Source organism: Cryptomeria japonica, chromosome 2 (assembly GCF_030272615.1).
Source record: "Cryptomeria japonica chromosome 2, Sugi_1.0, whole genome shotgun sequence".
In the NCBI taxonomy this organism is placed as follows: Eukaryota; Viridiplantae; Streptophyta; class Pinopsida; order Cupressales; family Cupressaceae; genus Cryptomeria; species Cryptomeria japonica.
This window is the reverse complement of record NC_081406.1, coordinates 654,339,332-654,411,420: the sequence shown is the minus strand read 5'-3', so window position 1 is coordinate 654,411,420 and position 72,089 is coordinate 654,339,332. Positions and strand designations below refer to the sequence as shown.

At 36.9% G+C, this 72,089-nt stretch overlaps 1 protein-coding gene across 1 annotated transcript; it reads left to right on the top strand.

Annotated features, from left to right (window-relative positions):
* The first annotated feature begins 13,633 nt into the window (after positions 1-13,633).
* On the top strand, positions 13,634-65,386 carry LOC131067700 (E3 ubiquitin-protein ligase SPL2). The gene is made up of 6 exons (XM_058002813.2): positions 13,634-14,171; positions 38,857-38,958; positions 45,869-46,039; positions 46,270-46,394; positions 46,570-46,689; positions 64,749-65,386. Exons 1-6 carry the CDS (start codon positions 13,836-13,838, stop codon positions 65,029-65,031), a joined length of 1,137 nt encoding a protein of 378 aa, XP_057858796.1. The 5' UTR covers positions 13,634-13,835; the 3' UTR covers positions 65,032-65,386.
* The last annotated feature ends 6,703 nt before the right edge of the window (positions 65,387-72,089 follow it).

Genomic DNA, 72,089 nt, shown 5'->3' with positions numbered 1-72,089 from the left:
TTTTTTAAGTGGAATAATAAACAAATATGATATCTTCGGGCATACTTTACCTATATTTCTCTAAAGATAGGTATACTAGTTTTTGATTAAGGAAAATCAGGTTTTAAGGGACCCGAAACCCGCTTACAATACGAAAGATGAGCAAGAAAGAAATAAGAGAAGAGGAGACCTAGACAAAACAACTGCAAAAAACCAGCACAAAAACCAGCAGCTAGGACAAAAGGACAACAAGGAACCAGCGAGAAACTGGCATCCAAAACCCAGCATTACATGTCACATGAAAACTTTTATAGACTCCTCAACATTCTGAACCAACATCATCATGGCCTTAGCGGCTTCTCTGAGATCATTGTTCTCCTGTTTCAACTGAATGTCTTTCATTTTTGTCTCCATATTAGTGGTGGTTTGCCTGGTCCTTCGCCTGGAGATTTGATGAGTAGAGCTGGAGGTCAGTATATCTTCAATGATTACCAAGTCCTTGTTCTGATTTTTCCTCTCTAAGTGTTCCACCAAGGCGTTCATGTTTTGAGAAGAAACTCTCAAGACCTCAAGATTGCGGTTCATGAAGCTTTTCAATGCCTTCTCAGTTTGAGCAACCCGATTGGTGATGTTATCGTTATCCACCTCCATCTTTTCTTTTACAATTCTAATAACATCCTCCAGATGTTTCAAATCCCCTTTTATCAGGTCTTTTTCCGACCAGTCCTGCATCTCAATTTCCTCCTCAGCTTCACTAGTTTCCACCTCCTCACTCTTTTTCCCCAAATTTATTTCCTTAATCAATTTGTTTATCTTATTTTCCAGGTCCCTCTGTTTGCTCTGGATGCTTGTTATGTTGTCAATAACCCACTTCTGGAGATTGAAAGACTTCAGTGTGCAATTTTGGGCAATATTCAACATAGTCTTTGTCGAATCCCTACCCTGCTCGGTGCTCATGGAGTTAGGGTTGTCTTCCTCCATTGAGTTCGGGGCGACATTCCTGTTATCCGAACCCATAGGGTTATCAGGGTTTTTAGGATTGACATCTTTTTTCCCTTCCTCCTTTTCTCCAGCATTCTCTTCCTTCTCACTCTCCATATCAGTCTCAACCTCCTTCCCCTTTTCCTCCTCTAGATCATCATATACCTCCATGTTAACATTATCAATGTTAGCTCTCCCTTTTTTGTGGGTAGGGGCATTAGACATGTCATCATCAGACTCAGAATCATTACAACTCCCAGAAACATGAGCATTAGTTACCAGGTAATCATCCTTGCTAACCCTATCTTTTTCCTTTAGGTGTTCGTAAATGAGAAAAATAAGCCCCTGATGGGCTATGGGGTAAGATTTGGGCTTTTTGGCATGGTCAGCCAAGCTCTCATTCAGAGAAGAAGCTAAATAAAAGGGCAGAGAAATCTTAACCCCATGGCGGAAATAATTGAGAATTGCAAAATGATAATTGTAGACTTTAGAAAATCTACCATCAATAGTAAGGAATTCCATCAACACCCTTAATACTTTCTGCCAAAAAGACTTTACCTGCTAGGGGAGGTAGTAAGAGACGTTGTCTTTCTTGGCAAGTCGAGCCTTCTCATCCTTAGTTTTCGGGAAGTTTTTAATTGCTTCAGCAACAAACTTCCGATCTCTATAGAATTTTGTGCCCTCCTTCTACAGTCCCATGACCTCCGCAACCAAATCCTCATCAATATTCCAGGTCTCCCCAAACAAAGCGACTCTATTGTTGTTCCAGCCCCTAGCAAAGCCTTGAGACACCGATTTTCTGCTACCATGCAACTTTTCCATATAATCTGTGAATCCATATCTATGAAGCCTCCTCCACACTTTCTGCTCACTCCTCGCAACCAGAGGGCTCATTCTGGTTTAAGTTACCTCCCATATTGAACAGCAGGTCGAAGTCCCTAATGGTGTATCTCACAATTTGCAGACCTAGATTTAACCACAGATTCTTGAGCAAATATTTGGGGTAACAAAACAGAATCTCGTCTATGATTTTAAAGAAAATAATAAAGGCCACACAAATCCAACACTTATTATTGTAATCCCTGTAACACATGTGATCATTAAAACAATGCCTAATAGCAATCATTAACTGACAGTTCATTTGCCCCCAAACTCTGTCTTTGATTTCCGAACCCCAAAAGGTAATCATGATTTTAACTTGACTCGTTGATGCAATCAAATAATAATTGCTCCCTAACATCCCTTTTACATTGGGCCTCTCCGATATATTTAACATCCACCTCTAAATTGATCCCTTCATTAGCTAAGAGGTTCGCAACCTTATTGTCTTCCCTTAGAGTGTGAGTTATGAGAATACTAACATAGTCATTTAATAACTTTTTAGCACTTTCAATCAAATTAGTAATATTCCAAGATGAGGAACTAGTACCTTTAAGAGCCTAAATGATGTTGAGGGAGTCCCCTTCCAACCAAATGTTTTTAAATTTGAATCCTTGAGCAAGCTGGAGGCTTTTCAACATAGCCTGAGCTTCAGCCACATGATTATTTTGGACCCCAAAAGGAGAAGCAATAGCATCAATACAAACACCTCGAGCATTTCTGATGACTCCTCCCCCACCGGACTTCCCAGGGTTGCCTTTAGCAGCCCCATCAAAATTCACCTTAATCCATTCATGATCAGGAAATCTCCAAACAATATTATCTCTCCTTGTCTTATTGTCAGATCTGCAAACTTTGTGGATTAAGTTCCATTCAGTAAGGATGCCTTTTTCAATTTCATTCATATTAGTAAAAAACCATTGTTTATTGTTCCTATGAGGAATATTTATATTTTCTTTTATAGCCCCGCATACTTTTTCAAAGACCGCTTGAGAAGTGCACTTAGCTTCCCTAAATATTCTGTTATTTCTCTCTTTCCAAATTCCCCAGCAAGTCATGGGCAGGATCAGGGACCAAAGGTTCTTGATAAGAGGGAATTTGGTGGGAAAGGTCCATTGCCAAATAATTTCCTTGAGACTCTTGTGCATAACCCAATCAACTTTCTAGTTCGCCCAAAACTTACTCCAAATTTCCCAAGTGAAGGAGCAATGGATAAATAGATGATCAACTGATTCTTCCTCTTTCTGGCATAGCTCACACATGTTAGGGAACATAAAACCCCTTCAGACCAAATTATCAATAGTAAGGATCCTATTGTGAGTAGCAAGCCAAAGGAGCATGTTGACTTTAGGGATAAGAATTCTATTCCAAACTTTACCCCATATAGGGTTGTTGATCTGGTTAAAATGTTTTTATAGGCTAAGGCAATCGTAAAGTCACCCCTTGGATTACTCTTCTAGAGGAAAACATCATCGTAATCTTTGTTAATAGAGAAGGACAACAACTCCTGCTCAAGCATGGAAAACCTAGCATGTATAACATCAAGCCTAACCCATCTGTTCTCCTGCCAGTAGTTACACACCATAGACCCAAACCTCCTTTTACATTCCTCAATAAATTGGTTGCGGTCTTGATTGAAGAGAGGTTCATTTTTCATCCAAGGATCCTCCCAGAACCTAATTTTGTCACCTTTTCCAAGGACCCATCCAACTCCAGCTTTGGCCACTTTTATGGATTTAATAATACTATTCCAAATGAAAGACCCAACAGGGATATCTTCAGAATTAAGGAGATCCTGGAGAGGCTAATCATGAATATATTTGTCAAACTAGATCCGGTTCCAATCTTTCTTAATGTCATAAGCTCTCCATATTTGTTTAGCAAGAAGGGAATTATTGAAATTTTTGTGAGCTTTAATACCAAGACCTCCTTTGCTCTTTGGCTTACACACTTTGTCCCAAGCAACCAAGGATAATCTCTTTTTTTCTTCAACCCCTGACCAAAGAAATCTCTTCTGAATCCTTTCTAAGGCATCAACAAATTTAGTCGGGATGCCAAATAGACTGAGAGCATAGACATGGAGATTCTGGAGAGTAGCTTGAAGAAGTTGCAACTTTTCAGCCTAAGATAAAATGGATCATTTCCAGCCAACAAGTTTTCTGTTGAGTTTGTCAATTAACATATTCCAGAAGGAATTTGGGGGAACTAATCCCAAAGGGAGACCCAGATAAGTGGAGGGGAGCATTTCCACCTTGCACCCAATAATTTTAGCAATTCTATTATGTCTTATGATAGGAGTATTCATAAAGTATATAGCAGACTTGTCCCAATTGACTTGCTAGCTAGTAGCCAAAGAATAAGAATTAAGAGCACCTTTAAAGACAACAACCTCCCCAACAGAAGAGTATCCCATTAAGATAGTGTCATCAACAAACTGTTGGTGATAACAAAAAACATTAGCAGAGGAAGGTTGAAGACCCTTGATAATTTTATTCACTTTCATTTTTTGGATCAGTCTGCTCATGCTCTCCACTAAGATGGTGAAAAGGATAGGAGATATGGGATCTCCTTGTCTGAGCCCCCTAGATGCTTTAAAGAATTTAGAAGGAGATCCATTAATGAAAATTGAAAACATTAGGGAGGAGATCAATTCTCTGATAATTTTTATTATTTTCTCATCAAATCCAAAAGCCTCCATAATTCTAAAAAGAGCTTGCCAATCCACTCTATCATAAGCTTTCGCTAGATCCAACTTTATCAAAAATCCTTCTTTATTGGTAGCATTGAGGGAGTGAATATTCTCATGCACAAGAATGATAGAATCCAAAATCTGCCTACCAGGAACAAATCCTTTTTGCTCCTCAAAGATGATGAAGGGGAGAACAACCAAAAGTCTGGAAGTCAAAATTTTAGATATGATCTTATAAAAGGAGTTACATAGACTTATTGGCCTAAATTTTCTCATGGAATCCGCCCCAGCCACCTTAGGAATTAAGGCAATAAAAGTGGAGTTGATTTCCTTAAGGATTCTTCTTAAACCAAAAAATTCTTTTACCGCATTGATCGTGTCTTTTCCCACAATATGCCAAAATTCCTGGAAGAAGAACATGGTGAAGCCATCAGATCCCAGAGCCTTATCCCCTTGAAAGGACAAGACAACTTTTTTAATTTCCTCAGCAGAGGGGATAGCAGAAAGGGGCTTATTCTGATTAGGATTAATAATCTTGGGGATGATGTCAACCAGATCCTGTTGTTGGGTATAATCAATCTCCTTGCTACCGGTGAGGAGCTGATAAAATACATTAATAGCTTCATCCTTAATATCATCCTCATTAAGAAGAATTTTGTCCTCAGCAATTAATTTGGAAATTCTATTCCCAACTTTATGTTTCATGGAAGTCATGTGAAAAAATTTAGTGTTTCTGTCCCCAGCCTACAGCCAAATGGCCCTAGATCTTTGCCTCCAATAGATTTCCTTCCTTGAAATAATGTTGTGAAGTTTGACCAATATATCATCTTCCTTAGCTTTTGGATACTTTTTATAGCCATCTTTTTGTATTGAGTTTTGGATATGTTCTAATTCCTCCTTCAGGTTTTTTTTTGAATAAAAAATATCACCAAAGACCTTCTTGTTCCACATCTTAATGTTATCTTTGATGTTTCTAAGGTTTTTGGCAACTTTAAACATGGATGTTCCATTCGCATCAATATTCCACCAGTTGGCAATGGATTTTTCAAGAGAGGGGTGAGAGATCCACATTTTCTCAAACCGAAAAGGAAAGCACTGTTTACTCTTAATGGACTCAGCAACAAAGGCAATGGGATAATGATCCGAACCAATTCTATTGACAACTGACAGGGAGGATCTATGAGAAAGAATCCAATCATTAGTAATAAGGGATCTATCAAGTCTTACTTGAATGAGGTCTTCTCCATCCCCGCGGTTTGACCAGGTGTAAGAAGCCCCAGTAAGATCCATATCAATAAGAGCATTGACATTGATGAGGTCCATCAAATCAGATCTGTTGTCCAGTTGGGCTTGAGTTCCTCCATATTTTTCAGTTCCTTGCAAAGGAGTGTTGAAATCTCCCATCAACAACCAACTTTTCTTAGGGAAAGATCTTCTTTTTTGCTGGATCTTGTCCCAAAATTTACTCCTAGCAGCTTTGGAATTAGGGGCGTAGATATTTGTGACCACCCATTCCTTTCCTTCAAAGATGCTTTTAACTTTCATAGATATAATGTTACCGTCTTCATCAATCAGTTCTCCTAAAATAGTTTTCTTGTTCCGAAAAATAGCCACCCCACCAGATGCCCCATTCAAGCTACTACCACAGACCCCTCCATTTTTAAAGAATTTTAAATTCTCAACTTTCTCCTTACTCATTTTGGTTTCCTACACCAGGATAATATCCGACTTATGATCTCAAATGAGATTTCGTAATATATCATGTTTATTGAGACCATTTAGGCCTCTAATGTTCCATGAGATTACCTTCATTTGGAAACCTGGGGACAGGATTCCCGTATAGTTTGCTGCCTTCCATCAGCTATGTTTTGCTTACTCTCCTGGTCCCTATGCCATTTCATGGTTTTACGTCCTTGTGGAGATTTGGATAGATCAATATCAGCCTTGGATCTGGTCCTAGTCTTCACCCCATTAGGGTATCCTGCCTTTTTATTTTTATTTTTTCCATTCCTTGTTATTTCTTCCTCATGCTCATCTGTGGGATCTCTTGCATGTTATTCCACAGTTCTCCTCTTTTCTGGGATGAAGTGGGCAGATAGGTATACTAGTTATAGTTATACTAATAATTATATTCATATCTTATATATTATGTGTAATATATGGAAAATATATTACATATTAATGCTATTTATTATTATATATAATATTTGATGTGAAAACTATATAATTGTTCTTAATATAATAAATATGTTTCAAAATAATATATATATATATATATATATATATATATATATATATATATATATATATATATATATATAAAATCGGTAATGGGCCAAAGCCGACACGGTGTACATACCCTACCCCCTTGTGGTATTTGAACTTGTGACCTCTCTTTCAGAGGCACAAGTTTTTTACCACTAGGCCAGCTCAAGTTGTACATTTTAGTTGTGTTTATATTATATTAGTATAAATTAAAAAATATTTTATATATTTTTAATTGTTATTATTCATGAAATATATAATTTATATATACATGTATGCACACACACACACACACATACATATACATAAATACATACATACATATACATAAACACATACATACATACATACATACATATACATACGTGTGTGTGTGTGTGTGTGTGTGTGCATATGTATATGTATGTATACACATACATACATACATACATACATACATACATACATACATACATACATACATACATACATACATACATACATATACATACATACATACATACAAACATGCATACATACATACATACATACATACATATACATACATATACATACATACATGCATACATACATACATATATACATATATATGTTGGCATTTGATGAACCAGTATGATGATATAATGATAATGTATGTTGTCATTAATGTCAATAAGTGCAAGTGAACTGGTATGAAGAGTTGTAGTAAACCGGTGTCTGGGGTTTCACTAAGTGTGACTACCGGTTGGTAGTCTCAGCTCTAGGGTTTTCGGTTCGACAATCCAACTTGTGCGATGCAACCGGTGATATTCTGTGATGAGTTATCTAAGAGATGAAGATGAGATCGAGACGCCACGTCAGTTTTGTGCACGTGAAGGATTTCCTCGAGGATCTTGCATGTGAAGATCGATTGCATTAAAAATCTACCTCGGGAATGAAAATTATTCTTAGTGGTATGAGAAGAAAGCGTGATGAGTTACTGATTTCTATGTACTGCGAAGAATGGATGATGCAGAATGACTTGTGATCTGTTTGAGATTGCTTCACTCTATGGAAAGTGTTTGAATGGTCAAGATTTGATCGACTGTAATTGTAAACCTAAAAGCTCAGGGTTTATGCTACCAACCTAATTGTTGTCTATAAGGTCGATGATGTTTGTTATTGTAAGTTGTTGGCAAAAGTTGTGTGTGTATCCGAGTGATGAGATACTTGCCAGACCAGTGAGAGAAAACTGCACAGTGTGATTGCAGAGTAGAGGAACTGAAAAGGATCTGCCTTAGCATATAGTGTTGTTATCAGATCAGAGTTTTACCTATTGTCTTCTAACCATTTCAACAGAAGGAAAATCCCTTTGTCGGGTAGCTTTAACAGGCTTACTATAAATCCTCTAACCAGGTGACTCAAGTTCATTAAGTTCTTTAAATCCTTTAGCAAGGTAACCTTTAACAGGGTATATAGCCATCCCTTAACTGGGTGATCTTTAACAGGATCGGTTCCTAGCAAAACCTTATTGTAAAGTCTTTAACCAGACTAGGCTCCTAACATAGCAAGCTTCAAAAGAGTTCAAAACAATCTCGTGGGTATTCATCCCCACCGTGGTTTTTCCCATTTGGGTTTCCATGTGAAAAATCTGTGTGTCACGAGTAGTGCATTTTTCATGTGATGATTAAGTATTCTTTGTTTGAGTGATTATGCATGCAGAGCTAATGGTTATGGTGTTGCTGATATACCACATGCATAAGTTTATGGGTGAAGTAGTTATCGAGTATTGAATGTATTTGAAGGGTTCAGTTTACTGGTTTATGTTGTCTGAAATCTTACTGTGTTTAATCAGTATTGCCATGGTTAAGTTCAGTAATGAAGACAACCGGTTAGTATTGTTTTAACTTGATAAGTTGATAAGAAGTTTTTGTATGTACTGATTCACCCCCCCTCTCAGTACCAGTTAGGGTATCTGTTGTTCATCATTATTCATCAATGTGTGTGTGTGTGTGTGTGTTTTAAATAAGTGCTATTGAGTATGGGGATAGCGCCCTATATTGATAATAAAAAGTATTACATATGCACTGGACCCCCAAAAAGGATATGGCCCATACCAGAAAAACAAAAAACAGTCATCAACCAATCAAAGGCCAAAGACACTATAGAAGCCTCGGAATAGTTGCAATACGAGCACCCAACGTCACCACCTTTTCAATGTTGTTGTCTGACAGCTAGCCCAAATCTTCATTCATCGTCCTTTGAAATGGACTCATTTTGTCAGTGGAGACCCCTGCACGAAAAACATCCCATGCATTGCCCATAAAATTCTCCTTCTTTGTCCGCAACTCTGTCATAGCAACCTAGTTCTCATCTTCAGAATCTAAAACATCCACATCCAAGAGGAAGCACTCAGGATTGAAGAAAGGACCCAAGATGCTCGCCCATTCCTCTTCCAGCTCCATGATGACATTGCCTATTGCGTTGGCATCCACATCCCTGACAAACCCATCCAATTTCTCAATGCATGCCTCCTTGGAAGGAAGAATGTCCACTAGTAGGCAAAGAATGATCTCGTAAATGAAACCATTGCACCAGTGCCTTTCTTCACTGAGCGCATCCTCAACAATCGCAACAATCACTACCTGCCCTTCGACATCAATGTTGAACAGTCGGTCACATTGCTTTGCCAGAGACTCATCACAACACATACAACTCAGCCCAAAGTGATGAACCATGATTCTGAAACAACTGTGAAGAAAGCCTCCTAAAAAACAAACCTGGTCATTACAAGAAGTTACTAAACCGAAAGTTGCTCTGTGAATCCTCCAAACATCCTAAAATAGCCGGTCGGGAAACAATTTCGAGGTTTCTGCCCGAACGAAATCCAAGCAAATCTGCCTCTATTGTCTAAGAAAATAAAGGAGAGCACCATATAATGTGCGTGTCATCACACACACCACATGATGAGACCCTCAAACTCAACTTATCTCTCGATCACACAAAGACAAGGAAATTGGATCTACCCAATCCTTGACCTAGGGATTGATGATTTATCCCGGATCAAGATCTGCAGTAGAGCATCCAAAATCTCATCTGCCGAAGACAACTGTCTGGAACATGAACTGGATATTCCCATGTTGGCTAGGAAATCCGTCGCTAAGTTGCCTTCTCGGTATGAGTGTGTGAAAGTACATTCAGAGATGAGCCCTGTAAGGTGTTGAATCCTAGGGATCCAACAATCTAGCTTCCAGTCTGTGAATCATTGATTAGATATGCCATTGAGGATAACCTGCGAATCACCTTCAATCATAACCATGTGAACCCCATTCTCCACACACCATTCAAGACCTACCTCGAGTGTTGTTACTTCGGCAATGTTGTTGGTCGATACACCCATCGGGCCATATTTAGCCCTCACCATATCGCAAGACTCATCACGGATAATTGCCCCATAACCAGACTCACCCGGATTCCCCCTGCATGCCCCATCGAAATTCATTTTCAAACACCCAGAGGGAGGAGGAGTTCTACAGGATTTCGAGTCAGAGAATTTGTAGTCGTTGTTCTTCGACAATAGCCAAATGTTTTCCATAGCCATATCCCATTTTGTATATGATTTATAAGTTCTACCAAGAGTCTTAACATTAACCACTTATTCGATGGCATGTTTGATCTTTGGAATAAGGACATCAAATTCCATAGCCTCGTCATTAAAAATATAACGGTTTCTCTCCTTCCAAAGGTGCCATGTCAGCATAGGTGGACTCACAACCCAAATAATACCCCATTTGGAAGACTTTGCCTTATTTGGCCAAGAGCAGAGAAAGTCATTTAGCAACTGATTCTTGACCAAATGACACTGCAAACAATCAAGAAGCCAATCCCAACATCACTTTGCGTAGGGGTACCAAAAAAGTAAATGCTCGACCGTCTCTCCATCCTTCTTACATAACGTGCACACATTGGGTCCCGAGATGCCAATCAATTTTAGTCTCTCTCTTGTAAGAATACGTCCATGCAACGCGATCCACAAAAAAGCACCCGCCTTAGGTAGAATGCTTTTATGCCAACACAATGCCCCATGCCAATCAATATCTTTCTCTTTGTGTCTTTGTAATTCGTATCCTAGTTGCACTTTATACATTCCTGATTTCGCTGCACACCACAACAAACTGTCATCTTCACAATTGTAGTGGATCTTTTTTCTTACTGCATAGCAATTCATCCAGTTTCTTCCAATTTTCCTGGTTCCATTCACCCACCACTTTCCAGACTATCAGGGCGGTAGAGCTAGGCACGTGTTGCATATAGTTTGCAACAAAGGGGTCGATTGTAGCTTCCACCTGATTGACCCAATCTTGTTTCTCGAAAGCCTCAGCCAAGGGAGTGTCTCCATTCCACAAGTCTCTTTAAAACCTTGCCTTTTTGTCGTTGCCAATTTTCCAAGTCAAATGCTCAGTAATGATTCTCCTACTTTCCCAAATAAATCGCTAGACATGGTATCCTCCATCGGAGTTTGCCAATGTGAAGATTCTTTCCGGATCTGGAGAGTCAAGATATTTTCTGGATAAAATTTTGTACCAAAGTTTCTGTGGGTGCATGCACATTTTCCATGACATCTTGGCACCAAGTGCCAAACTGTGCAAATTCATTTTCCTCAGACCAACCCCTCCCTCATCTTTGATCAAGCAAGTCGTATCCCAGTTAATCAAAAGGATTTTCTTCTTGTCTTTGGACCCTTCCCACAAGATTTTTTTAAGTAATCCATCAAGATCATTTGCTGCTTTGGAGGATAATCTGAAACATGACATATAATAAATAGGTACAACCGACAATACCGACTTGATCATTTGTATCCTTTCAGCCTGTGTAAGCCATTTGTTTTTCCACATTGTCACTTTGGTGTGACATTTGTTGATTAGCTCCTCTGAAAGCTTCTTTTGGAATCTCCCTGCAGACAATTGCACTCCAAGATATTTGATGGGGAACTCACCAATTTGAAAACCCAAAATGTTTGCAATCTTCAATTGGGTTCTCTTGCTAGCATTGATGAAGTAGACCACAGACTTAATTTTGTTCATGCTTTGCCCTGAGCCAACCTCATATTCCTCCAAGATGGCTTTGAATACACACACACACACACACACACACACACACACATGTATATGTATATGTATATGTATATGTATACATATATTTATTTATATTTAATAATGTATAATTTTATATAATAATAAATATAATTAAAATATATATTTTTAGTAAATTTAATATGCATTTCAATAATAACTATAATTTTTTTAGATGTATAATATATTGATATTGTAATTGGTATTGGAGTTCTTCTCATAGTGTGTTAGTTAAGTGGTGGTGATTTTGTTGTGACCACCAAGGTTCAAACCCTATGGGCCATTATGATCACAAGATCTTACACCTTCAATGTCCATCTATTCTCTCATCTCTTTGCATCCCTCTCTTAGTAATATACACACACACAATCCATATTTCTCCCTCCCTATCTATATTTGTATCTCTATCTCTCTAACTCCCCCCTCTATATCTCTCTCCCTCTCTATGCCTTTATTACTTGTCTATGTCACCTTCTTTCTCTCTTACTCATACCCCCTCTATCTCTAGCTCGCCATCTCCACCTCCTCTCTATCTATATCTTTCTCTACCTCTCTCTTATTAACTCAGTCTATTTTTCTTTATATCTCTCTCCCTCTCACTCCTCTATTTCTTTCTATCCATATCTCCCTAGCTCTATCTACCTCTCTCTCTATATCTATATCATTCCCTCTCTCTCACATTAACTTCATCTCCCCCACTCTATATCTTTATCTATATTTCTTTGTATCTCCCCTTACTCATATATTTATTATCTCTACCTCTCTCTTATTTGTTCCTCTCTATCTCTTTCTACCCATATCTCTCTAACTCTATCTCCTTCTCTATCTATCTCCATGTCCCTCTTTATCTTTCCTTATCTCAATCTAGTCCCTTCACTTTATCCCTCTCTCTTTCACATTCACTCCATCTCTCCTACTCTATATCTTTAGATGTTCTTATCTATCTCCATTTCTCTTTGTCTCCCTCTCAATCCTATCTCTATCTCTTCCCATACATATCTTTCTCTACCTCTATCTCCCTGTCTTTATATCTCTCCCTTTCTCTCTATATCACCTTCTATATATACCTATCTCTCGCCCTCTCCCCTTCCCTCTCTCTATATTGATCTATCTCTCCTTCTATCCATCCCCCTCCTCTACCCATCTCTCTCCAATTATCTCACAATCTATATATCTCTATCTCTCCCTCTTCCACTTCCCTTATATCTTTCACTTCCTGCATATATCTCTATCTCCCTATCTCTCTCTATCTTTATCTCTCCCTATACCTCTCTCTATATCTCCATCTATTTTTTTCTTTCCCTCCCTATATATCTCTATATATTTATCTCTTGCATCTCTATCTAGATCCTTCTCTCCTCCCTCAATATCTATCTTCTCAGCCCCCTCTCTCACTCTCCCCAACTCTATTTCTCCCTCTCTTTCCCTCGCCATCTCTATTTCAAACATAACATTGACCTGTTTCTAATGGACCCTGATTATCCTTTTAGATATGTTTGTATTCCTATAAGTGGATGCATAGTTGATTTGAATCTATCACTTCTCCATTGACACATTTTTTTCACAAACAACACCATTCACTTCATAACCTACTAATTGACCTCATATACAACACAAATTTATGCAAAAACAAATAGACCAATTTTTCCAAACCTCTTCCACGTACCCATTGCACACTCAAAATGCAATTGCTAGTTTAATTTCTATGTACCAATATAATCCCGACCAAGATCTTTTGGGAAGTTTCTCACAAAAGACTTCATTCATTAGACTAAAACAAAATAAGGGTCATCGTAAAACTTCCAGAATGAGCTAATTTTTAAAATACACGAGTGCAACAAAGCCTCTGCGAGGTGAGCTTAAATCGCTTATGGACTGCCATTTGAAAGAATAAATTTAGCAAGATGAGGCGAGCAGTAGGAAAACCATCACCAGGAGAGTAAAGAGTAAACATGGCGTCCCACGAGCAAGAGATATCACAGGCTATAACTCGCATAGCCCTGGCTGGAGATGGCGCTGTACTGGGGCTGGGTCTCGCAGTCATCGCCATTAGAACATGGCTCAAGTACAATTCAAATTCAAAGGCTCTTGCCAAAGTACAGGCGACACCCGTCTCGCGCATTAGAGACTTGAGGATGCTTTTGTCTGACGACAAGGGAACAGAGCAGTTGGTTATGGTGAGAGGGGAGGTTCAGCCCACGGCTTTCGCAGAGGCAACTCACGGCGAGGGCGTGCTGACAACCCCTAATTCTGGAGACGAGGCCGTCATTTTCTTGAAATCGCAGACGGTAATTTTGGGCGAGTAGGTCAGATTTTTGCGCATTTGAAATTTCGCTTATTTTGCTGTGATCCTTTAGCTTTTCAACTCTAGATCACTCGTAGGCTAACCTAAATTAATATTGGCCATCCCCGGGCATTTAACCTGATCGGATCGAACCTGCGTAGAGGTTATCTTTAACCTAGTAGATTTTAAAGGCCTTTTGAGTCGTATTTTGGCAGGAGTTTGAACTTGTAGTCTTTGATTACCATGCCGATTTTGTTGTTTCAGTTTAGTTTTAATCTTATTAGATCTAGAGGTATTTTTTTCATTTTTCTTTTTTTGGGACCCTCTTTATGCGCAAATTGTGGGGTTTAAACTTGTAGACGCACGCTTTGTTGTTTGAGTAAAATATTCAAAGTTTAACCGTAGTAGAATTCAGAGGCTGTTTTTACCATTGTTTTTTCGTAAACACTGGGGTTTAAACTTGTTGCTTCTGCTTCTATCACCGCACACTTTGTCGTTTGATTAAAATTTTTAAAGCTTAAATCCCAATAAATCATAGAGGCCTTTATCACCCTTTTTTTAGCAAATTGTAGGAGTTAAACTTGTGGTCCTGTGTAGTTGTATGAGTAAATTAATTGAAGCTTATTTGTATATTTTAGATGCCCTTTTTACCAATTTTTTTGACAATTTATGGGGTTTGCTTCTGATCAATGAAGGATTTGTTGTTTGATTAAAATTTTTAAGACGTGACTTGTAACAGAATATATAGACCTTTTTCATGAATTTCTGTCCCACAAATCCTGGAGTTTAAACTTGTAGTGCTTGATCATTCCACAGGTTTTGTTGTTTGAGTAAAATATTCAGAGCTTAAACTTAATTAGTTTTTTCCACCAATTTGCAACTTGTTGCATATGATCACTGTGTGGTTTTGTTTTTTAATATTTTGAGTATCTGAAACACTGTGCGGGTTTTGTCGTGTAGAGTAAAATGTTGTGTAGCTACCCACTTTAGATGAAATTTAACCTCCATTCCATGTGAGAAAATTGCAAGAGTTTTGTTGTTGGAGTAAAATATTCCAAGCTTTAAAATTATCAGAATTTAGAGCAGGTCTGGAATTTGACACCCCGTGGTCTGCTCTTATGGACTTAGGGTGTACTTAAAAACTAAAAAAAAGAACAGATTATAGATTCTGATTGGTTTTCTGTTTATTATAAATTTGAGGTTTTACATGACAAATAAACTGTAGATTTTCTTTATTTGAAAACTATGATAGAATATATATATTTTTCGATAGATAATGTGAGGGTTAGGGTCCTCACCTCTTATATTGCGAATTGGAAAAATAAGTATGGCGTTTGAAAGAAACTGTGACCAATAAAATATGTGACAGCACCAGATCATCCATGACATCACAAACCCACAGACGACATGGTTTCAATTATTTAGCTATCACATACCAACAGTTACACAAAACTCTGCAGACATTGAGATCATAGCTTGATTCTAAGGAACCCAGCCAACCAACAGCATTTGGAAGGACACCATTGACAGTATTCCCTTAACTACCTATAAGAAGGAGAAAACCAGAAGTCATATAAGCATATAATTTACCCTCCAACAGAGCAGACCACGATTTTGTTAATTTGCAGACTTAGGGCCAAAAGAAACATCCTCATGCTTGACAAGTGCAGCTGGTTGTGCCAGAAATTTTATGGCTTTCTCAGCCTTCCACATTGAACCTCTCCTATTGGGAGGAAGACTTCAAAGGCTGAGAGAGATCTGCCATCATCACTGAAGGCTGATAGGCTTCTAGCCTGCTGCCATCCCGAAGGAAACTCTGAATTGAGGCCAGTTCCGTGATCATAACTTCCATACTAGCCTCAAGGGCCTAAATATTCTGAATAGAGGCCAGCACACAAAATTTGTAACCAGTGTGTGATAATGAGGAGAGTTTGGTGGGATTAGCTTTGTCCATTCTGATCTGCAAACGTATAGTACCTATTTTGCAACAATCCTGTAATAGTTTGTCAACAACTGCAACATGACTAGTGGCACAAATAATTTGGATGCAATGTGGCCTTTTTTACTGATGCCATCTTGCACCTCCACTTATAATAAATAGGTTGGCATTCTATAGTCCTTACCCAAGCTTTTCCACAAACTTGCAAATTCTTCAACTATTAACTCACAGGCATTTTGTCAACCAGTTGGTGGGACAATGGCAATCATTCTAAGTATGAGTTTAATTTTTAGGAACAGCTGTTATTTTTACAAACTGATACCACAAAAAATCAAAATGCAACAATAACCTTTTTAAATATGCTATGAGCTGAATAAGCTTGAAATTGTTGTGTTATGAATCAGTTTAAATTGCTGGTTTAAATTCTTTATCCCAAACTGCTGTTATGATAGAACAAATAAGTTCATTCTCCTATTGATTAGTTCATAACAGCAAGTCTGAAATTTATTTAACTGCTGGAACAAACTAAGATAGTGATGTTATACAAAACTAACCTCCACTAGCTGTTGCAGCATATATAATTACAATGCATATCTGAAATTAGTTTCCAGATAACCAACCACTATATGTACTTATTGCTTTGACTGAAGTCTGAAAGTAAATTCTTCTATGCTCCTTCAGATTTGAATGTCCTCTTCGCAGCACCTCAAGACCTACTTATACCACAGAATACTCTTGGCGAGGCCAACAGACACATGAACCTTCACCTGCATAACAGTATCATGAATCACCTAGTATACAAGGGCTTGAAAGACTCCACAACTTTCCACGTCCATACTCAATTCTGCTTGAAGCATATAATACGGGTTTCTGAGTAGCACTACAAGCTTCACAACCCCTTACAATTTTGCTGCAATGCATATAAACTCATGTCCTCCTTTGTGGATGGTTGGCGGCTAGTGTAGGCATTTTAAAGAAAATCCATGACTTCCTTAGGTTACATGTCACCTTCAATCTGGCCTGTCACTTCGCTTTTTCACAAATAGACACAGTTCTTGTATGGAGCGGTTAGTCTTTATTATAAAATGATATCTAAATGCTTCTACAAGTCTTATTGGTCACCCAACTCTCTTTTCTTTTGTTTGCTAGTGCTGATATTTAGCATTGACTTGTGACCCCCTCCTCAAAACCTACAAGGCTCTCTTATTTAATTCTAGTAGCACTTGGGACTTAGCAAATCGCGATTTCATTGAGCCAAAATTCCATGATGCCCTTATTTATTATTCTATATGGGTGGCTTAGATTTATGGAGGATTCGACTTTGCCTAAAGCTGGCAATGACAATTATGTTGATTACTATGATTTATTGCCTCCTTCATTTTCACAATAAATCACTAGTTGAAGATGGCACCCGCAATCTAAATTAATGTAATAAACTCTTATCTGAAAATTGGAGAAAATAATAGTTTTTTGTTTGCCTTCAAACCTCCGAAAAATTATCAAAACATCAACTTGTAGAGAAGATATATCTTTCTTAGACCCAAAACTTCAAAATCCAATTCAATAGATTTACTTGTGTATCCTGTGAGAATCCACCAAGGTTGGCCAAAATGGGTTTTTGTTCAATCAACCAAGAACCCAAGGGTTTTTGTCGTAGGGTTTGCTGAACTGAAAGCACAATCTCTCAAAGAAACTCTCCAAGAAATAACTAGTCATGAATTAATTGCTTTTTGGCTCTCAACTCTTTTATATCCCATCTTTGAGAGAATTATTTAATTTTTTTTTTGTATTTCATATTCCCGCTCATAAATTGATCGACCCACTTTATAAATTTTCCATTGACATAAAACAAACTCACTTTATTAAAATAACCAAGGTTCAACTTGTAATTAATTAAATATAAATAATCCTGAGAAGTTTAAGACTTTTTAAAATTTGATTAGTTAATTATTCCCCAATAAAGCATGAGTTTAGCCTATAAATAGGTTAAAAGAGATACTTTCGACTACTCAGCAGAAGGGGACATTACAAGCATAATGTAATAGTGCTCCATGTTAAACTCATGATAGGATTGAGAGGGCGGGGGGGGGTGAATCAGTTCGGAACACTTCTAAACTGATCTAACAGATATTAAACAATATTTAACAACAATACTGAAAACATCAACCATCAACACATGAACACCAAATTTATGTGGAAAACTCAATCAAGAAAAAAAAACATGGTTAGAATCATACTCACAATATAAATAGAATTTATTACAATGTTTTAGGCTCACTGCCAAGGAGCATCATGTAGCTGATGGACTTGCAAGACTAAGGCTCATTGCCTTAGGGCAATATACATGGACTTGCTCAACTGAGGCACACTGCTTCAGGGCAAGATACAAAGGGCTGCCAAGGGATCCATCGTCTTTCGGGAATAGAAAGAATAGCCGAACTGATATGAGAAGAATCTCCTGATCATGAAATTGTTCTTGAACCGTTGTGTCAAGCTACCAATATCATGGCAAACATATCTAACATCCACCACTGTCTCAGAACATTGTCTCACTGATTATATCACCATCAAAGCTCTTCACAAATTGACTTTTGCACATCCGCAGTATCAAATCTGCTTGCACATCATTCACTTTCACTTAACATCAATTCATGCTCTATCCCATACACAACTCATACATCCGCACTTCTTCAATACAAGTTAGATCATCAAAAAGCTAATTGAGGGTCGACCACAAACAAAGTAAACAATATTGCACAAAATTAGCCACTCGGATCAAAAATACCCAAAGTGGTCCACTCCAGGAGAAAGAGGGGACCCAAATTCATCAAGATACATTCTTCCAAAATGAATCCAACAAACCGCACATGCTAACATATCCTCCAAAGTCGGCACCAAACGTAATGTGTAGATAAACAATAAAACTTAGCAACCGGTCAGTCAAAAAGACATCTTCCAATGCAAAATACCTAATGCTGATCTCCAGACACTATAGTGAGACCCATAACAACCATCTGACATAACTCCCAAAGTATATCCAGACCAAAAAGTATGATCCAATCAATATAATCCAATCGGGACACTGAAAAACATATCACAACTGAATATGCCAAGCACAAACCAATATAACTCGCGGAACAAAAACACCACCAGAGAATTATACTGAAATAGTGCACAAACCAAATAAACATGTCTATCAAACCACAACACAAGATTCTACAAATCCGGAGGTCACCAAGCAATTTTTGGACCAGTCTGATAGACACTCGCACTGTTAGATAACGACAACAATACACTTCTGCAATCCACGAACTAAAAAACCAGATGATGCAACATCCACATAGCACATACAATATATCCAGAAACGTAAACATGATCTTCACTATCCCGAGGAATGCAAAGCATTCTACCACTGGGGCATTATGTACCTTTTCTTGCATATCGAACTTGCCACAATTGTAACTTTCCAGATAAGCTCCACCAACATAAATTCAACAACACCACCATGCAGAGAAACGTGCATCAAACTCAACAACAACACCACCAGATAGAGAAACCTACAACAATACAAGAACATATTCTAAATCAGACTCTATCCGGACCACCAAGTCTGGGCATCAATGACAACACAACTTAGATATCAACAATCAACTCAGATTTACAACACTCCATACCAACTCATCCAGCCCATGTAATAGATCGAATTATGTATTGTAATAATTCTCCACATTATGGAAAAGTAAAAAATGTGCACTTTGTGGTGTAATTATAACATAAGTTAAAGGAAGAAGGAGAAATAAAAGGCTGAGTATAATAAGGAAGAATAAAATGATCTATAAAATTTTATTTGAGATTTTATATCTAACCAAATTAGTTGATGTTGTTTATTTAACTAACCTGGTGGGATTCTAGATAGAATTCATTCCACAAATTTAGCAATTTGTTATAGATATCTTTTAGATTGCCTCTCTATAAAAGAAAAGGCATATTGTAAGGAGGGAGAGGGGGGAAAATAGAAGAAAGAAATTCTTGTAGACCTATTTTGTAAATCCAATCTTTGTAAAGATAGGTGGTGCGTGACATTTGCTCAACGATGTATAGATTTATTTACTGTTAATGTGTTTCAATTTCAGCATGTCTGGTTATTTCCAGCAAGCATGATTTATTTTCAACGAGTGCGATTTCCTTTTAGCAGGCGTGCTTTACTTTCAGTTGTATAGATTTGTGAAAATTCTTTTTCATATATAGTTTAACTTCCTCTATATTTTCTTTATTTGGGTACCTAATCTGAACTTTGAAGCTCTTATTGTGCATGGCACAGTCACAAGACTTTGTCCCGGGTTTGACATTGGGAAAGTGAAACCTGAAATAAATGAATAGATAACCCCAAACAGTCTATCTTGCCTCAATGCACGACAAATGGTTTGGGTCAACATGATGTCTACCCAAACGCATGACAACTGTAAAGTTGAATTGTTGAAAAAAAATCAACCATTGACATACCTTTTGTAATTCATATACCTTGGTTAGAGCTTCATGATTTGTTGTTGTGTAATTGCATTCAACAACATTTAGCTTTTTGCTTGTGAAGTATATAAGGTGTGCTAGATTTCTGTTGCCAACTTGTTCAAGAATATCTTTGATTGCAACGCTTGATGCATCTACATGAATGTGAAACTGTGTACTCCATTTTTGGGAATTCTGATATTGGTGCTATAGCCAACTTCTCTTTTAGTGTTTCAAATGCCTACCGATGCAAACATGTTCACAAAAAGGCTCTTTTCTTAGTAGATCTTCTAGGGGCATAGTTCTTGATGTAGTTTTAATATTACCCTATATGACCTAGGAAAACATGCACAATGCATGGAGAATCTGGTATGGCAAGATGAGTTACTACCACTTTACAATTATGTGGCCTAGTAGATGTTGATAAGTTGTCATTGATGTCAACTGAGGAAGCATTGTGAAGGTCAGGAGAGATGGTATCATGATAATATATTAAGATGAGGATTAGAAGTATTCAAATAAGGATACTGATCAGTATGAAGGTGAAAGGTGATGTTGAAGATGTAATGTCCCCTATTAAGGGGCTGCCAATTCCTAAAGAGCAACATACATTACTATTTGTTATGCTAGATTAATTACATATTAAATAATTATGGTTGCTTATAGTACAACTGATTTTGTCCTTATTCAAACTCTAATCTTAATCCCTTCTAATTCTTAACCCTGGATGGGGATTTACTTGTCTAGGGCGTGATGACACCACCTCCATAAAGCAGCCCAGATTTCAGGAACATTAGTTTATTCACCCTTGGGCTCATAATGCAGCCCAGATTTCAGGACCATCAGTCCATTCACCCTTGGGGCTCATCTATTTTTGGGATGGATTTACTCTGCCTCTCCCTAACAACACCACGCCTCTCCTTATGGGGGGAAGAATTAGAATTGATTAAGTACTTAGATTGTGAATATATTGATATCTCGTTGTACTATGAATGCATATGAAATTAAGTATGACTGTCATACATTTTGCAGTCTATATTAATATTACTATTAAATTCTGCATAAGAAAATTATCAGGCTTCATATATTAAGCATACATATTAAGCCCATCCCCATGCATACCACAGAGAACAAGGATGTTACTGCCCGTAACTTTATAACAGTTATGATCTGATCTGATCGATGGTGATATCATTGGAGGCTCTTGATTCCTTTCCTTTATATATCTCAATGTGAGGGAGAGGTCACACCTCTTCATCATGTATGCCCTTTGGCAAGAGATTCACCCTTTCACCATTAGCACCCTTTGAAAGAGTGCAACTCTTCATTATTTCTGCCCTTTGAAAGGGACATAACCTTTCACAATCAGATGTGCACTTTTTATTTAAATCAGATCAGCACCTCTGATTCCCAAATTATCCCCTCTTAAATGATGTTCTCTTCTCCCTTTTATATCTTATGTTTGAGGGAGTCACAACTTTTAATTTCATGTCTTTTGACCATTCATTAACTCAATTAAATTTTAATTATGTTCTTTTATATTTTAATTTTGTTATTATTGTTTACCGTTAAATTCTATTTCAAAGTGGGGAAATTACAGAAGAACAATGATGTTGAATGTCAAATGTGTGGTGATGATGAGATCAGCAGTAAGGCAATGATGAAGTTAAGGATGACACCTTGTCAGGATGATGTAGTGCATACAGTTAGAATGTAAGAACAGTTGGCTAAGACATCTTCAACACATTTCCTAAGGCTGAGAGACAATATTTTGGTCCACACTCCACACAACAAGATTTCATTTTGCGGTTTCTTAAGATAATTTGGTTGAATTGGATACCAGATATATTTGAAGTAGTAACACCCTTCGCTCAAGAAGGTAGACATGACTGAACATTGAGCAATGTGTAGATAGTGCAAATTGGTTAACAAGGCAAGTTGAAATGCTCCGTGTTTCATCATATTAAAAGATTTGCTCTTGCGGTTTTGAGGATATGTGTTGAATTTTGCAACACAAGCACCTGTAAGATCAAACGGTAAACATGAACACCTTCGACAAACGAGAGCTGCACAAATGAATACTATATTACTCAAAAGCGAAGAATACAAATTTACAAGATGAATTACAATTGTACAACAAGGTGCTTATAAAGAAAGCACAAAGCTAAATTTAGGAGAATTAAAGTGCAAGCATGAGGAGCTAAATAAAGCTCAACTCTAATTGAACTAGTTGCATTAAAGCTAAAATAGGTGCACAACTAAAATAAGCTCTCCTAAGTGAAGTTAAGTAAAAAAGCATAACTAGTTGTAAAAAAACAACTAATAGCTAAATATGCTCTAACAATATGTTCTCTGATATCCAAAGGATGTTATTCTAAATTTCCAGCTGTTTTGGAGTTTCTCAAGTTTTGTTTTCAAGGTGCTAAGTTGATACAATGAACCGACATGCCCTATTTCTCATTTGTACAAGTGACTTGATGTTGGCAGCAACTTAAAACAGTGTGGTATGGTAAAAGGAAAGATTAGAAATGTTTAGTAGGTCCTATAATACTCATGTCATGATCCACATGGTGTTATTTCTATTCCCCTGTTATTGGAATCAATTTGATTGTAGTGATATGTGCCTAAAGTGCCAACTTGGCTTGACATTTGGGTTTGCAGATGATGAATGGACCTTGCATTAAGAAGTGTGATTTGCACGGTCCGCTGTGGCCTATTTGTCTTGGTTCATAAGTTTTGGAGTCGACTTGTGTGGTATCACATGTTTCATCCAAAGGTCACCGTGCAATCGACCTAGTTGATATTTTGAGGAGTTGTGGAGGATATAAAGGGAAGATCAAATCAAGATCAAAGATTGGCAAACAATTTCATAAAAGCACACTTCTTGAGATTCAATGTTATTAGAATATTTAATTATATTTTAGTCACCTATATTTAGTTCCTTGTTTAATGGTCATTTAGCTTTGTAGTTGATTAGCTTTTAAGCTTTATTTAGCATTTAGCTTTTTCTTTTTAGTTAATTAGCTTTTAAGTTTTATTTAGTGTTTAGCTTTTTAGTAGTTCACTTTAAATGACTTGTTTTTAATTTAGAACGTCATCCTTGTAATCTCTTTATATACGCTTGTATATTGTTGAATAGATTATCCGATTATTGAATCATTCATTCAATTTATTTTTCATGGTATCAGAGCGGGTCGATGGGATTCTTTAAAGTTTTGGCAAATTTTTTAATAAAAATTCATGGCCTTCTTTCTGGAATAGTTTCCAGATTTTTTTATTGTTTTTTTTTATAAAAAAATGATTTTGCTTTTTTGAAGGCTTTTTGAGGGTTTCTGGTTCGTGGGCGAATTTCTTTGTACTGGGCAGCAGTTCATGTTTTTTTAGGGTTTTGGAGATTTTTTGGGCCTGCAAAATGGAGGTTTTTTTTGCAGATTGAAAATTTTCCTAGGGTTTCTGCAATTTTCGATTAGGATTTTGACCCCTTCAGTTCAAGTCGAAATTTTATTCTGATTGCAGATTCTTGGTGGGTTTTTCGAGACTACAACTGGGTCATCGTAAAATTTTTCAAGGTGCATCGTTTTTCGTGCCTCAATTTTTGAGCTGTCGGATTTGTATTCTAATTTCAGATTCTTGGTGGGTTTTTCGAGAGCTTTTTTGGGTTGGTCTCAGATTTTTTTGGGTGCCTTGTTTTTCATGCCTCAAATTTTGTGCCAGCGAATTTGCCTTGGAATTTAAAAATAGGCCGCAATTTCTGTTAATTCTGTGGACGTTGGGAATTTTGATGTTTTCTGGGGCACCGCTTGTGCTGTTTTAAGTTTGCAGATTTTTTTTAATTTCTGGGTTTCTTCCAAACCTCAAAATTCGTGCCAGAATTCTCCTCCAGGGTTTCAGATTTTTTGTGCAGCTGCTTCTATTTTGATTTTTGAATCAAATTCTTCTGTCTCATGCTTTCACTAGGTTGACCTCGTTGAACTTCCATTTTCATGATGGCATCTTTGACCAACATCATGTTGGAACACAGCCAAAAGTTCAACAGTTGCCACAACACCTGGAAACAATGCATGCTCACGATATCTGAATATTGTTGCCTTGATCAGATTGATTTAGGCCAGACCTTGTCCTATAGGTCCCAGGGTTTTCACATTTTTTTTCCTCAAAAATTGTTCGTAGGGTTTAGAACTTTTTCCTTAAAAATTATTATCTGTCATCTGCAAAGCTTCCGTGGGTTTTTTGATTTTTTGCCATAAAAATCATGGAGGGTTTTACTTGATTTTTTTCTCAAAAATTAGGGTTTTACCACGTGATGTCTGGTATTTACCACGTGTTGTTGTCTGGTGCTTTCTTGCATGATGTCTGATGTTTTACTGTGTGATGTTTTGGTGTCTTACCACGTGGTGTTTTGGGTCTTGCCATGTGAAGTTTTAGGGTTTTGTTCGATTTTTTCCACAAAAATCGTTTCAAGGGTTTTTACCATTTTTTCCACAAAAATGATAATTTGTATCTTCAGTTTTGGAGGGTTTGCCGATTTTTCTCAGTGTTTAGCTTTTTAGTAGTTCACTTTAAACGACTTGTTCTTAATTTAGAACGTCGTCCTTGTAATCTCTTTATATATGCTTGTATATTGTTGAATAGATTATCCGATTATTGAATCATTCATTCAATTTATTTTTCAAATGTGATGTTCAATCGACAACATTGGTCAAACATCAAGTGCAATTCATCAAGTTGGTTGGTAACTAACCACACATTTTTGAGCTATCTTTGGGTGTGTTCAACAGTAGTTTGCCAAACAATGTCATAAAAGAACCCTTCTTGAGATTCAATGTGATGTTCAATCGACAACATTGGTCAAACATCAAATGCAATTCATCAAGTTGGTTGGTAACCAACCACACATTTTCTAGCTATCTAAGTATACTTGTAAAATTTCATGGATAAAGTCTTTGAAAGTACTTATCACGTTGTGCGACAAGTTGCATGCTCGTGAGATTGTACATTGTAACATTATAGGCAATGGCCCACTTTGTCATGGCTAGGTGAAAAATGTGTCAATACTTTAAAAGACATGCATCTGACGTTTTTATTATGATTTAATGCAAAAAAGCAATGAAAATCATGGTTAATTGTTACAACAAATAATGTGATTTTAGATAGAAAAAATTATAACTAGTGGTGATTCTTGATTAATCACAATTTTTCCCTTTTTTGCTTATATGCTTTCATGTATTGAACTACGCTAAGCATCGTTAGGCTATAATAGTATCTATTTGAGGTGGAGAAACAACATAGTGAGGGCTCTTGCAAGGTTTGTATTGTAGTATCCATTGGTGACAAGCAGTGTGTAGCATAGCTACCCTATTTTTTGGATCACATGTTCAACCATTTAGCTATCGACCCTCCTTTGATGTATCATCTAATGGCATTAAAGTTGACATTTTAATAGTCCATGTATTCAATTGGCCTCAAAGGTTTATATATTGAAATTTTGAAATAACTTAGTGTTTCTTTATGGTAATGCCAAATATTGTTTTGATATTGGCATTTTAAATCATTCCGTGTTTGTGGATATCTATGCCTTCTATTATTGCGCATTTGGCATTGTGGCAATAAATAGTACCTTTAACTTGAAAAGTAGAGATATAGTCCAAGATCAATAAAATGCCAAAATTTTACCAAGAAATTTTGTGTTACAATCCAAAACATTTTTAAAATTAGAAGGCCACTTGTAAGCATACTGCCACTATGAATTTATGTGGCTTAAATATTTGAAGCTTGCACAAATTTGCAGTACACTTCTATAAGATTAGAAGATCAATAAGATTCATTAGGCAAAAAATACATTTAGGCTTAATTTGCAACCTCAAATGGACATTTTTTGCCTTTAGGGTTTGCTATCGATTGAGGCAGCATGTTGCATTATTGTGATGTGTGTATGAGGTTGTCCATAGCCTTAGCATGGTGTGGTGTTCAACTTACTTGTTGATGTCCATGCCATGTCCTTTGAGTTTTGTGGCATCATATTGCAGTGTAGGAATTTGAATCACTCTTTTTTACAAACTCACCCCCTTAATAGCAAAACATTCTAGATATAATTGAGTTTTGTAAACAAATTCTATTGTAATAGAATTTCATTTTTCATTCAAATTATTTGCCATGTGCAAAATCAAATAGTAGATAGTTTCACTCTTCCTCCTCTTTTGCTACAAAATATAAATAAATGATGTTATAGAGGTGGAAAAGGGAAACCATTATGAAAAGTGCTAGATATCCTCTTGAGGACTTAATCAACCTCTCCACTTAGGATAAGCACAAAGCACATAAGTTGTCAAGTGAAAGTAGATAACACCAGATACGTCATAGAGATCTTTTGGTGACCTTTGCCAGCTCTCTGCCTAAGGACGCACATGTGGGTCATGGACGACAACGTGCGTTGGCATCCTGTACAGACAGAGTACGAAGTTTCGTACTAGAAAATACAAAGCGACTGGATATGTGTTTTATAGATAACAAATGAATAACAAAAATTGAACTGATAGTAAATATGAATTGGAAAGACAGAAAGGAAAGGAAATGCTCACATTGGGTTCATGAATGAAGCTTCCAACAAGGTTAGCTCTTCCTCAATATTATCCTACACACAAATCAGAGAGATGGAAATGTTGGGGTTGTGTTTTCGAGGTCTGCCACAGTCAGACCCCGTTTTAGTGTTTCGACCTCCATGGATATCCAAGATAGATAGATAAATGATAAATTGAGATACAAAGTAAAAGAGATGGCAGATATGCTATGGAGAGAAAATGATAAATGCAAGAGGAAAGAGACACCCCTTCCACACCCCAAAGCGAAGAGCTCCCAGGAGAGAAGAAACACCAAGTCCTCTTGAAACACAAAGTGTAACCGGAAAAAAGGAGGAGAGCAGAGAGAGCAAGAGAGCCCAAGAATGCAAGAGTGACTAGATTGTTTAGAAAGTTGTATGCAAGTGATCCCCGATTCTAGAGAGCAAAAATGAAGCTAGGAAAGGCTAGATATGCAGCCTGGAAGCAAATTTGACATCGGTGCGCGTTGTAGGAGGTGTTACAATCTCTACTAGTCATAGACGTAACGCTCCAAAGGCCACCATCAGATTGCATATTTGTGGGAAGCTAGTGCGACGCGTGGACGTTTCTGTGATGCGCAGGTATTTGCTAGTCAAATAGTCAACAGAGTCGGGAAAAGGACAGAGGCGAGGTGGACAAGGCAAGCCAAGCATGCAAATGGACAAAAAGGTGAAGGTGTTCTCTATCGGCATTAAGTGAAGGTGCATATGTAGTGTGGAATTGCATTGTGTGCAAATTATGACATTACATATGTTAATAGTCAATGTTACCCACAAACTAAAATGGGCACCTCCTGGTTTTAGGGAATGTTCTCAAAACTAAAAAAAAAGGGAGACTAAAAGGGGACAACCCCTAATTGCTTTTTTAGAAATTTTAGGACTTACCCTAAAGTGGAAGGTCCCCTTTTTTGGTCTTATCAAGGACCCACCAAGGCCTATGTATCCAAAAAGACTTGTACAACCCATTGGCACCTATGTTATTGGTTTGGCTTCGATCTAGCCCATATATTGTTTTAGGTTCGGTTTGTTGGGGGGTTCGTCCAAGGTTCTTCAAAGTCACCATGTGTTCGTCTTGAATGACCCTAGGCAAACCTATCATGAATTTTCGGGATTTTTCTTCCTTTGCTGTAACAAACCCTTGTTTTTCTTTGTAAATCATTAAGCCCTTACAATCTTCCATAATTAATATTGCATAAATATAATTATAATAATATGACTTTAAATAATACTTAATAATTATTCAATCAATTTCTCACAAATCTTAGACATATTTTATATAGATTTTTAAAAGATATATATGTTATTTTAAAGATATATATGCCCTTTTTAAAAGGGTAAATAATATTTATAGAGGAAAAATGAGGGTTCGTTGTGATAGTTATTTTTCATTATTATATTATAATACTATATATGAACTTTATTAATATTGTATAAGATTTACAAGTATTATTATATATTAAAATATGTATGTATTTCCTATGTCACCCCAAGTTTCCGGGATGGGGACGGCTATATAAAATATAGGGAAAATTTAAATTATATAGGGAAATTTTAAATGTTCATATGAAAAATAGATAAAGCATGCATATATACATTATATTCATATGAAAACAATGATAAAGCAGTTATATGTACATAGAACCTTAACATACCACATTTGTGTTCAAAATTCATTGTCAATACTCAATATGCATTCATAATTCAAAATTCATTGTCAATACTCAATATGCATTTGTAATTCAGAATTCATTGTCAATATTCAATATGCATTCATAATTGAAAATTCATTGTCAATATTCAATATGCATTCATAATTGAAAATTCATTGTCAATATGCCAGCACTTGTTTGCATGTAGTTCATTGTTTCTTTCTGGTTGGAGGATATTTTGATAGACTTCCATTACTATTATGACCTACAACCACTTCTTTATGCACTACAAAATATTGGGTGTTTGTGAAATTCATTACCAAGCTTTTATTCATATTTCTGAGTGCTTTTGGCTATGATTCAGACCTGTTTACCTTTCATATCAGTGAAAAGTATTGCAGACCTGCAACCACTTTTTTACGCACTACCAAGGTCCAAGTGTTTGTGAAATTTATTACCAGGCTTATGCTCATTATTTCTAAGTGCTTTTGGAAGTGATTCAGACATGTTTACCCGTCATATTAGTGAAAATCCAGTTTTACAAAACCTATAATAAAATTAAAAAATGTTTTTTTTTTGAGCATTTGAGACTTTTTTTAAAAATTTGCTGGGAAAAGGGGGACAAGTGGCCGTCCCCGGGACAGTTAGGGGATGTCACAGACGTCCCCAACCATATTGGGGACAGGGGGACGCCCCCTTTGAGAATCACTGCCGTCCCCAAGTTTTCGGGATGTTTCCCACAGATTTTGTAATTTTGAGGACAACGGGGGGACGTCTCCTGGCCATCCCCAAGTTCCCGAAACGTCTCCGGTACAAGGACGGGGGATTTTAGCCCGGAGACACGTCCTCGGGTAACGTAGTATATTTCTGATTTTTATATGTTTTTGTATAGATGAACCCAAAACGTACCCAACCCCCAAATTCTTTTTGACCAACCTGTTGTGACCATTTCACACATCGCCCCATTAAAATGGGGACCCCCTCTTTTTGCTCGGTTTTGCCTGTTTCTCTCTCTGCTTTTAGGGTTTTGGGTTAGTGAGTCAGTCGTCTGGACTGGGGTTAAGCCTTAGGGTTTCCGTTTTGATGTTTTCAAGCTAGAATCCAGTCCATTTTTGAAGATTATTGAGCTTCCTCTCGTAAGATGCAATTTTAAGGTAAGGTGAATTGTCAAGGGGCCAAGTAAGTCTGCCTAGGTTCAGTCGGAATTTTGAATGCAAGTCCGAATTTTTGCCTAAGTATCGATGATGGAATTTTGAAATTTTGTTTGAGTGATTTTGGCCAAATTTTGGAAATTTTGATAATTGATCCCAAGCATTGGAAATAACCTAATTTTACCTTGTGAAGTGACTGAGGTCCTAAAAACTTGATATTTTGGCCTGTGGAAGCAAGTTCGCTCCTGTCCCTCAGTCAGGGACCAGGGCGAAAATGATATTTTATGCATCCTGGTTATTAATTTATTTCATTTGTCTTGTGCAGGGTCGCCAGGAGATGCAGTTGAACGCGAATTGGAGGTTTTGAAAGATTTTGAGATTCGAAAATGGCAAATTTTTTGGAGTTTTAGGCCAAATCGCTCCTGTCCTTCAGTCAAGGACCAGGGCGAAATAACTCACTTGGACCATTTTGACCTCATTTTGATCAAATTGAAGCGTCAAGGACGTAATGGAAGGTGAAACCAACATGATAGAGCGCTAGGATTGAGTCGTTTGCAATAAAAAGTTGAACTTTTGCCCTCAAGGACAAAAATCGCTCCTGTGCCTCCCTGAAGGACCGAAGCTTGAAATTCAAAATTGCCCTGTCCTTGAAAGATTTGAATGATTTCACAATTTGAGAAGAACAAAGGAAGTACATCTTATCGGTTGAATATAACTTGAAAGTACCATAATAAGGAAAATTGGCCCTAGAAGCAAAATCGCTCCTGTCCCTCTGCCAGGGACTAGAGCGATTTTCCTTATAAAACAAGTTCTGGGCTAAGATCAAGTGAGTGTTAAGTTTGAGGCAAGCAAAGGAAGCGTAACGAATCCATTGAATATAATTTTGAAGAGTGCAAGACGCCAGTGAAGCCTATTTTGTCCTAGGCGCTCCTATCCCTCTCCCAGGGACCAGAGCGATTTCTTCCTTAGGCAAATTTCCCACGAAGTTAAAGTGAGTTTCATGTCGAAGATGAATGAAGGGGAGCATAATGAGTCCGTTGAAAACAAGTTTGAAGGTTGGCAAAGCACGAACAAGCCTACAAGTGAAAGTTCGCTCCTGTCCCTCTCCTAAGGACCAGAGCGAAATAGTCAAATATGCTTAAACTTTGAAGGCCACGTTCGTTTCAAATGTTCAAGAAGGAATAAAGAACATCATTTTACGCCTTGAAGACAATTTGATATCAATATGATGAAGGATTTGCACCATAAACTAAAGTTCGCTCCTGTCCTTCAGTCAAGGACCAGGGCGATATTCATGAAATCAATCATTTTTCTTCCTAGATCACATCAAAGCAAGGTTACACAAGAACCGAAATGTCATTTGAAAGGTGATGAACAAAGAGCTAAGGTTAAAAGATGACGAATTTGAGTTAGAATTCAAAGTTCGCTCCTGTCCTCCAGTCAAGGACCAGGGCGATAAACACTCAAATATCAAATTTGCTTTGTAAAGGACAAGTAAGTATGCGTGGAATGAAAGGATAAAATTGTTACTTGCCTAGTGATGCAAATTAGTGATTAAAAAAGCAAAGACCAAGGAGTAAATGCAAGATCGCTCCTGTCCTCCAGTCAAGGACCAGGGCGATAATGATCTTAAGAGGCATTCATCTACAAAATTGAATAGATCAAGCTCGAGATTCCCGATGAAAATGCCAGTCTCAACGTAGAGGAAGTGGTTTTGAACGTAAAAGGCAAGAAATTCAAAAAGTAAAATGCTAGATCGCTCCTGTCCCTCTCCCAGGGACCAGAGCGATGTGGTTTGTACCCCTTACATCTCCCATGTTTTGGCGCTAACATCATTTTTGAATTATATTAAATGCTAAAATTCGATAAAACTTGAAATATTTAATTAAAATTAGCATTTAATGGGTGCGCACAAGACATTTAATTAATTAATTTTGCCTTTAAAAATCGAAACTATTAAATATGAAGGCATTAAATTAATTAATTATTATTTTAAATAAATAAATTGGGGCGCTTGGGTTTTATTTTCCATATTTTAAAAAAGTCGGCCTTGATTTTTATTTAAAATTTGTTTTTTATTTTGCCTTATTTCCAAAGTCGGCCTTGAGGTAATTAAGGGGGTAAGCATTTATATATAGGGGGTGTGATATGGCATTTTAAAACATCATTCAATCATCCTTTGCATGCGATTTGGAGAAGACAATTACAAGGTGCGAATTTCATCAAGGAGAGGTGTTAAATTTCCATTCGAAGGGAAGTGCGAACTTGGTTTGTGTTCAAGTGGAGCGAATTTGCCATCAAGACGTTGAAGACCCCAAAAGTTGGCGAAGTTGACAAGGAAGGCGCCTTTGCTAGAGGAGGATCGCATTGATACTTCAAATTTCGATTTTTGCCTAGGCAAATTTCCTTATTTTGCTTTTTTAGAGTTAGCTCTCAAGTGAGGTATGGCGAAGTCTTCCCTTGTCTTGAATTTTGAATCTTGATCGTCATATCTTAAATTTTGAATTTTGAAATTTTGAATTTCCTGTAGCTCAATCGAATTTAGGAAATGATAACTCAAAGACTTATCATGAAGTTTCCTAAATTCAATCTCTAATCTAATCTATGTTTATACATTGCAAAATCTATTACTTATTATGAAATGTTGTGTAGGTGTTACAATGGCGACCCCAAAGGTGGGAGCATCTACCAGTCGTCCAGCTCTCATGAAGGAAGATCAGAAGAACGAAGAATTGGAGACCAAGATCGTGTCGAAGTGGAGCAACATTGGAGATACCAACTTGGGCAACTTCAGTGTGAAGAAGTTTCGAGAGGTCCCCTACATTGGCAAGCCATCACCTGTCGCAAGGAGAATAATTGAAAGTGGCATTATCAAGGCGGCCGGCTTCCCTCCAGCAATCCAGTGCCATGAGTTGATGATCGAGTGTGCTCGCCATTATGATCCACAGTCCAGATCGATAGTGTCCAAGGAAGGAGACACTTTTGCTTATCTTTCAGAGGAAGCTATCAGTGAAGCTCTTCACTTGCCAGAACATAAAGATATGATTTATAAAAGCATAGAAGGAGCCAGGTCCATGTATGAAGATGATCCAGACACTTGCCTAAGCATCATCAACAAGAATTGGTTACTCAAGAGTCGTCCTCGCCTGAGCAAGATTCCGAACACACCACATAGGATCGACTTCCAGGAGGAGTACAGAGATTTGATAACACTACTCAACCGAGTCACAGGAGCCCCTCAAGCCTTCTATTTTGAGAAGTGGATGTTCTGCTTCATCCAAGTGATAGTTCAGGGAAAAGGAACAATCCATTGGGATAGAATGATTAGCCATTGCTTGGACGTACAGTTAAGGAGATTGAAGGCTACTAAGTCTTTCCACATGAGTTCATACATCATATATGCCTTGATCAGGAGCTTTGAGTATGCAGGACTACCTCACAGAGGAGTGATTGGAAGAGGACCCGGCGAGGTCAGAGTTTGTGATTCTTATGTTCACTTGCATCATCCGCCAGAGAGTAACTACAAGTTAGTCAATGATACATTCACGATGAACATCACCAGGATATTGCAAGGCGGGATTCACAACCGGTTATCTCAGGATGCACAAGAGCTTGTAAAGAGGTACGGTGCATGGTTTATCCAATTCCAGAAATTTACATATATTAGAGTTCATGGATGTCCTTCACCTCCTTATATGTTGCCGAGATATCCGACAGACAGAATAGTGTTACTTGAGGTAACAAGACAGTTGGCAGCTTATGTGAAAGCATTCAGACACAGACATGGAAATGGAGTTCCTGTGCCTATCATATTGGGGAATTCAGTTGAGGTATGTCCTAATGCTCTAGCCATGGATGATGCAGAGAAGGAGTTAGCTTTATATTCATTTTCATTCTTTGCCTTGAGAGAGAGCTTTGATCCATATGGGTATATAGAGGAGACGGTCGGAAGAAAATATAAACATGAACCTCAGGTAGAAGACTTTGTGATGAATCTCTTGGATGACCTTGAAGTGAAAAGAAAGATGCATTCTAGATTGCCTTTAGACTTCATCAGGAAATGCAAAATTTATAGAGTGGCCGACCAAGCTCAGGACAGTGGCAGACATCTCCAATCATCTTATGATCGAGAAAGCAAATCAGTGAGGCTAGATTGGAACGAACCCGAGGTTGTAGATCTAGATGCTTTGATGGCTCCAGTCTTGTCTTGTACTCGCAGATGGGTTGATGTGCAGCATCAGAAGTTGAGAGAGCAAGGTATATCTATGACTTTCACTTTGGAAGAAAAACCAGTTGAAGGAGGAGCAAGTGTAAGTGAGGGTAATCCTAATCCCAGAAATGCAAGCGAAGGCAACCTTCGAAGTGTAAGTGAGGGCAATCCCCATCCAAGAGGCTCGAAAAGGAAAGAGAGACCTGAAAAAAAGGAATCTTCCAAGAAGAAGCAAGAGGCCAACCGAGATCGTTCATCCGGCACATCTTCTCGACTTGAGAAGAGGACACTTGAAATAGAGGAGTCTATGGAATCAATGGTACAGAACGATAAAGAAGGACAGGCACCTCGAAGGTCACCAAGTGGGTCTCTCCAAGCTAATGAGCTACATGAAGATAAGGAAGATAATGAAGTAACGTCTCCTCTCAGAGAAGAAGAAACATTGCCCAATGAGATACAGGTTAGAGAAACAAGATCGACCATCCTAGATTGGTTAAAGGAAAGACTTACAAGGGTGATTGTGATCGAAGACGAGGACAGTGTGATTGATTTAGAGAGCCTTGTTGGAGATTCTCAAAAGATGACAGAGAAGAGGAAGGCTACTAAGATGTCCAAGATGATCAGAGATGAGACAGGATCCAGGAAATTGCAGATAGCTACACCGGCAGTGGACAAGTATGAAGGTGAGATCCTCGCAGAGGAATATGATGTAGAGACATTTGAGCTTGGTCCACCCACAGCCGAACAGACGTTGGATGATGCCACTGATTCATTTGAGGCACTTAAAGACAAGCTTAGGGAAGAAATGGAAAAGAATAGGAAGCTTGAGCGAGAGGTCAGTGCTTGGAGAGGCTACTTTAGCCATCTCAATCAGCCTTTGAGACGTCAGGATCCAGCAGTATCTCCTACACAGGCACTTCCCCTTGAATTAGTTGGCGAGGCAGAGAGAGTCAGGAGTTTGGTTCAGCTTATGAGCTTATGGATTGACAAATCCCATACAGTTGCTATTGAATTTGCAACAAGGATGATGCAGACCATTCATCGAGCTATTCAAGTTCTTGAGGTCATCCACAACTTGATGATAACTGTAGCTGCTTTTGCTCATACTAAGGATGTTATCATTCCTGTCCTGCAAGTAATCAGACAAACATCAAGGAAGGTTCTAGTGCAAGAAAAGATAATGGATGGAGGACCTCATAGTTTACTTCAGTGGTCGACTTTACTCCAGATGAAGGAAGTTCTCTTCGAGGACATCAGTACTAGATGCAATCATGTTGAGGAGGTTATCCACCCGATCCAGGACAGAGTGTTTGAGGTACTACGTACTATTCTTGGCAGGAGGATCGAAGTTGAGACAGATGTGGATTTGCAGGAATTGGAAGATAGAGTCAAGGTCATCTTTTGCAAAGATGAGAATGTTATTACAAATGAGCAACGAGATCAGATGTTTGCCACCATGCTCTTGATTGAGAAGACCAAGGAACTTGAACCTGAATGGGATGCTACTCTTCTCAAGGCATTTGATCAGGTCATCCACTTAGAAGAACGATTGAAGAATCTTCCCGAGATTCCAATTGCTGAGATCGAAGGAATCGTGTCTAGATTCATTGCATATGCTAAAAAGGAGCATTGGAAAGGGAATAAGATTCTAGATGAGGTTGTTATAGATGATGTGGCACCTTAATTGTCATTGGTCTATGTCTCCTAGATTTTCGTGCCAAATTTAATATTTGTCTATGCATTTAATGTTGTGCAATAAAAGGGGAATTCTTGTAATAAAACCCTAATTAGGGTTTAGGTGTCATAATCTTGGCCATTGATCTTCTTTTTGATCTAGACCGTTCATTGTAATTGAGGATGCTATATATACCCTCATTTCTTTTCATTTTAAAACTAGAACTAGAAACTAGAGATTAGATATCAGCATTAGTGATTAGAGAAGCAAGTATTTTGTAGCAAGATTGAGCTTTGAAGAAGGAATTTCAAACAATTGTTGTTCATGATGGCTTTGAGATCAATAAAATATTGAAGTTATGGTGTTTTATTGCAATTCTTGTGGTTATCTTCATGGTTGTTCATTGTCTTGAATCATTCTCAATCAAAGTAGTGTTTTAATTTGAAGGACAAAGTGTTGGACTTGATCGTCGGTGAGATTCACTTTCCAAACCACTAGCTTCTTGCTGATTGTAGGAACGCCTTGCGTGGTCAACTGGATCAACTTGAATCACTTAAACTTTCAATCATTGTTGTATCTTGGATATGTGCCTTCGTGGTAGTGCCTATGATCCTTGATGAATTGAAAAATCATTTGTTACCTTAGAAGATCGCATCAATTTCAATTGAGTTGTTATTTTATGGCAATATTGAAGTTGGTAGAATCTCGCCAAGTCTCATCCACATTGAGTCATTCTTAGGATTAGATTAGACTAGATCCCTTGCAAGCCCTACTCTTTTGATCTTTTTTGAGAGCTTGTTAGTATTAGGAAACCCTGTTCCTGCAGTTCGGGTTTGGCGTAAGACCCCTTGATGAAACAGCAATCACAACGACCACTGGTGCTTATCCACACGTAGAGACCCTACTTAAAAGAACATTGAAGTCACCCTAACTGATCCTTCTTGCGATATCTTCAGCAGTTAGAGATTTTATTCAAGAGAGGATAAGGTACCCTTGGGTATTTTATCCTGTGTATGATTGTGTACAAAATACACGTCAACACAACCCCGCAAACTGAACCTGCAAACCCGAAACCGAACCAATACAAGGACTGGTAACTTAGATTAGCACTGTTGCTGCTTTTGCATTCACCAAAAGAGATTGTGAGTGAAGCATTGAAAATATCATTGGCACAATTGAAAATTACCGGACAGCTCTTGTATGGCAGGAGAGTTATTGTCTCTGTGTTTGAAAAAGAAGAAACCAGCAACTTTCAGCTATGTAGGTTTTAAAGATCTTCCAAAGAAGAATTCATAGACAATAAGTTTCAATATAAACCAACTTATACAACTAGTACCTCATCCTTGGTTTGTCAATGCATATGAACAAGTTCTCAGAGAGTATTATCAGGTTTCTAGTTCTAGTGCCCTTGTTTTTGTGCATTCATTAAAAGAGAAGAGGATTTGAGGAAGAGGAAGAGCAGCAGTTTCCATGATGTCAATTGGATAATTAATCTGATTCCTGGGCTTGTTGCTTGATGTACCTATGTACTATTCATAATGCATCATTTCTCTTTTTGGCTTCTCTCAATATAAATCACGCTTCATATTATGTCTATGATTATCAATCTATCAGATGGATTATGGAATCAATTAATTGTCATTCTATGTATTCTTTAAAATTTCAGCATCTTTTGGGTTCTTTATGTGATTTTTAGGTATTTTTGATTTATTTGTATTTATAAATTTCAAATATTTTATATATTTATTTTTAAGAGCTGTTACCCTGCTGTCTGCAATTTCACGAAAAAAGTTAGTTGTTCCTGAAACCAGTTACCCATCCCCAAAACTTAGAGAAACACTGTAAATAAATTATAAATTATAATTGATCTTTCTTTGCTATTAAATGCACTCTTGTTGGTGTTGAGACATGGACCAGCTAGGACTCAAACCTAGGACCTTCCATACGCTGCTGGAGTGCTCTACCACTGAGCTACTGGCCCCTCTTGGACCAGTCCATCGTCAGTTTGGGTGTGGCTTATTTCCAACACCAACACCCCCCCTTAAGCCACACCTCTCGTGTGCTTGGGGCTCCTAGCTTGGACCTGGCTCCGATACCATGTTGAGACATGGACCAGCTAGGACTCGAACCTAGGACCTTCCATACGCTGCTGGAGTGCTCTACCACTGAGCTACTGGCCCCCCTTGGACCAGTCCATCGTCGGTCCGGGTGTGGCTTATTTCCAACACCAACAGTTGGGTTTTCTTTGTTATGTCATTTTACCATTTTTTTTTTCCAAACAATGTTATTGTATTCAAGTTGGATTTTTATAATATAAATTATTTTATTAAATTTCAATCTAGTAATTTTCAGATGTTTCTACATAAAATGCGATCTGATTTCTTCTCAAATACTAGAATTGTCATCTTTTCGTGTCTTACTTTTGCTATGAGTTTGTGTTAATGTGAAATGACTATCTGTAGCTGCTAGCACCTATTTGCCAACTGGCTAAATACAGAGGGCAAGGGCAAGTGAAATTGCTGGAATAACAGGAGGTAGTGGATAGGACTTGAAAATTCAAAGATTTCCTTTATCTCAAATTTCAGTGCAGAATTAGTTTTTATTTCAACAACTTTTAATTTTAATGACAACATACTTAATTATATTTTCTCTTTTGTTCAGACATTTTGTACATTCATTCTTGTATTTGCAACATCTTTATCAAAGAGCAAAAAACTTCCAATATTGTTATCGTTTTAGTCTCTGTGAAGAATAAATTTTTCTGTACACTTGTATTTTTGTATGTTGAAGAAATTACTGCTATGGGTAAAAAATGCTGTGACATATGGGATTCTATGTATTTTGTCAGTATATTGAAGATAGTTGTTACAAAATCTGATAGGAAGATATCATCACAAATAATTAACCATTTAAATTTCTCAGGTGTGTCCATTGCCATCATCATTTGTGTTATTTTTTTTTCAGTGCTTGTATAATGAATGGAGAGGCCTATTTGGATGGAGCTCAGATTTGCGATCACTTTTTGGAGGTTCTCTTAAGGAACAAGTCACACTTTCTATGAGAAAGGTATTGAACAGAAATTTCCATATTGTTATGTACTATATGTTTGGCAACATTAAGCATATAGCAAAGTATACTCTGCATCCGTATCTTATTCTTCCCAGGAATATATAGCATGCCCACCTTCATTTACAATCATATCTGTCACCTCAAAATCTTCCAGGATGTATAATCGGGCCTGCTTGCACCTTTAGGTCTTTGTAAGCCCAAAAGATGTTAGTTGATATTTAATATTTGGAAGGCAGAGTGTATGTGTGCTATTGAGGTCTGATAAAATTACTTGATTCAATTTTAGACTCTCTGTTTTAATATCATATCTTTAGCTGTCCTATTGTTGTATTCTAGAAATGTTGGAGCTGTTGAACTTCTACAGCTACATACAGCCTGGGACCCATATATACATCTATAACTCCATATCTTCATATTGCCTTAGGTATTAGAAATTTCGGCTTATCGAGGAAGTGCATTTGTAGTATCAGAAGCCTGGAAATGCTTTTAGGTTTGTCATAAACAATTTCTGAGCAGAAAATCACACAAGTTTACTAAGCTTTCAAATTTTTGTGAGTTGAAAACACTTATGGAGTTTTTTGTGCTATGGCATAGATAGAATGATTATGCTCAAAACCTAGTTTTATGTGATGTTTTTTGCCACAGATTTTTTAAAATCTTTAAGACATAAGTATTTGCATGATTTTTCCAAATGTGATGGTTTGAAAAACTACATGATATTTCTTCTAGATGTAATCACTGATAGCTAGTTCCATAGCTCCCATAAATCACTTGCAACCAAAAGGCCTATCGCATTTGAAGAGAAAAAGCCATGATTGTGTGCTTTACAACCTTGAGAGAGAGATTAATTTAAGAAAGCATGATTGATATGCTTGTATCTATTGATCGAATAAACTTGGATGAATTACAATGATTACGATATATCTATAAAAGCTTAAAGATAAAACTCTAGATCTAAAACCTAGGTGAGGATTAAATTAGACCATGACAAGTGTTTATATCTTATGACTCGAGACAACATGACCTTAGCTTAACTTAAATATAGAAAAGCACTCACGTTTTGCTTAAGTGTAATAAAGTAATTGGGGACTTAAGTAATTAATGATTGATTAATTAATAATAAGGTGGTTACCTAATTATTTCAATAGCCCCCCCTTAAGACCACCTTAGGGAGAAGCTAAAAATTAATGATGAATGCAATGAATGGATGCATGGATGGATCTCAGCCACAAGGCTTGATGAGGAACAATGCACAAACAAATGCTCTCATAATCGAAAAAAAAAGAGAATACCACATGGTAAAAAACTTCTCTTTAAAAGAGAAAAAATGAAATAAATGCACCAGTGAAAGAATGATAGAAGGACTTGATGTATCCTCCCAAAGATTTCTTTTGTCCTATGTTCCACCGAGTTTCCTGACGGGGGACGTGGAGACAGGTTTTGGGAGGGGAGGTGGTGCAAATACATATAGCACTTGAAAAATTTGTTATAAAAAGATGTGTAAGGAATAAGTATAAGAACTGTAAATGAAACTTTGCCACACTATGTAAATCTTACACTAATAAACATAAAAAACATGAAAATTTGAAATTAAATGGTGGGCAGAGTTTTGGAACTTTGGGAGCAAAGTGCAAACAAGACCATTCTATTGGTGGGATAAATCGGAAGCCGATAAGGACATCCGATAAACCCCTGGACTCTTATGTATTTGAATCTTGAAAATTGGATAAACTAGGATCCATACTTGCTTATTAAACTTTTGGCTTCTAGAGTGAGTTTTTGATGGGTTCCTCCTTGCAATGTTCTGGTGATATACATCAGGAACGCATCATTCACCCGCCTGAAGTGGGCCTTCTCGCTTAGCTGCAGCTGCAGATAACAGTCATAGGACTTAAACTCATTTTCACCATTGCCTACCTCGCCTCTGCAAATCAATCTAGTGTATCTCCAGTTTCTTGCCAGCAGGTAGACTATGTAGGAGCTCATGTAAAAGGACTTCGTCCTTTTCAAATTCTTTAGCTGTTCGTCAAGATTATCACTGATTATTCGGGACCAATTGAACATTTTTACTCCTGAGGTGATCTCATCAATAAAATAATACTTCTAGGTTTCAAATGGTGAACCCTGAGGGGTGCCCATTATTCTATTCAGTAGTAAAATGAGATCGCCATAGTCTTCTTTGAAGTCAGTGCAGAATAATTTCTTTGGCATCTTCTTGAGACTGGGCCTCGGTTTCTCTAGCCATGACTTATTAACATTGGTTGCACAGAGTTCAAGCTGATCTTCATAAAGTCTTCTAGTTTGCTCCTTGGTTATATAGGAAGTCTTGTTGTAGCTCGGAATCTCGAATGCCTCTTGAATGGCTAATTCTCCAAGATGAGCCAAGACTCTTCCATCTGGCACAACAATTTCTCTTTCTTGGGTATTTTAGTGCATGGCATATTCAACCATAAGTTTTGCACATTCCATAGCTGGTGGAAATCCCGTCGCTTGGACGATGCGATTTCTCATCATCTGGTGAGCAATAGGTGTTGGCGAAAATCCATCTAGCCCATACATTCTCTTTTTGAAGTCCTTGAAGTCTACGTGCCCGAGGTTGGTGTCTGTGACATTTTTCCATTTGGAATTGATCTTTGACTCCGGCTGCAACCCCTTACTGGTGAATTTCATCCGAGCTTTCCTTGAAGGAACTCCCTTGGTAGTCATTAACCTGCAAAAGACATGGAAAATTTAACATTTTTGAGAAAATTTTAAAGTTTAACTCTGATTCTGAACGTTTTATCTCAGGATTTCACTTTCAGCCTGTCGAAAAGCTAAAATTCTGTGAAAAATCAGTCTGAAAATGGACGAAATTGGCTAAATACTTAGCAGGTTTCAAGAAATAAATGATAAAGACAGAAGAAATCAGTCAAAAACGTGAATTTTTGAACTTCTGGAATTTACTTTTGACTAGTTTTGGTGAAAATTTGCCTTTAATTCTGAAAATTCTGTCTTTAACTCAGAAAAGCACTTTATTCTCTGGGAATTATCACTTAGAAAATTTTACTTATTCTTTGCCTTCCTCTTTGAAAATTCTCTTTCTCCAGAAATTCTTCTTCAAAAATTCTATCTTTTACCCATTGCAATCGAACTTTCAACCTTCAAACTTGATAATGAATTTGAAGTGACAGTTTGAGTTGATATAGAGTTGTTGAGCAATTCGATTTTTAGGAATCTTCATGTTTTTTTAAATATTCATCGAACTTGGACTTGTTTTATTTCTCCCAAAATGGAAACTCAATCTCCTCTATGGGCGAGTTGGCATGGAATTTTTCGAATTTTTTTTCTAAAATTGAAACTCAATCTTATTGTTGGAAAATTGAATTTTTTCCAAGTGTTGAACTTGTTTTACCAACTCTTCCAATTATGCCGAATTTTCATTTTATCCATGGAAAACTTTATGTATTTCTCATGCTTTGGTGATCGGCAGACTTACTAATTGTTTGGACATTTTCAACTTAAGTGCCAAGGCAGACTTTGACATTGTTTGGACAAGTTCATCTTTGCCTTGGTGAACTTTACCTTCTCTTGGCACATGGCGAACTTCACCTTCTCTTGGCACATGGCGGACTTGCTTAGCGTTTAGGCATTGAAATCATATTGCAAGTCGAACTTCAACTTCTCCTAGACACATCCAACTTCCCCCTTAGGCGGACTTTACTCTACCTTGTGCCATCTTCTTCTTGGGCGGACTTTGGAGGGTGTTTGGCCATTCTTCTCTTGGGCTAGGCAGACTTCAACTTGGTTTTGACATCTTTCCATATGCCTAGGTCGGACTTTGACTTCTTTGTGCCTTTCTTCCTTAACTATTGGCGGACTTTGCTCTTCATTGGACATTCTTCATAAGGGGGGGGGACTTGAAGTGCTCTTGGACATGCTAAGAGGAGGGCGGACTTTGCCATGACTTGGCCATTATGCTTGTATGCCACCTTCCAATCTTGCCACCATTGGACAATTTCAGTTTGATCTGCCATGTTAATGTTTGATTTGTCATGTTGTCTATTTGGAACATCTGGAACAAAACCCTAGCCTAGGGTTTTTACCTTGCTTTTTACACTTAGAGACATGATTTTTCGATTCTGAAGACATGGGCGCTGATGCCATGACCTGAGGGATCCAACCCTAGGTCTACTTTCAAAAAAGCATTAAAAAGCAAAAAAAAAGCAAGAAAGCAAAAAAGCAAAAAGCAGGCCAAAAAAAGTTGCTTCTTGGATTGGTCCCAAATTGGCAAAAATAAAAAAAGCAAAAAAGCAAAAAAGCAAAATTCCTAAGAAATAGGAAGGTGTCAGAATTGACTCATAGCAATTGCGATCTTCATCCTTCAAGCCTTTTGAGTGCTTTGACGATGTCTAGACACTGTTCTGAGCATGAATTTCCTATTTGGCTTGGATGATTTCTCAAAAATTCTAACTCTAAACTCTCAAAAATAGAGACTCATGAAAATGTAGAGCTAAGACAAAACCCTAAAAAGAAAACAACTGGGGGCCCCCATTTGCAATGGGGCGATGTGTGTTGTAGGTCACAACAGGTAGGCAATGGCATACTAGGCTACATAGCCTCTATTGACATTTCCTTGTTTCTTGCCTCACCCTCCATGTACAACCTAGTCACTTTATCCTCTTAACCAGGGTTGTTTTTGAAAGCCTTTTACCTCTTGTCCACTTATGCTGCGAATAATACCTTGTGTAGCTGCCCTCGTAGTCTTTGTTGCACGAATGACAGCCATACTCTACTCTCTTTGGATTTTTTGGGGGTTTATGGCTGTTTCGAATTGTTGAAGGGTCTTTTAGGACTAAATGGGGCCTTGGTGTAAGTTATGAAGAGTTTTGAAGGGCAACTAAATGAGTAATCTGAACTCATAGTCCCTGCAGCACCCCCCTCCTAGAAGAACCCCCAATAATACCTACAACAGCCTCTTTGTTAAATTTGAACCTCTTCACTCTTGCTGCCTTCACTTCTGCTGGTTGCTTTTATTGTTTGTGAAAATTCAAGGCATAGCTGCAAGTACAAACATAAAACAACAAACAAAAAATCCTCTCCAGGAGTCTGAAACTTTGAAAAAAAATTTAAATTTCAAGACATAGCTGCAAGTGTAAACATAAAACAACAAACAAAATATCCTTCCTAGGAGTCTGAAACGTTGAAAATGAATAAAAAAATGCATAAAGAAAACAATGGATGGTTATCTTACCTCAAACAACATAGTTTTGACGCACTCTTGCCTGCTCACTACTGTTATCAGAGTGGCTGTTTGAGGCTAAGTCACCAGGTTCGGCCGAATTTTAACTCAAAAAAAAAAAAAAAATTCGTTGAAATTCGCTGAACTTCAAAAAAAAATAATTTTATTTATTTTTTATTCTTTATAAATTTTTGGCTTTCTTCTTCTGTTAATATTTTTTAAGCACATCTTTAGTCTGTCGTGAGTTGCGGCCTGCAGGAGAAGTAGTCGCGGACCCGTGATAGTCGCAGCTTGCAAGAGAAGTTCGCCTGTCGTTCGTGCCCTAGCATATGTTTCCTATGGTTTATATTTTATAAATATGTCATCTTTTTGTAACGATTTCAAATCTATTTATCAATGTTAAACTATTTAGGCAATTTTATAGATATATTAAAAATATTTATTAAAACAATTTAAAAATTACATATGGCGAATTTAATTCGAATTTTATACATTTCGAATTTTTCCCTCATCGAACTTCATTCGAATTTCAAAGTTGTCGAACTTCGAATTCGAACCTGGTGACTTAGGTTTGAGGTATAGGGTTGTTGTGAAGGGGTGTGTAGGGTTCTTGTGGATCCGCATCCCTCTCTTTCTCTCTCTCTCTCTCTCTCTCTCTAATCGATTTTCTGTTGGCTGTTGTTCCTTGATAATATTTTGATGTTTTGGAATTGTTTCCAAATTATTTTAAGAACTGGTTTCGGCCGAGGGACATCTTTGACTTGTTCCCATGTCCCCAAAACATCCCCAATAGGGTATGGGTAAAAAATGTAGGGGACACATCCTTGAGTTACATAGCAAATAACCAAATGTCATATTATATTAACTTACAATAATCAAGAGTTGTTGGAGTGAACACAATCCATGTAATCAAATAACACGAGTAACTACAATGTAATTATTTAAACAAGTCCCACATTAGTGAGATTATGTGCTATTATCGAATGACAAAAAGTAATGTTGATTTAATGATGCCTCTTTAATTAAATTTGCCTCTTAAGGTCAGCCATGTCAGGCAATTCTTTGTTTGATAAATGAAACCGAATGATTTTATTTGTTTCTTATGGATTGCATAAAATGTATATGAAATCATGCTTTTACTTATTTTTATATTTTTTTCTAAAATATTTAAATGAACTTGTAAGATTGTTTTCCGTAGGCCTTTTTTGATTAAATTAACACATGGCCATATTCCTTACTGGTTAACTCTATTCACCTCTTAACAGTGCAGGTGATAGTAAACTGTCACGCTTTCCAATGAGCATGTTCTAATTTTAATGTTATTGTGTAGCCATATTTTATTTTGAACCTCATCCAAAATTTTTTTCTTTCCTTGATGTTTGTTATTTGATTGCATTTCAAAATTGAGCCTATTAAATTGTTTTTACAGTTGATTGCTGTACCAGTCAGTTCTTAAACTAGGCTTTTTCATATAGTGTTAGTAGAATATGTTTATTAAGATTGTTATTGTTCTATCTCTATATTAGTTTTGTCAGAAGAATATACAATTTTGTAATGATTTCTTGCATATCTTTTTTTTGTTTGCACATCTTGTATTTTGAGATTTTAAATTGCATATGCTTTATGCACCCCTATTGTGGAGGGAATTGATTACAATTTCCACAGTTGAGTAATACTGGCCTGTTGCAGGTTCCATTTGTTTTAATTGAAAGTGAAGGTCTGCAAAAGTTTAGCCATGTCCATATTAACTTGGACAATTCAAGGCATCCACTGCCGCTTACAACTGTTTATCATAATCTTCAACCAGTAGATGCAACTCCATATACAGTTTTTCAAGCCATTTTTGGTCGTGGGTATCCGGTTTGTTACTCTACAGAATCTTGAGATTGATTCATGATTGAACTTTTTATTAATTACAGCTAAAACATTTTAGAATCTGGACTTCATTTGGTTATTTATATTTGTAATTTCTGGCAAGCAAATTCATTTATAGAATTGCTTTTTAATACCAATCCATTTGTTGTTTACACTTACATGCCCAAGTTTTTTGTTGTTGGATCTGACTATTTCAAGCACCATGTGGAGGTAAGGTTGGTCTTTTGGATGAAGAAAAGATTCTTGCACCTGGCAAACAGATCACTGCAATTGGCCATTTACACAAAACCCAGAATGGGCAACCTGGTATCAAGTCATGCAAGTCACTACCACATTTCTTGTAAGCATATAAACTATTAAATTCGAGGATTATAAAAGTTCCTTAAGAGTTAATCCAGAATAGATAATTGCATCATCACTATTTCATATAAATTTGCTTTGTTCTGAGACAAACCAATGTTCTATTTGGTTAGTTTAATTGTTGGGTCTGATTATATTTGTTTTGCTGTGCTCAGGACTTATCTCACAAAGGATCAACTGGTGGAAGAGCTAGCCATTGGGAAGGCAGTTCTATTTTGGAGTGGCATTGTTATTAGTACTGTAGCAATTGGAGTTCTAACTTACGCTGCTTTCAGGTATTTCAGAAATGTAGTTTCATTTTAGTTAGCAAGAGTTGCATTTGAAGGTTTTTTGAAGCTTAGTCATATGATTACAAATCAGTATCTTCTTTTCTAAGCACCTGTTGATGAGATATGCTATGCTGGACCTGAGGTCTATTTGCTGAAGGACAGTATGAGAAAATTAACACCAGAATTAAAATACAGAGAGTAGAGAGCATGGTTACTAGGAAACTCCATTATAGGAATGCTAACTGCATGCCTCTTCCTGTACTGACTATTTCTGCATCTCCTTGTGCATTTGCTTACATTCACTAATTTATTGGCATCTTCATTCCTATTATGGTGCCTATACCCTAGGATCTCTTGGTAGCTATGTAGATAGTCAATGAGGCATACAAAAAATGGGAAAAAAATGCGATTAATCAGGAATTGCTGCTGTCTGCAGTTTTTATTAATCACAATTTTTTCCCTCTTAAAATTGTTGTTTTCTTTCAAATTTTTGACCACAATTTTGACTGTTGATTTTCTTTTTAATCATGTTTAAGCAGCTCTAGCATCATGAAAAAATCATCTTAGGCAGGACGACAAATAAATTGTTGGATTTTCAATGTGTTTTTCATGCACCCACAATTTTTTTTTGTTGGGTTTTTTTGGGCAATATAAAAAATTGTTTGAAAGAATTTTTGAATGTTCTTAAGCATTTTGAATACACGTTTTGGACAATGTGGCCAGGGCTGTTTTTCTGCTGTTATCTGGTCTTTTTCACCACAACTTCAAGTTTGGCAATACACAATGACAGATAACACATTTCCAAGTTAGTCACAAACCTCTTTCAAGTTATACCAATGGTTTCTAACCAAGCCTTGTTTTTAACTTTCAAATCTCGTGGCATATGTTGAGTTGTATTATGCATTTCGTCAAACTGTTTATGTAAAGAGCTCGTATGATCAATGCACGGGAACCATTTGAACACTTGCATAACCAGTTTTTATAAGATATAGTTTTTTTAGTTCATTGAATTTAAACATTTTAATGATTATATAATTAAATTTAAAACAAAAAAGTATATAATAAAGGAAAATAACCATATTTTAATATATTTCTATTAAATGTTAACTTTAATATATTTTTTCCTTAATATTATGCAAATATAATTGTACTTTAAAATTTTAAATATTTATTGCCTTCATAATTTTTTTATTGATGCTTTTTTTTTTGATCGGTAAGCTGTGGGAAAAGGGCCCATTCCCAATTTAGGAACAAATGAAAAAGAATGACCGCTTCAGATCCATGAATGGGGAGCACAAAGAATAAATAACTAACTTGAAGGGGATTTAGCCATGAAGTGGAAGTGGTAACCTTGGTTGTAGAATTGTAGGATGAGTGGAAGTCTCTATCAGCTGAGTCTTGGTTCTCACCCTTCGAGTGGAAGTAATGTCTTCTTCCCTTAAGCCCCTTTCATCTCTTCACAATTTGATCATATGCTGGCTTGAACATTTGAAATCATTCATCTCTTGCAATGTAAACATTATGTTCATGACCTTACGCGGGAATTTGGGTGCTCTCTGGAAGTGCTTTTAAGGAGGTCGTGGATTCTACCATCAACTAGAAGTAACCTAGAAGCAAGTTGTGGATCTAAGGGTCAACTGGAAGTCACCTCAGGCAGATCGGAGGTTTTAAGTGCAAGTGGAAGTGAGTCCAAAGCATGAGTATAACTTGCTTCGCCTAGCATTTCAATGTGTTTTTACTTACTCTCAGCAACTTCAATCATCTCAAACATCATTGACTTTAAAACTCTGAGGTATGGACTTCAAGAAATGTTGATCTCACCAAATATATGAATCTTTTCAACCTGGTCGGACTTTAGACCAGCAACTGGAAATGACACCAAGCAGGTTGGAGATTTGACCATCAACTGGCAGTGCTTCAAGAGGTAGGTCAGAGATTTGACCATCAACTAGCAGTGCTTATAGAGGTAGGTCGGAGATTTAGGGTATCACTGGAAGAGACAATGAAGCTGGTCGGGGATTTGAAGGGTCACTGGAAGTGACTTCATTTCTTCCACTTTACTGTTTCATTGACTTGCTTCATTCATCTCAAGGGCTCTTCCTTAATTGACAAGGTTTATTCATCATTTTTTTATGCCTTGACTACCCTCTCCATACTTAGACTGAATATTTCATCTCTGATTTTGAAGGCACATGATGCTGATGATCAAATGAAATGATCATTATCAAGAGACATGACTTGATTACCTCCTGTCAACCCAAGGCACTGCACCTCCTCAAGTTAAAGGTTAATAACTAGACACACTACTAGATGGTTCGAATTAAAACAACTAACCTAGAAAGCGGAAAAAAGTGGGGGTCCCCATTTGCAATGGGGCAATGTCACAACAAGTTGCTCTCATATGGTTCCTTTTTTGATTGTGATGGACTACTTGGACTTTGTCTCAACCAAGGATGAAAATATCGTCAAAAAATCGCCAAAATCGCGATATATCTGGAGGCAAATGGGCGGCCGATTCAATCGGCATTAAAATCGCCCCCGATTTTACCTAAAAAATCTGCGATTTTTTCCAGAAAAAATCGGGGTTTTTTCGGTTTAAATCACAAGTTAAAAATAAAAAATTGCGCCTTCTAAATTCGTCAGAAACCCTAAAAGCTGTGTCACTGCATTTTTCGAATTTCAGTGATGAAGTTCGAAATTCGACGGATTTCAAAACATTGACAAAAATTCGGTTAAATTTGCCATATATTCGATAGGCTAAAGGGCAAATATTTGTTCTAGTAAAAAAAATTTACTATGATGGCGGAAGAAAACTCTGTCATGTGAAGAGAAGTTCCACCAGTTGCCTTGCACTTCGTCAGCTTTTTCAAGGAAACTCACAAAGCGGCTGACTAATTTTTAAGTTTCGTTCTTATGTTAATTTTTTCTCTTTTTCAAATTAAATTAAAATAATTTTTACTTTATGTTTTACATTTATATAATTTTGTTTATTATTCAATATGTTAAAACTTGACTTCTAAAAATATTTAAATTAACCTTATTATTATTTATTATAATATATTTATTATTTCATATATAAATTTCATATATATTTTTTTATTAATAATATTTTAAATTAAATTTTTAAACATTATTTATTATTAAAATCTCACAATTTTGCTCATTTTTTACATCATTAAAATCTCTCTAAAATATGCTATGCTCTGTAACTTAAATCTCTCACTATTTTTACTATTTTTAAAATTTATTAAACAGTAATTTCTTGTAATAAATTTAATAACAGTTTTTAATTTAAGAAATTACTAATAAATTTATTATAAAAAATTATTAATACGTATACTATGCATTACTGTTATATATTCATATTGATTACTAATTAGTAATTAGTAATTACTGTTATAAATTTAGAATATCTATTAGCCTTAGCATTAAAACATTGTATGTGTGTTTTTTTAGAATATTTTAAAAAATTATATATTTTCAAATGTGTGATAATTTTGCCGATTTATTGCCGATTTTTTCTCGATTTTTTTGCCGATTCCCGATTTTAAAAAAATTTTCGGCCAAAAGATTTATTGCCGATTAAGATTTTTACATCTTTGGTCTCAACAAACCTTTTTCATATATAGACTCTGTTGGTTTCTCATATTGAACTGGTTTATGAGATCCATACATGCTTCTTTTGGCTAGTGAAGATGTCTAGTTATCTCTACCTATTCTTCTTTCATAGTTGGTTGAATGTTTTTTTAATGTGTTCACTCTTGACTAGGGCTCAAACTTCGCCTTCTACTTTGAGTCAGACTTTGGCTTTGAAATTGTCTTGGACTCTCTTTTGCACTTGTCATAATCATCTTCTCTGTTTTTTTTGCTCCACTAGCCTTAGAGATTGTTGGATCTCTTTCTTTTCTCTTTGATTGTCTTGTGGTCTCTTCCCACCTTTGTTAGGGTCTAAGGGCATTGATTTTGACAAATAATGGTGCTGGTCCTTTGTTTGGTCCTCCTCTTCCTTTGTTGCCTGTGTGCTTCATGATCTCACTCTAACACATATATATCGCAATATAATGGAGTGCTTGGAAAGGATTTGAGGAAGATGATTGAGGAATGTGTATTTCTTGGTGGATCGAAATTACTGGAACCCATATTAGAAAACCAGATTAGAGGGAAATCAAATACAACTAGCTTGTATAGTCTTTCCCATAGTTCCACGGAGTTTCCTAATGAGGGATGGGGGGACAGGTTTTGGGGACTGGGGGACCAAGGGCCTAAATTTGGGGATGGTGGTGGGAACGGCGGTGGTGGTGGTGGTGGGGGAAGGGCGGGTGGCGATGATATAAAAATAGAGCTGAATTGTAATCTTCAAGGTAAAATCTGCAAAATAACATCTTTGCGAGTGCCCCATGAAAGGCCAACTAGTTATCACAAAGTTAAAGGTTGCAATCAGTATGTAATGGCATGTTCTATATAGCTAGCGACCCAGCAGCATCCTTGGAAGAGGTGGCAGAAGTGGAGGTGTTGTGGGGGGGGGGACGTTTCTCCCAATTCCCCAAGTGTCGGAAACGTCCCCATACAAATGACGGTTTTTTTTCAGGGGGACGCATTCCCATGGAGCAGTGGTCTTTCCTTGCTCCACAAGTAATAATACCTGCTCAACCTTTCCCTACATTCTACCCAGTCTAGATTGATTCAACTGCTGATACACCTGGCAATTGGGCCACCACGTGGCAGAAAGGGTACTATTTTAGCATCTTGTAATCACCTTAAGCTATTCCAAACTGTTTCCTTCACCACTTGTTTCCTTTTGACTTATTTATAGATGTGCTATCATACAAATATATCCCATAAGTACATCAAACTTTGTGTGAGATTGTCCCTTTGTTCTTTATTAGATTCCAATGTTTTCTCAACTGGCCGTCTTGTTTACATGGGTATGTTCCAAGATGTATCTTGTAATCCAATCTGGCTTCTAAAAGGCAGCAACACCAAATGTTTATTGCTCAATGATAACATTTCCTATTACACATAAACAGAAGATAACATAACACATCAAGAAATTGTGGACCAATAACAATGATTTCTTTATTTATTTAGAGTCATGCTTGTACAAAATTTAGACTAGGGAGTGTCCATCAAGATCAGATCCATTCCCTGCATACTTGAAACATATATAAATCGCCTGACAATTGCCAAACAGAATACAACCATTAAGCATTGCTCATTAAATACTTATAGTCATTTGAAATATTGTGGATTGAATGTGTTGGTGGCATTCAAATTTAGTATATTTATTGCTATTTAGAAAGGAGAAGGAAATAATGCACTTGTTGATGGTCAAATTGATGCATGCAACATAGGTAGGGTGAAGTTCACCTTTCCTCTCCTGAAAAAGGTATTTAAAGGTCATTCAGTCACCTTCTAAGGTCATGGGGATTGGGTTACAATCATGTCGTCTGAGTGGTCAATGTGGATTGTTTATACAAGGAGCTTGTGATTATTTACTACGTTGCCGATTCAGGTATGGGTATGGATATAGATTTGCGGGTAGGATAAATTTTCTTTCCTTGTGTACAGGTACGGGTACGTCTGCACACACATGCACACACACAGATATTCAATTGGTGATCAAAATACATCTCAACACTAATCTTTTAATTTTAATAAAGTCAAAGAAATACAAGATAGATGATTACATTACATATGATTAAATCCATAATTAATTATTATTACATAAATATTAAAATAATAATACATTAAAAATTTATTCATATTAAATCACAAAATAATATAACACATATCCATATATACGAAATCGGAAAGGTAGGGGAACATTTTTATCAATCCAGCCTCGTTTTTAAGGACTTTTTTCTATGTGCGTAACTGCTGGAGATAGGGATGATGTTGGGGCTGAGCAGTAGGATGAGAAGCCTTATTTGTACAAGACGATAAGTTGGTTGAAGGGAAGAGATAGAGAGGCAGACAAGACAGAGCACTTGCAGGGCGGATCAGGGTCCTTCAGGCATGCCAGTAAAACTGCTGCATATTTGTTATAAGGAAAAGGTTTATTTACGAAGGAGCGGCAAATCTTTGATGTTACAGTCTGACTATGCACACTCTATTGCTCTATATGGCAAGGTCTGTCCATCATTCTCCAATAGAGTTAATAGTTCAAAGCAGCTGACTCTCCAAGCGCTTGGGCTGGACCTGTGATGAACATGGATTGTACCAGAACCTGCATCGCACCTGTACCCGATTCCAAAGCTGCATATACTAATTCAGTGTTGTAGGTTATTTATTATTCAAACTAGATTGAATTTTAATCCAAATCCTACTCTATTTTGGTGAAAAAAAACATTTAAAAGTTAAAGGAAATGCAAGAGAATGATGAAAGTACCACACCAGAACCTTTATTCTATTAACAGCTTAAGAGACATATTACTGCAATACAAATATTTGTTGTAAACAAAACCTTTTATATTAACAGTACAAGATGAAAGGATTTAGATAGTATTGGTATGCGATTTATTTCCAATTATCATATATCAGGTGCAAATCAGAAATAAATTAAGCATACATATCTGTTAAGCAATTAATAAACAAAGATTGAGATTCAGGTACTACACCGTATGCATGAAGATGATTTTGAAATTGCAGGAACCATATTTGTATTAACTTCTTCCTTTCAGATCTGATTACAATCTAACAACTGTGCTATGTTGGGATTTTTGGTTCTGCTTCTCAAAACTATCACTGACTAACCTAGAATGTTTGAAAAGTAAACAATAACTACAGAAAATGCTTAAGAAAAATACGATGGACCTCAAGTCTAATTCTCTAACTTGCAGACCCTTTTAATGAGCAAGATTTTACATTTTATAGAATCAGATAATAAGAATTTTCCTGCCAAAAGAACATGCAACTCTTAGAGCTTGACCAACATCCAAGACACCTTAGAAATGGAACTTTATAATTTGGTTTCTGTTTGCATGTTTCCATCACCAGATTTATGCATAAGACTGATATAACAAAAGTGAACTGAAGATATAAGTCTGCCTTATAAATATGGCAACATTTTTTAAAAACTCAAAAAGAATGAAAGAATGTTTGAAGAAATATTCCATATTTAAATCAATTCACCACGCCTTCAGATTTCTGCTTGTGCTTGTACTCTGCAAAACCAGTCTAACATTGGTTAACTAAATCTTCATTAGGTATATTGACCCATTCCAATCTAAATTTTGTCTTTTCAAAACTTTTTAAGTGTTGCTTCTGCACACTTCTGGAGTTTCTGGAGATCATTATTAACCAACGTCAAATCTACCTTGGCATCCACATATTTTTCCAAGATATCTTCATTAGCACCTGAAGAAATATCCAAATCTCCTTTTGCTTTCTTTCCCCAAGCTTCATTTGCATCATCCAAGGTGTTCAACTTGTGCTTATCTTCCAGAAAAAGAGCTAGATCTTTGTCACAAATTTTTGAAAATTTGTGGAAATTTCATATAACTTTCCGACAATTATAAAGACAAATTCTTGATGCACTTTCTGACAAAACGGGGTTCTTCCACCCCTGGAATGCTTGTCTCTTTCAAATCTTTTGGACTTATTTCATTATCTCCTTAAGAAGCTTTAAATCTTGTTTGTACTTCTTTTCCTCAACTAGGAGATTGTTTGTATATGTTTCTGTTTCATCCTCTAATCTGTATGCTTCCTCATCACATTTGTATCCTGCCACCAAAATTTTGTACATTTCCTTTACAAAATTGGTAACCCATTTGTCCAAAATCCCTACCTTCTCCTTCATCACTTGCAAGGAATCTACTTCCTGTTTAGCCATTACAATTGGAGTTTTTGATGAGGTAGCTTTTTGGGGAGATGGGAGTGAACAACTCCTTTTTAAAAGCTTTCATTTGTTCCAGCTATGCTTTAAGCTCTTCCTTGGTCTGTTTGTCCATATTCATTCTAGTTACCATTGTACCAACAACTGAATCTAAGGATGCTATCTCTTTTCACTCCTAGTTTGTTTCCCCAAATTAACTTCTGAAAGTTGATAATCAGCAATTTGAAGCTCTCTGTCATCCTTATCAACTATTGGGGTAACAATTTCAGCCACCTTTTCTCGCAATCTATTTATCTCTGTTGTGTAGAAAATTCTTGGTCTCTTCATTGGCTTGACTTTTTCTACCCCCATAACCATATCTTGTAAGCTCAGTGGCTTCACAACTACTTGTTGCCTCATTTCTAGGTTAACCTTCAAACAAGTAGGCTTGAAGGAGGATTTTTACAAACCCTTGGTCACTCTGCTGTACATTGTCTTGTTTATCTTAGTCAACATTTCTTGCTCCTGTCTCTATTTCAACTTCCTTCTCAAGCTCTTTAGTAGGTATTTGAACAACTTTTGTTTGATTTTCAATATAACTGATCAATTCTTGCTGTCCTTCATATGTCAGTATTTGTTCCTCTGGTTACCTTCTGAAATACCTTGATCCATACTGTCTACTGGTGACCTTTGAAATTTTGTTCTTCATTTCCCTCAGATACAACCTGTTCTTTACGGAAATTCTTCTCAATATCTTCTGTGTTCTCATCAGAATCTTACACTTTGTTGGTTCAAAGGAGTATCCTTAAAAGATTCGGGTTCTATATCCACCTGATCAATCTCTCTATTTGTTTTTTCTTGTGGTAGAGAATTATCATGTTGTTGTTGATTCTTGTGGATTCTGTTTTTGGTGGAGAAGTAGGAGGAACATTAATTGATTCTGGAGGTACAAATGTTTTGTGAGTGTATTTTTTTTGTTCAACCTCTTCACCTTCTCTAGATGCTTGGTCAATAACTAGTCTCGTAGGCGAGACCTGGGCCATAAGCACTGCACCAAAACCTGATATAACCCGAGCTTCTGCTACCTGATACAAAATTGAGGCCCTTCTAAATGCTTGCGGGACCTCTTTTACCACTTCTTCAGCATTTGCAGGGTACTTTACTTTAGGCTTTTCTTTTTTCTTTTAACTTTTGTACTCATTTGGGATCGATTAGGTAGATCCCTTAGTAGCTGAGTTTCTCTCTTCACTTTCTTTGGGGGATTCTTTATACTGGGCTCTATCCATGCATTGCTCAATTTGAGGACCCTTTCAAAGATTGTCTCCAATGACACATTTTATAATCTGATTAGTTAATGGGATCCAATGACTTAGTGGCTATATTTAATATTATTGATGTCATGCATAGGATCCAAGACGTGCTGATCATCAGATAATTCCTCAAGGATATTATCTCTTATTCCAAATGCCTTTAACTGAAAGGTAGTTAATCTACAATACTTCCTTTTTGTGACTTCAAAATCATCTTGAGATTAGCCTCAAACTCCTCCAATGATGGTTCATGATCAGAAAATACTATAGGAAGCAACTTCTTTGACTTGCCAGAAGGGTCAAAACTATCTCGAGGCACATATGGCTTCAAATTTAGTGCCTTTAATTCTTGTGCTGCTGTCTAGCTGCTTGGATAATGCTGCCTTATGCTTCGCTGAAAGCTTGAGATGAACTTTAGTGATCTGCCTTGCAAATTCAATCAAAACGACTCTCATTGCAACACTTGGGGAGAAGGAATGGTGCCTTATAGAAGCCAAAATTTCTGATGTATGTAGGTATGGGGAGCTGAATAAAGTTAATAATTAAAATCCCCAAACCTTAATCAATGGCATAGCTTCCTGGGACATTCTATAACCAACATCTTCTATTAGTTGATTGATTATGGCATATGGGAAAGCATCATTAACCTTTTTATAGTGCTCCTCTGCTTCCTTGAGCTCTAGCTGAGGATAGAATTTCCAAATTTTACTTTGTCCTGGGGCTTCTTCTTTGACTCAATGATGACATGTCAAATTTCTTTGTATCGATCACTGTGATCAATTGGGCATGGCAGTCCAAGTAGGTGTCTCCTTTCAAAATCAGGTTAATGAAGTAGAATATCCATGTCTTATATGATCTAGGTTCTTCTTTTTCAAAAGCCCTGCTTAATGGTGTTATAAGATCTGCAACTTTTGGTATTAACTATTAAGTATGCCTTGGTAAGTTTTGCAGGAATCTTGGCTACTGATTTCCTCTCCATTTTGAGCCAATGTCTATTGTGGTGTTTTTGATAACCTGTTACATTTGCATCATAAGCTGTTAGGGCTTTCTCTTTAGTCATCGGACTGATTTCCCAGTGGGAAGGCAAGTCAACAGTTGTTCTAATCATAGGAGCAGTTAATTCAAGAATTTCAATTCCATAAGGATCATAACACTTCCTACTCCTTGAGTCATAATGTTGTGCAATAGTTAGAATCAACTCCGGGCACTGCACTGCTAATGGGAAAGAAGCCAAATGAGCCAAAGTTGAGTTGGCTATTTCCTTGGCTTTGGGAGTAGCATTTTCACCCAAAGTATCTTCCTTAAAGGCATCGAGGTCAATGTGCCCTATTTCTGTATTTGTTATATTCATTACCTTAGAAGTGAATTTGGATACTTGGTACCCCTTTAAATTTGTATTTCATGGTTAGAGGGAACCCATCAACCTTAGCTCTCTTTCCTTTCATTTCTGTCTTCTCTAGGATGACTTCCTCTTATACCCTCTCTTCTATTTCTCAGGCATTCTAGACATTTAGAATACCTAAAAACATAAAGAATAATCTTTAGAAATCCTTTTTAAGCGATAAAATTTCCTTGCTTTGTCAAATTCTAAGCATTTTGATCATAAGCAAGACTTCAAGTCATGAGAGGATGCGGGGATCACTGCTTGGAAATGCAGGGGGACCAAGGATTTTGGGACTCGAGGCAAACATTCTATCAGGACGTGAAAACTTGAAAGGATATGACTTAATGAGTGGCAATAATCGAGACCTCTGGAGGATTAAGGGCATCCAAATATATAATAGGGGTTCAATGGAGATCTGAAGTCCTGAAAGGAAATCCTTGGGCAAGCATTTTAATGATGGAAAATGGGTATTGGGAGTTTTGGAAGAATAAGGATGTTGGGAGATTATTCTAAAATCCCAACGAGACCTGAAATTCCATTGACTATGAGAACAAGAGTTTGGACGGGGAGTAAAACTTCATAAATGATTTTGGTGAAGAGGACTTCATCCAAAAGTCCCTCCAGGGCACAAGATCTCGAGAGGAACTGGTTTTAACGTTAACCCAAAAGCTTTAACTTGGCTTATTCTGTCAACTTTTTAAACTCAGGGAACAAAATAGATTTTGAATTTGGTCATTTGATTACAAGGTCTGTGCAGGACTTGAGATTTTGATAGATTCAAACTATTAAGAATTTCAAAATACTTAGGTCATTTTTGACAATTTTAGGGCCGACTTGATTTTAAAGAATTAGGTGTTGATCCAATTTATTCACCTAAACCCTAAACCTAATGTAAACCTAATCAGATTATAAACTTGAAGAAAGAAGGAAGCAAGACAATAACACAAAAGGAAAAAACATGAATACAAAACCAAACAAAAAAGAACGAGAACCGACCTGCAAAACACAAACAGGCTAAGAAGAAAGCAGGATGAACACCAAATCCAAACTCCTGAGCTGCAATATAACTCTCCTGAATTCGGACTTCTAGAAACCCTTCTTAAATTAACTGGATTTAGATGATTAGGGTACCTAATACAAACTGGAAATTCCAATTTTGGGGTGCAATAATGACAAGATTTGAGCTAAAACTAATTATATATCTCCACCATTAAATGCAAAAGTACTGTCATAAATGCAGTAGATAGGGAGTGAAAGTTTAGGGAGAAACCATACTTTGGATTCTAGTTCCTTGGACTTGAAGCCACCTGGAGTTCTGAAGTCCTAGGATACGGACTTTATCCATCAATCCCTCCAGGACCTGAAACTCTCCCCAAAGGCAAAAACAAACAAACAATCCAAAAGTGGCTGGGAAATCTGACAAACTTGGGATCCTGGGGAAAAAGAAAACCCTAGAAACAAAACATAATACAAAAGGAAAGAAGGAAGGAGAAGAAAAGAAATTTTAAAAAAAGAACCTTGGTGTTGCAATTAAAGAGAGAGATTTTTGCAGTACAACTAACCAGGGATCATTGTAAAAAAAAACCCAGAGTTATTAGCATATTAATATAGAATGAGAATTTGCAGATAATTTACGAATTTGGCTCAGGAGAGGCTACGCACCCTGAGTGCTGAGGCTGAGCAGCTACGCTCTTAGGCCAGACAGAACGTTTTTATTCTTTTTATATCTTTCCTCCAAAAAGGAAACACTAGCAACCTTAAATACTAACCTAAGGCCTCCCAAAGTCGGCCACAAAACAAATTTCAAAAATCATAAAGAGTTTGGCGCCCACCAAGTCGGCCACCCATTAAAAATAAATCTAAACACTGGCTGGGTCGGCCCAGCTTAATTGGGGATATTACAGTCCCCTCCCTCAGATGGTTGCTTGTCCTCAAGCAACCTTATACTCGGATGTTCGAAAATTTCAACCCCTTCCCAGGTAGCGTCTTCAATCGGAAGGTTCTTCCATTTCACCAAGTACTCTGGAATGATCTTGTTCCTCAGCCGCTTCTCTCTTACATCAAGCACCGTCTCAGGTTCAAGGATGAGTTTCCCTTCATCGTAAAGTGGCGGCAGCTCCTTGGATGGAATAATCTGCTGTCCAATCGCTTTTTTTAGGCATGACACATGGAAAATGTTATGAATTCTGCTTCCTGGGGGTAACTCGAGCTCATAAGCGACCTCCCCGATTTTGCCAATGACTCGGAATGGCCCGTAGAATTTAGGCTTTAATTTTTCTGCTCCATTCCCTTTAAGCGATGACTGACGGTATGGTTGTAGCCTTACATAGACCATAGCATCGACCTCAAAACTCCTTTCAGTCCTGTGCTGATCTGCATAAAGTTTTTGTTGATTCTGGGCACGCTGCAAGTTCTCTTTCAAGGCGTTCATGATATCCACATTTTCTTGGATCAAATCTTTAGCCCTTGGGACATGGCTGTTGGCAAGAATTAAATTCATGAAGGAGATGGCTTCATAACCGTAGAGTGCTTTGAACGGACTCATTCCGATTGACATATGATGTGTGGTGTTGTAGCAAAATTCCCCTAGGTGTAACCATTTAACCCAAGCCATCTGTTGCCCTGTCACGTAGTTCCTCAAGCATCCCTCAAGCCATTTGTTTACAATCTCTGTTTGCCCATCCGTTTGGGGGTGGTAGCTGGTGCTAGGAGTTAGTTCTGTGTGGGCCAACCGGAAGAGTTCCTGCCAAAACATGCTGATGAACCGGCTATCCCTGTCACTCACAATATTCTTTGGCAGCCCGTGAAGACGAAAACCCCTCCCATAAATAAGTTTGCAACCTGGTGAGCCTTGAAGTCTGATGGAATGGCATAAAAATGTGCATATTTGGTAAGTCGATCTACCACAACATAGATGCAGTCCTTACCTTGCACCTTCGGAAGGCCTGTGATGAAGTCCATGGAAATACTTTCCCATTTCTGATTTGGAATGGGTAGGGGCTGCAATAACCCCGCTGGAAAGACATGCTCAGTTTTATTTTGCTGACATTTGCACATTCCCTCACATGCTGCAAAATATCTTTCTTGAGCCCCTTCCATGCAAAACGCTCTCTCACCTTCTTGTAAGTCTTGAAAAATCCGGGATGACCTGCAAGAGGAGTGTCATGACATGCTCTAATTATCCGGTTTTTAAATTTGGATTGTGGTACCAGGTAAATCCGCTCTTTGTAGAAGACGAGTTCACCAACTACCTTGTATCTGTCATCAACAATCTTACCTTCCCATACATCACTAGCAAATGAATCTTTAGCATATTCAGCTGTAATTCCTACTCTCCAATCAGCAGATATATCAGTCATAGCACAGAGGTGAGGTTTTCTAGAAAGAGCGTCTGCCACAATATTATTTTTGCCTTTAACATATTCAATATCGAAATCGTAAGCTTGGAGTTTGCTCACCCATTTCTGCTGCTGATCGTTCAAATCTCGCTGATTTAGGAAATATTTCAGGCTGTTATGATCTGTCTTCACTACAAATTTCCCACATACCAAGTACTGTCTGAACTTCGCAAGGGCGTGCATGATAGCCAACATCTCCTTATCATAAATAGAGAGAGGCCTTTCTGGATTGGTGAGCTTCCTACTTTCATAAGCAATGGGGTGCTTATTTTGCATCAACACCGCTCCAATGCCCTCCCCTGAAGCATCGCATTCTAACATGAAAGGAGATGTAAAGTCTGGAATAGCTAAAATGGGGCATGAACTCATTACCTTGTTGAGTTTGTCAAATACTTGTTGAGCCACGTCACTCCAAGCAAATGTTCCTTTCTTCAGTAGATGGGTTAATGGCGCTGCTAATTGAGAGAAACCCTTTACAAACCTTCTGTAGTAGCTGCATAGGCCCACGAATCCTCTCAGCTGTGTTAGATTTTTGGGTGCAGCCCATTCCTGAATTGCTTTGATCTTTTCTTCATCTACGCTAACCCCTTGTGCGCTAATCTTGTGGCCCAAGTATAGGATTTCTGTCATCCCAAATGCGCATTTTGACATCTTGGCATAGAAAGAATTCTTCTCGAGAATATCCAATACTTCTTCTATATGTCTCAAATGCTCCTCCCAAGTCTTGCTATAGATTAGAATATCATCAAAGAAAACCAACACAAACTTCCTCAGCTGTAGATTGAATACTTGATTCATGCAAGACTGAAATGTGGCGGGAGCGTTGGTCAACCCAAATGGCATTACTAAGAATTCGTAATGCCCATAGTGACATCGAAATGCAGTCTTCTGCACATCTTCATTTCTAACTCTGATTTGATGATACCCAGAACATAGATCAATCTTGGAGAAATAGACTGCCCCATGCAATTCGTCTATCAACTCATCGAGCCTGGGAATTGGGTAACGGTTTTTGATTGTCTTTTTGTTGAGGGCTCTATAATCAATGCACATCCGGAACGTCCCATCCTTCTTTTTGACCAATACAACTGATGATGCAAAGGGGCTTGAACTTGGCCTTATGAGCCTCATTTCCAACAGCTCCCTGATGGCTTTCTCAATCTCTTCTTTATACATTCGTGGGTGTCGGTATGGGGTAGTGATAACTGGTTTGGCCCCTTCCTCGAGTTCTATCACATGCTGAAAGCCTCTATCAGGTGGCAACCCTGCTGGAATTTCTTGAAAAACCTTGTTCTTTTTATCCAGAATTTGTTGAATGTTGGCAGGGAAAGCTTCTTCCTTCTTTGCTGGACGTGGATCCATGACCAAGCATTCAGCTGCCCAAGCTAACTCTTCTCTTCGGAAGAATCTCTCCATTCTTTTGACAGAAACCATCATAGGCCCATTTTGTGAAAGGCCCTTGAGGACAACTTCCTTTCCGTCCCATTCAAACTTAAGCTCCATTGTACGGTGATTGATTCTATATTCTCCCAATGTTTGGAGCCATTGAACTCCTATGATTACCTCGATATCGCCTATGTCCACAACATAGAAGTCATCTCGAATTTTGATGCCCCCAAGTGTTAACTCCATCTGGTTCACAAGAGTGGTGCAGGTAAGGATGCTTCCAGCGGCAGCAACATCAAACCCTTCAAACTGCTCTGTCTCCAAACGCATTCTGCGCCCTGTCTTAGTGTCAATAAAGTTGTGAGTAGCTCCTCCATCTATCAAAACTGTCACTTGCTGTCCTCGAAGTACTCCTCTAACTCGGAATGACTTGTATCGAGGAGCTGCTGACAGTGTTGCCAAAGTACCTCCTATGTTACCTCCTTCAACTGCCACCTCTTGCTCTTCTTCATTGGTGGTTAATTCATCTTCTTTGGATTCGTCCTCAGGGAGTATTTCTATGTAGTAAACTGGACTTCTTCCTTGACACCTGTGATTGTTAGTCCACTTATCCTTGCAATAGAAACACAGCCCCTTCTTCCGAAGTTCATTTCTTGACATCTCATGAGGCCCTTGAGGAGGAACTTTGGGTGGTTGATTGGCCTGGCTGGTTTTAAAGACAGGCTTGGTTGGCTGTATTGCTGGTGTGTTCTTGACTCCCATTTTCCCTATCTTGGTGGAGTCTTCCAAGTTTAATGCCCTTCGGATAGCTTCTTCTAACGTGGCTGGCTCAAAAGCCCTTACTAGGCCTTGTGTTGATTCTGATAGGCCTTCGATGAAGAAGAACGTGAGTCTTTTTTCTGAAACATCCGTCACCATAACTGCAAGCCTCTGGAAATCTGCCACATAGTCTTCCACAGTGCCTATCTGCTTGAGCCTAGTGAGCTCCTGGAAGTAGCTTTCAGGATCTTTCCTATCGAACCTTTCTGTCAATTTCTGGGTGAATTCAGCGTATGTAGTTATTTGCCTGAACCCTTGAGTAACCAAGCCGTGATGCCACCATTCGTGAGCTAAACCTTCCAAGTGCAGAATTGCAAACTTGATAGCCTCATCTTCTGCCATGGGGCTGAGAGAAAAATAGGTGTCAAACTTTTGAATCCATGCTTGTGCTGAACCTTTTTCTGTACCATCAAATGTTGGCAGTGTCAACCTGGACATCCTATTCTGCAGATCCCTGTTGAAAAAATGGTTCGTTTGACTCCCCGTTGATCCATTCTTTATGTTGTGAAACTGGATAAATGGGAGTTGTTGTCTTATTTCTGGATCAATCTTCATATAAGCCTCCATGCTGGTGTCAAGATCTCCTTCCGCAAGCCTTTTTTTCTTCGCCTCCATTGCTAAGGACCTGTTTGGGTATGAATGAAGGCTGTGTAGGGCGTGTGCCTTTGTTCTGTGACTCGGAACCATTGCCTTCCGTCCCATTGTTGGATGCAGATCTGCTACCAATGTCTTTCATAGTCTGCAGTACTGTTTGCATCAACTGGTTATTCTGCTCCTGCTGTCTGGTCATTTGGTCTTGCATTTGTTTTATGAAATTGAAAAGTTGTTCGTCCTTATCCATCTTATTACCGCTGCCTCCTATCCCTGACGAATTTGCGGCTGCCTTCTTTTGTTCTCTTTCAAGAGCATGCTGATCTCTTTGACTCAATCGCATAACATCTCCACAGGCTGGCGGAGAGTCCTCGCTCTGATACCACTGAAATGTGCTAGGGCAGGAATGGTAACAATCAACCTTGGTGCTGCAATTAAAGAGAGAGATTTTTGCAGTACAACTAACCAGGGATCATTGTAAAAAAAAACCCAGAGTTATTAGCATATTAATATAGAATGAGAATTTGCAGATAATTTACGAATTTGGCTCAGGAGAGGCTACGCACCCTGAGTGCTGAGGCTGAGCAGCTACGCTCTCAGGCCAGACAGAACGTTTTTATTCTTTTTATATCTTTCCTCCAAAAAGGAAACACTAGCAACCTTATATACTAACCTAAGGCCTCCCAAAGTCGGCCACAAAACAAATTTCAAAAATCATAAAGAGTTTGGCGCCCACCAAGTCGGCCACCCATTAAAAATAAATCTAAACACTGGCTGGGTCGGCCCAGCTTAATTGGGGGTATTACAAAATACACAATAAACAAGAAAACAAAGAAAATGAAAGGGGGTCCCCATTTACTCATGTTAAAACATGGGGTACAGGGCATAACAGCACTTAGAAGAAAGAATAAATGATTAGAACTGCTATCTTTCTAAACAGATTCCATTCATGAGTGTTAAATCATTGCTATTGAAATTTGACCAATAATGCCACAAGCTTTAAGTGCATTCTTCTGTAATTCATGTCAATGCTCTAGATGGATATAAGAACCAATGGTATTCTGGTGTCAATTGGCTGTTTTGTGAGGTTGAATTCCTCCCTAAAGTTTGGCGTGCATATTTCCTTGTGCATTATCCATGGACCATGAGTATTCATCAGCTTCTAGACGAGCATTTCTGGAGATTTTCTGAGCCCTTTTTTGAGGTTTGCATGATCTTAAGTTTTGCTGCTGAAACATAATTGCTGTTTAGGTCTATTATTCCACGTGTCCTTGAATGGTCTACTGTCATAATTTATGACAAAATAGTTAAGATCAACTCAGAACTTACAGAATTAAACTGGGGAATCTTCTATCTTTTTGCAGGAATTGGCGCAGATTTATAGAGTACTGGAAACGTCGGAGGCAGGCTCAGCTACCAACAGTGGAACCAAATATCTCAAATGGAGTCGATGATGAATCCGGTGAGCTTCCAGATGGAGAATTATGTGTTGTTTGTTTGATGAGAAGGCGGAGATGTGCTTTTATTCCTTGTGGTCATCTTGTTTGCTGTTCAAGGTGTGCTCAGCTAGTGCAGCGTGATTCCGATCCAAAGTGTCCTGTATGCAGACAGTCTGTACATAATTCAGTGAGGATATATGATTCTTGAAACATGCTTTTTTTCTGGTTAAATGTGTCAGGTGTAGCTAGCATCCGTTGATCAAAGTAAATGCAAATTTCGTCTATGATTATTTCATTGCATACCATTGGGCTTAACAATTCCATGTCTCCACACACTTCTGCAAATGCAATCACGCAACACTAAATTTTACCCAGATGCAAGGTTGTCTTTTTAGAATTCGTGCTGCAGCAGGCAAGCTCTTCTTCCTTAAGAGTTGACAGGATGAACTATGTTCTATTGTATATTCATTTGGTAACTGTGACATGTATGTGCTATATTTACTGATATTTCTTTGGCAAGGTGAATAAAAAATATACTCGAGGATGCACTTCGAAATTTTAAAGCTGGTTTCTCTGCATCATCTATCTATTTTCTCTTGAGTGACATTGGTTTTGGTCTCAGTAATATCTTGTCAATAATTTCTTATGGTGAACTACAAAACAATATAGATATTGCATTCTAAGTGAGCCAATTTAATATATTTTCTCCTTTCCTGTGGGACTTCGCTCCAGGGGCCTTCCAGTTAATTCCGTTGGAGGGGTACAAATATTAGATTTTGAAATGTTATTTTTTATCGTAATATTTTATGCTTGGCACTATCATAAGCTATCGACAGATATTAAGTGACTTTTCTATTTTGCAAACAGTTGTCATTCATGTTCACAACTTCACGTCCTATGACAACCCTTACTATCAAGGGGAAATCTTCTTACAAACATTAACAATTTTTTGTTTGCTAAGTAGTTTGGAGAATCCTAAATTTCTGTGTTGAATCTCAACTGGTATGATACTAAGCCAAAAAATGATACTTTTACTAATATTTTCCATTAGATCCTTTGGGCCACATAATTAAAACGACACAATGTTAATTTTTAGAGTCCAGATGCTTAGTGGAGGCTAATTTGATCAGGATTGGCACGAGGGTCAGGATTGGTATGAGGTGATATATTGAACGATTGTTTATGTATACCTAAAAAAGATGATGAAGGAAGACGACACCATCTAAACAAAAATGTTTATTAATATATCTTTTAAAAACCTTTCACTCAAAATAAACAGTCCGTCCCATTTTGGAGTCTCTTAGACGTGAAAAAAGTAACTAGGAAGCCACCCGAGAAAATGTTTAGGGTAAGCAAAACTCTGTTTTAAAGGTCTGGAAATTAATAATAGATTGTTGAATCTCCATCTGGCCTTCATAATAAATGAAAGAATAGTTATAAATGATACTCGATCTATCCATCTTAGATGGCTCTATATAAAATCTTTGTTGTAAGCTTTTGTTCTCCAACCAATTTTTGAGGTTTGTGTCGGTGGTGACTGAAAAAGCTTATACAATTTGTATTTATTATCATCAAATAAACATGCATGCTCATCTCATTATTTAGAGAAATATTAATACTATTTTGAAGATTTGTATTTATTATCATCAAATAAACATGCATGCTCATCTCATTATTTAGAGAAATATTAAGACTATTTTGAAGAATGTTAAAAAATATATTGTATTTATTAAAATCTGCTAACACAAATTATGTAAATAAGCTGTGATTTAAATTTTAGTAACACATGCTTCAAACAACTATGCTGCATGGAAATAAACATTCTTCCATCCTTTATGAAGTCATTAGACTATAATCATGATTCAAATGACGGTCACTATGAGCTGAGAGGACTATAAATTATGATACTAATTATGGATGGAGTTTCCATCCTTTATGAAGTCATTAGATGCTAATCACGATTCAAAAGACGGTGACTATGAGCTAGGGACTTCTCAAGGAGAGGACTATAATACTATGAGCTGATTGTTGGAACTAATTTTGTTATGCTAGTCTAGTTAGAGAGCTCGAAAGATTTAATATAGCGCGTTCGGTTCTTCACTCATTCTCCTAGTTATTTTCTTTGTCATTATAAAAGAGTAACATTGAGTCATGATGATACAAGTTATCTTTGATCTGATTTTTGTTTGTGGTGTAATTTCTATTGTAATATTTTTGAATGAGTATGATGTATGAGGTATCAAATAGTTTATAGTCCACATTCACAAAAACAAATGTTATGAACATAGGCTTATAATATTATTATGTATGGTGGGGGTTAAGGAGACGGTGATATGTGGTTCACATTTCCATTGATTAAATAAATTATGTCAAAGTATATTCATGGGGGATTCACTTAGTGAACTTGGGTTATATCATGTGCATTCATGACATACTAAAGAATCCTCTTATTTGCAAAACAATATTGCCCTAAACTCATTTTCTGTTATCCCTTTTCAATACACAATTTGAATTAAAAATCCCCTTATTTTCACCAAATATTGAAATTTTTATCGCTCAAATTAAAAATTTCTCTATTTTCACGACAATATATTGTTATCAATTTTGAGAATATTAAACCCTCCAATATGAATACACGTGATATAATATTGCCTAGCCAATGAAACCCCGTGAACATATTGATCAATGAATAGATAATGGGTTTGCTAGATCTTACTATTATTTAAGGGTTTATTAGATCCTATTATTATTCAAGGGAAGTGAATCTTAATTTCTCCATAGTCGGTATATTTTAAAGTTTGGGCGATGCTTCAATTTCTTATTGTAATAATTATGCCTTACGGAATTCTAAGGCTTGCTATTACGGAATCAAATCTAAAGAATTTTAATAGAATGAAACGCAATTAATTTCCCGAAGGTTTGACTACCATTGGTTGCTTGAAACTGCCAACATGTCACGATTGTGGAAGATTTGAAGGCTTATATTTTTTTGTAACATTGGGAATATGTTCTCATAGTTGATTAAAAGCTAAAGACAGGCAATTTTTATGAGGTACAGAGAAGTATAGTTTTTAAAAGGTGTCAGTAATTGAGCATTCTTAGAGTTTCGATCATCACTAGATAGATACAACTTAAAGAAGATAAAGATGATCTTTTATAAGAAGAATAATGACGAAATCAAAGGCTTAGAGTCCACAAAAATATTTTGAAATTTGAATGTCATTTGTGAAGCTATGAAATATCATAATACACAGCATGATGATAGCGTACTAGTTGCACTTTAATGCTACAAAAATTTGAATGTCATTTGTCAAGCTGTGAAATATCATAATACACAGCATGATGATAGCGTTCTAGTTGCACTTTAATGCTACAAATATGGCCTCCTGTGTTGTAGTTAACTATCTTTTGGAGAATTCCCTTAGCAATTTTCTTTTATAGAACTTTTTAACTTTTGAAGTTGAAGTATGTATGTCTTGATGTATTTAATGAATTAATTTGTGACTTATTTGAATTGTGAGTATGATATTATATCTAAATGTTCAATGTGAAGGAGTGTTAAATTCTAAAACTTTATGTTTTTAAGTTGTGCTAGTTTAAAGATTGTCTAAAAGTAATTTGTTTTGTATTATTTGTTAAGGTTTTACAAAAAGATCCACTATTTTGGTGCATCAACCTTTTGATTTTGTATTATTTTATTTTCTTTCTTACTTCCTCTACAATTATTGGTTATTATGAGATTAAGAGAATGCCTTAATTTGGAAGTTGGTATAAGATTGAAATATTCGAGTTTCCTATCATCATGATTTGGCTACGGGTGTAATACAAATAAAAAAAACTTAAATTGTGGATAGTTTTTTGGTATGTTTGGCGTGACTATTTTATAAATTATTTAAAAAAAACTTACAAAGGTTCCTCGCTTACAGGAATTCTAGATCAATATATGATAAATCTATCTACATGCTATGCATTCATAAAGTCAACACATGACTCCATATTTTAAATCTGTTGGTAAATTAGAATCAATGGCTTATAAGATATAATTCAATAAGGTCCATTCTAAAGGATAATAAAAGAGAACGATCTTTAGATTTGAACAACAAAATCTAAGAAGAGTATAATCCAAGCTATTGCTAGGATTTCAGTCACACCATTGAGAGGTAATTCTTTGCCTCTTCAATAAGGTCCTTCCACTCTTCACCTTCACTAATCATATTATTTTCATTACTAAAAATGATATTCTTATATTAGTACTAAAAACTTTGCTTTTTTTATGGGGATAGTCTCATATCATAGCCATATTGTAGAAGCTCAAAAACATCCTTATTCAAGGTAACAAGATTGCTTTGAGACATGCCATGCCTCTTTTCCTAGAAATATCTAGTTTAGCTTATCATCAAATTGCCCACTATAGTGGATATTATCTATTAGTCAAGAAATGGCTTCTACCAACATGTAATGTCTACCAATAACAATTTGGATGAGATACAAATATGATGCAAAGTTTCTAAAATGAATTGATATATTTGAAAAGGTAGAGGACCAATGTTATAATAGATAATATTAAATAAATAATTTAAATCAAGGGTAGAAAGCAAGCACATATACATCCAACCTTATAACTCAACAAAGCACTATGAAAATTATCAAAAAAATTCAAGGCATACTACAATATCAAGGTCATTGCCAATCACTTAAACCATCCATAGCTCTAGTGCTTACTATGCAAATACACAATGATATGGTTGGAGGCTTAGATTTTTTGGTACTTGGAATGAAATGTTGTCAAATAATTTAGAATTTGCATGATGTATAAGTAACAAGTATCTACAACTACAAATGGTCTATATTAGCCTCTTGTACAAATAATGAAAGTTTTGAATTCCCAATTAGAGGAATCTAAAATCTGTAATATTAATGAAGGTTCTTCAATTAACTTAGACTCAGTGAGATCTAACTACTTCTCAAGTGCTAAGAAGAGAGATCTAGATTCCCAACTTCTTGTTATTCCTACTATTGAGGTCATGAAACAAAAGATACCTTTGATTAAGTATATCTCTATATAAAGTACGAGACTTTTTCGTTCACTAAACTGTCACATTCTATATCATTATGTTATGTTTGACTTTATTTTTGATATTTTCTCTAGGATGACAATGTAGTTGCATATACGACATTGTGGCCTCACAAATCCTTATGTTAGTGCACTAGCATCCTATAAGTTTCAAAAGTTTAAATATTGTTTCCCAACCTCTCTACTATAGAAATGCCTTTGTATAGGTGAATTTGACCCTCTCTCCTTCTCATACCTCTTGGAATTCCAATTGATTTTATGTATGCAAGTTCTTTTTGGCAAAGAACTTTCTTGTTGGTTATTTTCTTAGTTGTAGCTCTTCTAGAAGTAAATGTTGTTGAATTTTACATTCAAGCTTTGTGAACTCTCGATCATGTTATTCAATTGTGGTTATAATTATTTTTATTAAATTATGTCATTTTGTTTACCATCTATTTGTTTGGTGTGGAGCCTGATCAGTCTCCAAGTGGGAGATTGTTGATATGTGGCGACTGATCAACAAAGTATTGTTGATTTTTGGATGTTTTTTGTTATGAAAACTGACATTGTAATAAAACCCTAAAAAGGCCGACTTTGTTTGGTGCCCTAAAAACACATGTTATAAGCGGCTGGGATGCTTAAGGCATGGTGACGTTGGTGAACTATTTTTGCTAGATAATAAGAAAGATTGGACGGCTGTGTATGGAGGACATAACCCATTTTGGGCGAACCACGTTAAACCTTTGTGTTATCTGTGTCCTATTTTATTCCTTTATCTTTTGTATTTAAATCTGCATATAATTGTTAGTTCATATTTGCTTCCGATCTGCTCGAAACCCTAACACTATTTACCTTTAAAAAATACTTCCAACTTCTCTTCTTCTTGTTTCATCATTGATTGTTTGAGGTGATAGCACGCACGTGCGCACACACACACATTAATCCTTGACTATGCAAGCCCTTTCTCTACATCATCTTACTATTGATTTACTACTATTGACAAATCTTTGGTGATTTTGTTCCCTACTATCCTCTTGTACGCTAAGGTGTTAGTATTTGTATAGGTATAAGATTTTACACTTATAAATTACTTATTTTGTTGTTTTTAAGTTCTAGACACACATAAGCTTAAAAACACAAAAAAATTGAATTCCTTGTTCCATTAAGTATTCATGAAGGCTAAAAGATCAAACTAAGGGCTTGGTCATCTCTCAAGAATTCATCGACCTTTTTATCCTAGAAATAGGTATTTAGAAGTTTTCGATTGCACAATGGTTTGCATCTCCCTTTTTCCCTTTCTTATTACTTTAATATTTCCTTTAAAGTAACTAGTTTAGACAAGTATTTTTTTTATCTCGTGGCTTTGCTTTTTGTCATGTAGACAAAACAAGTTCAACATAGATACTTTTATTTTATGTCATTTTGAGACAATAACATAGAACCAAGACAACAATGCAAGTGTGCTAGCATTCATGCTAGACAACTTTCTAAATCTCTTTCCCCTATCATCTTACATTAATTGTTATGAAATCCTTTTCTAGTTTTTCTTTATCTATTTGTAATCATTTCAAATTTTCTATTTCCAAATTCCATATTCTTACTTATGGAGCACAATTTAATAGGTGAGAATACATTTAGGACAAGACTATAACATATTTCTTATTGTTATCATAAAATTAAACATTTCATTTTATTATTGTCTTCTAAGGTAGATTGTTTGAAAAACTTAAACATACCTTAAAAAATAAAATAAAATTTCTAATCTAAAAAAACAAGACAAATACTTACCAGGTTTTTATTCACAAATTAGATTAAATTGCTATTGACTATTTAATTGCTTAATCATTTATTTTTTAAATAGAGCATAAAAAATCCTCTTCATGTGCCATGTGTATAGTTACACCACTTCTTCATAGTGAAAGCATTGACAAAATGTTAAAAACTTTTGATGTGATTTGATCTATAATAATTTTTATAAGTTTATGAAAGATTGATTCCCCTAAAAACGATAAATCCTTTGAATTTCATTAACCAACTTAATCCGACCATGCTCCATAATTGTCTGCACATTAATGAGTGATCTCTAAAAATTTCAAAAAAATATTTCCAAATGTTTATTTTTTCTTTATTTTATTATATAAAAATAGTCAAACCAAACTTATAACAAATATTCTTTAACAAGTTTTAAAACCATATTATCAATTTTATTTATT

What these genes read in the sequence shown, in the direction of transcription:
- LOC131067700 (XM_058002813.2), top strand. Translation starts at nt 13,836, where the DNA reads ATGGCGTCCCACGAGCAAGAGATATCACAGGCTATAACTCGCATAGCC. An exon ending in TTTTCTTGAAATCGCAGACG is followed by an intron (nt 14,172 to 38,856) that starts GTAATTTTGGGC and finishes TTTTTTTTTCAG; the next exon opens with TGCTTGTATAATGAATGGAG. An exon ending in TTTTTGGTCGTGGGTATCCG is followed by an intron (nt 46,040 to 46,269) that starts GTTTGTTACTCT and finishes TGTGGAGGTAAG; the next exon opens with GTTGGTCTTTTGGATGAAGA.